Source organism: Zingiber officinale, chromosome 1B, assembly GCF_018446385.1.
Source record: "Zingiber officinale cultivar Zhangliang chromosome 1B, Zo_v1.1, whole genome shotgun sequence".
NCBI classification, from domain to species: Eukaryota; Viridiplantae; Streptophyta; class Magnoliopsida; order Zingiberales; family Zingiberaceae; genus Zingiber; species Zingiber officinale.
Genome location: NC_055986.1, coordinates 11,938,527 through 11,997,434, shown reverse-complemented (window position 1 = coordinate 11,997,434; position 58,908 = coordinate 11,938,527). Strand labels below are relative to the sequence as shown.

Here is a 58,908-nt window from a genome sequence, read left to right as displayed (position 1 = left end):
AAGCCCAAATATCTCCCAATTCAGAATTCTGAAACGTTGAGACTGAAGAACAGAATGCAGAATCAGCTGCAATTCTGAAATTTCTGAATTAGGCAGAATTAAGATCAACTAGATTGTGAAAATAAATCAGAGCAATGTTTAGAAGATAGTCCTTTGGGAAGTTAAAAGGGTAGGCCGAAAGTTCAAAGAAAAATAGAAAAGAAAGGAATGAAGAATCCCTGCTAATGAAGCAATCCTGTGCCATTTTGAAAAATGAGGGGCTGCAGAAATCCTTATGCAATTTTGATCTGCATCATTTTGAATTGAAGTTCCAAACATTTCAGTGCTAAATGATGCTTGCTTCCAAGTTTAATCTTCATGAATCCAGCCAAGTATTCAAGATGCTGTTAAATGCATAATTTGAATCCTGACACGGAAATTCTATTTGATAAGAAACTGAATTCTGGAAGCTGCAACTCTTTAATTTCCTGCTGAATTCTGAATCAAATTTCAACAATTGAATTCTGAAACTGCTACTGTAGGTGATCAATGAAGTTAAGGTACTTTTATGGGTAATTTTGATGTTGTGGTACTGCAGAACTGCTACTATGCTTGGAGTTGTTGGAGCTATGCTTATTGTAGCTGAATTTTGTTGGTATCGAATTCTAAATTGCTGATTTCCAGAATTCAGAATCGTAACTGAAAATCTATGCAATATCTGATTCTGCAGAGATTGAACTAGTAATCCAACAAGTACACGTTTAGTGCAAACCTTTATGAGTATCAAGTATTTGAAAGCATGAGGTATTACATTGTCTGAGACGACCAACATTTTAAGTGTGGGGGAGGGAGTTCTTCATGAGTTGACTTGAGATTGTTTTAGCCTCAAAATTTTAGAATTAAAGTGTAAAAAAAACAGAGAAGAGAAAAAAGGAAAATAAGTGGCAAGCAATATAGTATCAAGTGGGAGACAATGTATCAAGAATGATAGATTGCCATCAAATTGAATGTGAGGTTAGCTTGATCTTTTGAATTGGTAACAACAAATGATATTCATCTCTTTTCACATCAAATTGGTCAACTCATCAAGTATATTCCTCCAATACTCTCATCTTTTCACTTTCTTCATTGAATTCTTTTCTTTTGCCTATTTTATCCACTTTCATTGTTCTTTTTGATTCCATTTCAATTCTTGTTGATAAAATCCTTTTGATTCATTTATGCTATTTTTTATACTGGTGGAGAATTAGATAATAAGCAAGCTTATGGTAGTGAAATGTTGTGAGTGACATTGAGTGAACTCCACTTATATACATGTTTGAGTGTGAGAGATAGAATAGGTGAATATCTTCTGAGATTGCATCTTGCTTAATTTTTCAATTGGATTGAAACTACCATACCTACTGATTATTGTTTGGATTGTATTCATGATTATTAGTGATCTTTTAGATGACCTTAGTTAATTACTTCTTACCATCTTCTAAGTATTGCTAGGGAATTTGTGTGAAGATGATTTTTAGCTTTTCTTGACTTTCACGAGACGTTCAAGAGTAAGTGTGGGGGATTTGATAACCATGATTTTATTGTATTATTTTCATTCATACATTCATGGTGATCCGGCAGTAAGAATGGGGGGCCCACCTTCTGAAGGGTCCCAACCTAAGGACGGATGGAGGGCTGGCCAAGCGGGTAATGGTCCGAGCGGAGCTAGAGATAACCCATCCATGGGCTTGGGTTTCCGACGTCAAGGCAGGAAGATCGAAGGGCCGAGCGGAAGTCCGCTCGGCTGGGACCGAAGGGCCGATCGGGTTACCGCTCGGCTAGGATCGAAGGGCTGAGCGGGTTGCCCGTTCGGCCAGGATATGGTCACATCATGGGAAGGTTGATACAGTAGCAGTATGGCCTCATGGACGTCTTCCTGACAGATCCATATCTGGGCATGGCCCTTCTGACAGACCCATACCTGGGCATGGTCAAAGGCAGGTGGTTGCTTTGACTGGCGCACCCAGGCTTCTTCGAGAGGTCTATATAAGGCCTCCATTTCTTCACCGGAGGTATGAATGAAAGAAAAAAGTCTTCATCTTGAGGCCACCTATTCTTGATTGCTCGCCTGACTTGAGCGTCGGAGGGCCGTCGCCGGGACACCCCTCCCGGCTCGGTTTTGCTGCAGGTTCGCCGGAGCGCTCGAGGATTCAGCAGGGAGCGCCACGTGCCCAGTGTCCGTTGACTCCTGGTTCGGACAGGATCAAATTGGCGCCGTCTGTGGGAACGCTCCTGCATCCGACTGGAAACAATGGACGAGGCTGGACGACAACACACGGTGGCGCTTTCGACGAAAGAACTCGAAGCTCTGGTCGAGATAAGGGTCGCCAAACTTGTGGAACAAAAACAGAAAGCAGCAGCCGAGCGGCCTGAGCAACAAGCAACATCTGCGTCAGGTGGCCGAGCGGAAGTACCTCCAGCCACCGTCGCATTCCATCGAGCCTTGTTTCGCACCCCTGAAGCCGCACTAGAAGAGATAGGGGCTCTTCTTCAGACGAGATGCCAAGGCGGGATGACAGAAAAGGGAAAGCTCCCCGGGCGGACTCATCTCCCGAGCGGATCAATCGCCAATTCTCGGAGGCTATTCTACGAGACCCTCTACCCAAGCACTACGTGCCTCCGACGATCGGCGAGTACAACGGAACAACGGACCCGGACGATCATCTGGGTAAGTTTGATAACACAGCTACACTCCATCAATATACAGATGGAGTAAAGTACCGCGTCTTCCTTACAACTCTCTCGGGATCGGTCCACGGTGGTGAGGTGCCGGACGGATCCATCACTAGCTTCAGGACTTCCGAACGGCCTTCCTCCACCACTTCGCTAGTAGTCGCCAAGACAAGTGTCAGCTTGTTTGCCATCAAGCAAGAGTCGAGAGAATCGCTTCGAGCTTACATCCAGCGATTCAACCAAGTGGCGATGGATATCCCAACGGCCACATCGGAGACGATGATGAATGCCTTCACGCAGGGCCTTGTGGATGGGGACTTCTTCCGGTCGCTCATCCGAAAGCCGCCCCGAGATTATGATCATATGCTACATCGGGCCAACGAATACATAAACGTGGAAGAAGCGCAAGCCGCCCGGAAAAAGGAAACTCCTACCGAGCGGGCACCTATTCATGCCGAGCGGAAACAGCACGCCGCTCAGCAGCCACCTAGAGGACCGAGGGCCGAAGCAATCCGATCCCCCCACGCCAGGTCGCACGTACAAGAAGTGGCTGCCGCTCGGCCCAAGCCAAAGAAGAGGTGGACCCCTATGTTCTGCTCCTTCCACCAGACGGATACGCACAACACGAGGGATTGTCGAAGTCTTCCCTTCATGGCCAATCCCGTTCCCAGGAAAGCCGAACGACGGTCTCCCCCCATCGACAGGAGGCAAAGGACCCATGAAGCCGACCGGACCCGCACCGAAAGGCGACATCAGCAGACGCCCAATCGGCACCGATATCCAAGACAGGAGAATCGCCGAGCGTCAAGAGAGCGGTCCCGGCCGTCCGCGCGGGAAGAGGAAAATAGAAGCAATACTTCCCGAGGCGAGATCAACGTTATTGCTGGTGGGCCGACCGGAGGAGACTCCAACCGAGCCAGAAAGGCGGGCGTCCGGCAGATCCACGCAGTCGGCTGTAGCCAAGAGCGGGCAAGTGGACCGGAAATCACTTTCGGGCCCGGAGACTTAGAGGGAGTTGAAGTGCCCCACGACGACGCTCTGCTCATTAAAGCGGTAATAGCAAATTATACTATTCACCGCATATTTGTTGACACAGGGAGCTCGGTCAACATCATATTCAAGAAGGCATTCGATCAGCTGCAAATTGATCGAGCCGAGCTGCTGCCCATGACGACCCCGCTCTACGGGTTTACTGGCAACGAAGTTCAGCCGGTCGGACAAATTCGGCTGGCTACCTCACTGGGAGAAGAGCCGCTCAGGAGGACCAGGACAATAAACTTCGTGGTGGTCGACTCTCCTTCGTCCTACAACGTCATTTTGGGACGACCGGCGCTTAGCGAATTCCGAGCAGTCGTCTCAACCTTCCACCAGAAGATGAAGTTCCCCGTCGAAGACAAAGTGGGAGAAGTACGGGGAGATCAATTAGCAGCTCGGCGATGCTATATCGAGATGGTCCGAGCAGAATCTAACTCTGCTCGGAAGGCACCTCGAATCGAGGTAAATGCCATCACCGAGAAACCTCCTGCTTTAATTTATGATGAAAAGGAGGAGGTTCAGATCCACCCGACCCGATCGGAGGCCACGACTTTTATTGCCTCTGATCTGGAGGAGGAGCAGAACTGATCCAATGCCTCCAACGAAATCATGATGTCTTCGTCTGGTCGACACATAAGTTGCCCGGAATTTCGTCGAGCCTGGCGCAGCATGAATTGCATGTCCGACCGGACGCTCGACCAGTGAAGCAGAGGAAAAGGGATTTCAGTGCCGAGCAGAATGCCATCATCCGGGCGGAAGTAGAAAAACTTCTAGAGGCCGGCCACATACGCTGGCTGGCTAACGTAGTATTAGTCTCCAGCCGGGAGAGAGTCTGCATCGACTTTCGGGACTTAAACAAAGCATGCCCAAGGACTTCTATCCTCCGCCTGATAGATCACTGTGACTCTACTGCGAATTAATTTGCATGCTTGACGCCTATCAAGGATATCATCAAGTGCCGCCGCCCGTGAAGATTCGTAACGGCAGACGGCACATATTGCTATAATGTGACGCCGTTCGGATTGAAGAAGGGGCCACCTATCAACGCTTGATGAACAAGGTGTTCAAGGAGCGGATCGGGCGAATCTGGAGTCTATGTGGACGACATTCTTATCAAACCGTCCGAGCGACCGATCTTGTCAAGGATATGGAAGAAACCTTCCGAACGCGCAAATATGGAGTCAAGCTAAATCCTAAGAAGTGCCTGTTCGGAGCAAAAGGAGGGCATTTCTTGGGGTACATAGTGACCGAAGGGGAATCAAGCAAATCCCAGAAAGCTCTGCAGGATATGCCGCCCCCAAGAAATACAAGAGAAGTGCAGAGGTTGACCGGTCGGATAACTGCTTTGTCCAGATTCATCTCCAAAACCGCCGACCGGAGCCTTCCATTCTTCAAGATCCTGCGCAAGGCTACTAAGTTCCAGTGGGATGAAGAATGTGACCAAGCGTTCGAAGAATTGAAGACATATCTTAATTCTCTGCCAGTGTTAGCCAAGCCGATCGGGGGTGAGTCACTTTATATTTATTTGTCATCGACTGAGCATGCTGTAGGCTCAGCACTTGTGAGGGCAAGCGGTGAAGAGCAGCCGGTGTATTTTCTAAGCCACATTTTAAAAGATGCTGAATCCCGTTACACCGGGCTCGAGAAGTTGGCCTTTGCTTTGGTTCTAGCCGCTCGGCGCATTCGACCGTATTTCTTGGCGCACACCATCATTGTCCGGACAAACAGTCCACTCGGAAGAGTACTGTTGAATCCAGAAGCGTCCGGACGGCTCATCAAGTGGACGACAGAATTAAGTGAATTTTGTTGGGATCGATGATCGCGGCTAGAGAGGGGGGGTGTGAATAGCCGACCCCAAATTCTCGTTTCTTCCTACGAATTAGGTTAGCACAGCGGAAATAAACACAAGAAACGAAAACAAGAAGATCAAACCTCAACGCGTCGATGTAACGAGGTTCGGAGATGAAACTCCTACTCCTCGGCGTGTCCGTAAGGTGGACGAAGCCTATCAATCCGTCGGTGGATGAGTCCCCGGAGAACCGGCTAATATATACTCCTTGTGGGTGGAGAAACCTCGCCACAATAACTCTTGCAACAGCAAGATAGAAGTACACAAAATACAAAGAAGCACAAGACAATATGAATGTAAAACGAGCACGCTTGCCTTCTCGTCGACTGGTTGAAGCAAAGAACTTCACGAGGAGAAACCACCTAGGTGCGGTAGAGAGTATACAAGTTGCTAGAACTCAATGAAAGCTCAAGAGCACCGGCAGAAAGAAGAGAGAGAAGAAGAAGCGAGAAGAGCTCGATTCCTTTTATAACCCGCGAAGAAAACGAAGAAACACAGAAGAAATCTAGCCGTTGCGACAGGTATCTGATCGATCGGTGGACCGATCAGGCTCCATGTGGATCGGTCCACGGACCGATCCATTCCTCTTCCGTCCCCGATCGGTCCATGGACCGATCAGAACCTCCGATCGGTCCGGGACCGATCAGGCCAGCTGATCGGTCCCGCATCGATCAGCCCTCTCGCGCCCGCCTCTTCGGCTTCGATCGACTCGATCGGTCACCGCATCGATCGGTTAACACACAGATGCTATCGATGTGTTCGATCGGTCACCGCATCGATCGAATATTTTCAGATCACCGATCGATCACCGATCGATCCAAGATGGTTTTCGCCAAACCAAGTCCAAACCAACATCCGGTCAATCTTGACTGTTGGTACATTGCGCCAGCATCCGGTCACCCTTGACCTGCTAGGACTCCCCTAAGTGTCCGGTCAACCTTTACCCACTTAGACTTTTCTCTCTGTGCCAAGTATCCGATCACCCCTACTTGGACTTCCCAACACCAGATGTCCGATCACCCTTGATCCATCTGGATTTTCCTGGCCGGCTTCACTCACCGGACTTTCACCTAGCTTCACTCACTGGGTTTTCACCGGCTTCACTCACCGTGATTTCCACAATTCTAGCTTCACTCACCAGACTTTCCAACCGCCTAACATCACCAGGACTTTCTCACCACCTAGCTTCACTCACTAGGATTTTCACCGCCTCCTCACCAGGATTTTCCAATGCCCGGCTTCACTCACCGGGACTTTCACCTTCACCTAGCTTCACTCACTAGGATTTTCACCGATTCACTCACCAGATTTCCATTCACTCAGACTTTTCAACCGCCTAACATCCAGCTTAGGACTTTCCCACCGCCAAGTCTCCATACTTGGACTTTTCCGTGCCAAGTCTCCATACTTGACTTTCCCGTGCCAAGTCTCCATACTTGGACTTTTCGCGTGCCAAGCTCCCTGCTTGGACTTTTCCAGTGCCAAGTCTCCATACTTGGACTTTTTCCCGAATCAGGTCAACCAGGTCAACCTTGACCTAAGGTTGCACCAACAATCTCCCAAACATCTATTCTTGTCCCATATCAAGAATACAACTCTTCCACGAGTGTCAAACATCAACATGCAACTCAACTAGGTCAACCTTGACCTAAGGTTGCACCGACAATCTTCCTAAGTCAAACATCAAAATACAACTCGAGTCAGGTCAACTCGAGTCAGGTCAACCAGGTCAACCTTGACCTAAGGTTGCACCAACAAATTTGACATCCAATATCAACCCCGCTCGACGATCAAAGCGCAATCCTTGGCTGATTTTGTGACTGAAGTGCAAAGGCCAGAGCCGGAAGCAATGTGGAGAATATATGTAGATGGGTCCTCCACTCGGCTCGGAAGTGGGATTGGAATAGTGCTGCTCTCACCTCAAGAGGAGAAGATGCACTTATCCGTCCAACTGGATTACAAAGCAACCAACAACGAAGCAGAGTATGAGGCCCTCATAGCCGGATTGCAGGCAGCCCGGCATGTGGGTGCCGGTCGGGTGACTCTCTATTCGGATTCGCAGTTGGCCGCTCAACAACTTTCTGGCACCTTTGAAATTAACAGTGTTCGACTTAAACTCTACGTTGAGGCCTTTGAAAAACTCAAAGCCACTTTCCGAGAGGTTCTTATACAGAAGATCCCCCGAACGGAGAACCAGGCAGCAGACGAGTTAGCCAAACTCGCGAGTTCAATAACACCAGTTGCCATTCAGCAACCAATTGAAAAAGTACTGCTGGTGGCGCATGTTGATCGGATGCAAGGCCTCACGTTTCCCAGCGATTGGAGAACACCTATTATAGAATTTATCCGTTCGGGCACCACACCCTCCGATGAATATGCAGCCCGGCTCCTTAGAAGAAGAGCCGGTCGGTTTACACTCATCGGAGATCAGCTTTACAAGAAAGCTTTCTCGCGCCCGTTGCTGAAATGTGTAAGCTCGGAGGACTCAGCTTACATCCTCCGGTTTACGCTCAGGAAGTACATCAAGCATCATGCGCCGACGAGCACCGTCGTTAAAGATCGAGAGCCGCGCCGATCGGCTATAAACATCCGCGCCGACGAGCACCGTCGTTAAGGATCGAGAGCCCCGCCGACGAGCACCGTCGTTAAAAATCAAGTCGGTCCGGCGACTATAAATACCCCGAGCGGACGAACGAATATCAGAGTAAGAAACCGCGGAAACTACAAATATTAAAACATTCAGGCCCGATTGGGGGTTGTTCCTTCGATACTCGGCGTTTGTTAACTTCACGCAGGCAAGATACGTGCAGAGCGAGTAGGCCTCCCCGCTCGGACTTTATGCAATGGGCCAAGCCGATCGGACGCGTGACGGTGAACGCTTAAGAGCATGACTGACTCTAAGCATACACGTTAAGCAAACAGAAGAATATTATGGATAATGAGTAAGAAGACAAAAGCAGATGGGCATCGTTTCATTAGAGGAAAAATTAGGCCGAACGGCACGTACAAAAATTTTGCATCCGCCGAGCGGATGAAATACAGAAAACACTTAACTCGCCTCACTCAGGGTCTTCAAAATTAAAGAAGGCGTCCGGGATATCATCGATCATGGCCGCCATGTCGGAGGCGGGAATATGCATTCCCTCAGGAAGGTGGCCACCCCTCTTCAAGTACGCCACGGCGACCTTGACCGCTTCGGCGAAAGTAGAGGAGACGCTGCCACCGAATTTTACGCCGAACCTCTCCGAATGGAGGTATTCCTGGCGCGCTGCTGCTAAGCGACTCGGCTCTCCCTCTTTATATTTTTTGAGCACCGCCCGGGAGGCGATTAAGGAATCTTGGAGGGCCTTCAAGTCCATCGCAGCCTTTGTGCGTTCTGCCGAACGGTCCTCTCGCTCGGCGTTCAGCTGGGCCTCCAAATCCTTGGATCGCTGATCTAGCGCACGGACATCTACTTTCATCTTGTCCAGATCGGCTACTGCTCGCTTCTTCCGGGCAGTAGCGCGTTTGGCATCCGCTTCGCGCTTCTTGACTTGGCCCTCTAGCCGAGCCACCTCCATAGCCAGGTCGGCAACCTTCTTTTGTTCGGCCTCGAAGGCTTGTTTCTCTCGCTCAGCCAACGGACCCCCCGACACTTGAAGTTTTTCCAGGAGCTCCTCCAGCTCGGCTAGCCGATGGCTAGTGGCGATTTGCTCAGCCCAACGCTGTGAGGGGAATAATAACATCATAAGTCAAACGGTAGCTACGAGGAAAATTCCGTGTTCCTCTTCTTGGCTTTGATAATGTTGTTATCATGAGTCTCTTGGGCGTCATGAGGGCCACTTGAATCTGCGCGTCCTCAAAAAGCTTGGCGAGCGGACCCGTCAAGGTTATTTCGTGAACGGGGCTCGATGGCCGATCGGCGGACAGTAAATATTCCTCCGATGGGAATCGGAGGGTGGTCTTGATGGTCGGATGGCCGGACGGCGCTTCTTCAGTCGCGGCCGCCTGATGCGAGGACTCCCCTATGGTGGAAGTTTCGCCCAACCGACGTAAGCGGCGACGAGTCCGGGGAGGAGAGCCGGAGGGCTGTGCGGTGGGCGAAACCGCAGGGGTCCCGATCTGTGATGGCGTGCGATCCGGCGAAGTTACGTCGATTGGCGCCTGTGGTTCTGCCTCTTGGGTCCTACGTCCTCCGGGCGGCTAGGGATAAGACCCCGCTCGGCGAGTTCCTTTTTTGTAGCGGCCTCAATCTCCACGGCCTTCAACTTCAGATGATCAGTAGCCTTGGAGCGCCACATGACTTCAGTTGTAGGGAAAGAAATTAAATTCCGTTAGACAAAAAATGCGCAGGGAGTAAAAAATCCTTACCCATGCGGTAGGGAAGATTGGCCCGAACGGGAGACAATCCAAAAATATACAACACCCCCTTGAGAAGCAACTGGTCGATCTTGTATCGCTGACCGGACAACCAGTTTGCCGCATGAAGATAAGCGATCTGCCATTTGGTTAGAATGCTGGCCGCTCGGGAAGTCGGATATAGAAGAAGAACTCCTTCCAGTGTTTGTTGGAGGTCGGCATATTATCAAAAAATTTAAAGCCTATTCTACTTTGGAAAATAAAAGTGCCCGGCTCGGATTGTTTGGGGTAGAAAAAGAAGTGGAATATTTTGGGGTCAAGGGGGATACTGTGCAGCTTGAAGAGGACGACCACCCCGCTCAGCAGCCTAAAGGAATTCGGCACAAGTTGGCCGAGCGGGATGCGAAAATAGTTACAAACCTCTAAAATAAAGGGATGGGTAGGAAATCTAAGGCCGCCCTGGAATTGGTCTAGAAAGAAACAAATTGTGCCGATCGGCGGGTCATGTGGCCGGTCAGTCGGGTCGGCTATAACTATTTCATGGTTATCGGGAATCTCATACGTCCTAACCAGGCGCCGAGCACCCTCCTAATCAAATCGGCTCTCCATGGTCAGGTACCAAGGGCCCTGAACGCCAACAGCGGGTTCGGAGGAGCTTGCCATCTCGGAGAGGCGAAAGAATAGCAAGAAATCGAAGGGAAACGAAAGGGGCGAAATGAGCAGAGAAGACCTAGTAAGTGAAGGAAGAAGACTCACTGGGAAGGAAACGGGTGGAAAGAATCACCGAGGAGATGATCGCCGCCTAAAAACAGACACTAGATCGTCGGAGGCCGCAGTAGAGGAAGAAGCAGAAGGCAAAGCGCGAGCAAGTGACCGGCCAAAAAAGGGGACGGAGGAGGCTTTATACGGTCGAGGCCGGTCAGCCTCCGCCGTCCGATCTAGGTCACGAGAAACGAGGACGCCATCGGGCCATCCATTTCAAACGGGGGCATCCCATCGTAAGTGACGCCGCCGCCACACAATGGTCGACACGTGGCGCCCTGTCATCGAGCGCAATTAATGCGCCCATACCGCGCACGCTTTGCCTTAATGAAAAAGATTGCACGATTTCCGAGAAGATTTAGACAAGCAAACACCCATGTTGAGCGACAAGACAACCAAAACGAAGAGCCGAGCGGCTGAATTTGGCAGAAGGGCCGAACGGCCCCATGGATATTATAAGCTACAGAAAGACGGCGACCGCCCGCTCGGACACATATGGTCCCGGACTCACTTCCTCCTTCGACTAGACTTGAAGGGAAGGCAAGTGATCCGCGGTAAGAATGGGGGCCCACCTTCAAGGGTCCCAACCTAAGGACGGATGGAGGGTTGCCAAGTAATGCTCCGAGCGGAGCTAGAGATAACCCATCCATGGGCTTGGGTTTCACGCCAAGGTGAAGATCAAGAGAAGTCCGCTCTACCTTCAAGGGCCGATCGGGTGGTCCGCTCGCCGGATAGAGGGTACGGCCGAGCGCCTATGCGCGCTCGGGTTATGGGATATCGCGCATGTCGATGATTAGGCCGCATACAATATCACACGATGGAGGATCTTGCCGCCACATCATGGGAAGGTTGAAGTATGGCCTCATGGACGTCTTCCTGACAGATCCATATCTGGGCATGGCCCTTCTGACAGACCCATACCTGGGCATGGTCAAAGGCAGGTGGTTGCTTTGACTGGCGCGCCCAGGCTTCTTTGAGAGGTCTATATAAGGCCTCCATTTCTTCACCGGAGGTATGAATGAAAGAAAAAAGTCTTCATCTTGAGGCCACCTATTCTTGATTGCTCGCCTGACTTGAGCGTCGGAGGGCCGTCGCCGGGACACCCCTCCCGGCTCGGTTTTGCTGCAGGTTCGCCGGAGCGCTCGAGGATTCAGCAGGGAGAGTCACGTGCCCAGTGTCCGTTGACTCCTGGTTCGGACAGGATCACATGGTTTGATGCAGTTTTCATAGATGGAACCTATATTTACATCACATTTTATACATTGTATCAATTTTAGACTTAATTATGAATTGTTTTATTACGACTTTATTTATTGTTAATATTTGATTATTATTTTATAGGCATCAAAAGGATTGTGGACCCAATCAGATTGGACCACATTTGTGGTCAAATCTAGGGCTAAACGAGATGATCAAGCTTTGGTGCGTTATAGATTGTTTATTCGAGATCAGAGGAGATTTAAGATGTAGAGGTTTTGATCCATATCTGAATTTATCCTACCGTTAATTAAGTCTCGAAGAAATCTAGAGCGTTGGATCAAATCTGAGGTTGATTTAAAAGCTTTGAGAAGCTACAGTGCTCCAGAGCTCGCGATTTTCCACTGTACCTCCGTCTTCTTCCTCTTCGTTTCCGTGGTATCAGCTTCCACACTCCAGATCCAAGGACGAACTCCTTCGCCGACGACGAGCTTTGAACCATCTGGCAGCCAACAATCAAGAAGAAAGACACGAATTGTTAGCTAGAGCCCTAGAGCCAAACATGTGATGATTGTTATATGGACTTGATGTATCATATTCCTATATATTTATAAAGGCATTTTCTTTATGGTCATTATACTTACTTGTATTGGTGCCAAATAACTAAGTATAATAGCGTCCTTGAGTAGAAGGTTCTTATCTATATCAATCGATTGGTTGAATCGATAGTGAGATGATATAGAGAACACTACTCTTAATCATTCCTAGTCAAGTATTAACATTCAGGGACAATGTTAATGCGACGAGACTAGCATGTAGGTCAACTTGATGACTTGATCTCACAAGTCATGGATATAGAGATATCAAGTTGACACATGGGTATGCATTGGAGAATGTATATTGAATGACCCGCCATGAGAAAGCATCATGGATCGTTATATGAGTGTCATATACTTTCTCATGTGACTATTAGTATGACTATCAGTCCTTGGACCTGAAGTCACCATGGTTCCCTACATAAGGAGTTGCATACTTTGGCTTCGTCAAACGTCACCCGTAACTGGGTGGACTATAAAGGCGATTACTGGGTATGTAACAAATTATGCGGAGGGATGTGAGTGATGTAGATGGGATTTATCCCTCCTATATGACGGGAGTGACATCATTATTCTTGATAGAGTAAGATCACTAAGTGCATGATCATGCCCAAATGAGTCAATATGAGATATTGAGCTCATTTGATTAGAGTGAGTCTACTTGGAGTTCAAGATATAGATTGATTAGATGATGACACGGTTTATGCCTCAAATTGATTAATTTAGATGTTAAGAATAGAAGGACATTGTCACATATTGTGAGAGTCACAATTAGTAGTCACAAAGGTGATATTGGATCTCAACATTCTTGTAACTTGGGTAGTAATGATGTGTTACTCCGCTCATTACTTATGTTTCTAAATGAGTTTAGGAATATTGCCAACGTTACAAGAACCTATAGGGTCACACACAAAGGGCAATTAGATGGAGATTAGGTTCATATGATGGACTAAGAGGATTATGTTCATGTGATGAACCAAATTGGATTAAGAGTAGTCCAAATTAGATTAATTGAGTTGGACTTAATTTGATTCATGTATTTGATGAGTCTAATTTAGATTATGACTCATTGAATCAATTTAATTTAATGAATAGAGATTCATTAAATCAAATTGACTTGAATCAATGATTAGATTTGATCAACCATGGGAGAATTTAAGTCAAGTTTGACTTGACTTGAGAGGGAAGATGAAGGGTCAATTTTGACTTGACCAAATGCCACTTCATTGTGACATGGCATGGGGGTCGGCCAATGATGATGTTCCACATCATCATGGCTACATAATTGAGTGCCACCTCATGAGATAGACCAAGAGTCATGATACTTGGTATTACATGGAGGTATAAGAACCTCTAAATGTGGCCGACCACATTATTGGTGTGAGTTACAAGAGTAAAAATCATTCAAGGCATCATCTTCTTCCTTGCTTCTCCCTCTCTTCCTCCATTGCCGAGACTCCTTGGGGTGCTAGCACACTCTAAGGTTTCCTCTCCATCTCTTGTTCATATGGATACTTCTAGAGGTGTGTACACTTGAACACACTTGAGATCCGACGGACCTTGGACGAGCAGGATTTGCGAAAGGCTTCGCTTCAAAGGTATACTTCCTTTTCATGTAGATCTAAGGTAGATCTAGGATAACAAACATGTATATGTAAAATTTTATATATATCTTCGCACGGATCCGTGGCAAGACTTTGGGGTTTCCGCAACGCAAAAAACGATTTTTGCGGCCCGAAAGTCCCAACACGAATTGAGGTCGTTCTCCGTTTCGTGTTCTCGATTCCGTGAAGCCCATCATCAACAGAATTGAGGGCGTTCCCCGTTTTGTTGATGGCAATCTTCGGATGCTGGCTAATTCAGGCAATGCGAGCTTGAAGAGGGTGTTCCCCACAAGCTATGAACAATGTTGAATGAGCTGGAATTCAGATCTTCACCGCCGGTTGCATGATGGGCGTTCCCGATGGCATTTCTGCTTCACGGTAGAAAGGAGTTTGGACTAGGGTTTGAGTGTGGAATGCATCTTCCATTTTTTTCATTTTTGAATTCTTATACTTTTATTCAGATATGATGATCTGATTTCCTAGTTTTGCAATTCAGATTTTATTTTTCAGTTTTGCTACTTGTTTTCTTTGAATGTTTGCAATCCAAACCATGTTTAGATACTAACTTAGTTTGCAATCTATTTCTAGTTTTGAATTTCATGTTTCGATTTCCACAAGTACAAGTTAGTTTCGATTTAAAAAATTTAGAAAATATTTGTTCAATGCATTGGATTTATTATCACTGTAATGAAAATTTTCATTTTGAATGTTTAGCATGAACTGATTGTTAACCTCAGTTAATTGTTGTGGATCATGTGAGGGATTGAATAATTCGCTAGTTGAAGAATTTGATTCAAGGATGCTTGATTAATGCTAAACTGATAAAATGAAAGTGAAGAATGTTTGGAGAAGATTAGCTTTCCTTTGGTTCTATTCTTGATTAAATTAGTTCACTTTTGAGACTTAGATGAATTTCGTTTGTAATGTGAATCAAAAGGAAGTGCCTAATTAGCCTTGTTAATAAGAGAGTTGAACTTGAATCAATTCTAGAATTAACACACATTTACTAGAATCCTTGGAAAAATACGACTTGGGACTCGTTGCTACAACACTTGTCTTAATTTTAACGAGTTCCTAATCTTTATTAATTTGATGTGCCACGTAACATGCAAAAATGTCAATACCACACACATATTCAAGATAGGGATGGCAATTTTCCCCGCGGGTTTGGGGCCCCGCGGGGAAAACCCGAAATGGGGATGGGGATCCCCGATTTTTCGGGGATGGGGCGGGTATGGGAATACTATCCCCATCCCCGAACCCGCCCCGAATATTATTATTATTAATATTAATAAATAATAATATGATTTTTTTTAAAAAATATTAATAATAGTGTTAACATTAATCTATTGGCTTCAAATAGGTAACAAGATCTGTGAGGTCTGTATGTACTTCATGATTTACCTGAGCTATTATTCGGAACCATGTCTTCTGTATTTCCCTGTTTGCCATCCTTGCAGGAAATCGAGCTGAATAAGACTAGCTGGAATGCACTGTTTGAGCCTTACCTTTTATTTGAGACATACAAAAATTATCTCCAGGTTGACATTGTTGCTGCCGATAGATCATGGAGATGGGGCGGGGATGGGGAATCCCCGAACCCGAAAAAATGAAAACGGGGCGGGGATGGGAATGACAAACCCGCCCCGCCCCGCCCCATTGCCATCCCTAATTCAGGATAATGTTGGTTCTAAAAACCTATTGGTTGGATCATATAAATTTCCCATCCAATTCTCCATGAAGAAAAGCATTCTTCATGTCCATCTTCCATAGATTCCAGTCTTTGTTGGCTGCAAGTGCAAGTAGAATTCGTATAGTTGTAAGTTTCGCCATTGGCCTAAATGTTTCATCATAATCTAGTCCATATTGTTGAGACCACAAGCTACCAATTGAACCTTGTACCTCTCGATTGACCCATCTGGACGACACTTTATTTTGAAAACCCACTTGCAAGAAATATGTTTTATATCTTTTGGTTTTGGTATGAGATTCCAAGTTTGATTTGCTACAGTGCATCAATCTCTTCTTTCATAGCTATCACCCACTCAGGACTTTGCGATGTTTCTTCAAATGTCTTAGGCTCTGTTTCTTCTTCAACTATGACTGCATTGACATATTTTGAATTTGACCTTCGTGTTCTTATTGACCTTCGGAGTTGAGATTGAAGAGTTAATTCTTCCATTGTACTAGGCCTCTCTTCTTCATTTGATGATTTAAAATTTTTATATTTTTAAATTTATTTGAGTTTGATATTATAAATTTATTTATTTGTTTTAAGAACTTATTTATTTATTTAAAAGTTAAATAAAAAAAATTATTAATGAATATAGTTTATAAAGTTTGTCAGCGTATATTTATCAGTGAATATTGTTAAAAAATTATTTAATTTAATAAATTATTCAAAATTATTTATTGAATTAAATTTCTCTATGTACTGAATAAATATAATTAAATTTTATAAGCTAAATAACATATTTGCTCACGAACTGGCAGCCTTACGCATTCGACAAGAGTCAATTATCGGGACGAGCCAAATCGCCTGTTTAATGACGAAATACAAAAGTGGTTGAAACGTCAAAGCGTCATCGATGGCCTTCATTGAGGGGCTTGAAATTCCCATAAGATCCTTATTAACGTAAATGACTTGCTATTTTCCCGAGGACTGGAATTAATTGGCTTTGGACTAATACTAGTTAAAAATAAATTAAAAATAATAATTATAATAATAACTTGACGGACATAAATCGATAGTTCCTCCCGAAAGCAATAAATCACGAATAATTAATTAAGCACAATTTCAGAGATTAAACAACAACTACAACCGGAGGAGCAGGAGGTGAGATTCAGAGGTCGTCGGGGATAGGAAAAAGAACGTCGTCGTCGAAGCTCCAAAGCATCTCCATGCCCGGCGCGGTCACCGGATTACACGCCCCCGTCCCCTGTTCCGCAGCCGGCGCCGTGCATGCTCCTCCGCCATCCATGTAAGGGATCCCGAAGAAGTTCATGTACGACTCGTAGGCCATCAGCTCCTCCGACAGCCTCCTGACATCTGCGTCCTCTTCTGCGGCCGGCGTGGCCAATTTCTCTTGAGGGTCAGGCTCGGCGACGAGGCGGTCGCCGACGGGGTCGGAGCCGTGGCAGTGCTCGAGCTCGTCGGGCTGGATCTCGTTGGGGAAGTTGACCTTGGCCTTCTTGCCGCGGATGCGGTGGGCCTCGCGGTCGTAGGCGCGGGCGGCCTCCTCGGCGGTGGCGAAGGTGCCGAGCCAAACCCGCACGCCCTTCACCGGGTCGCGGATCTCCGCCGCCCACTTCCCCCACGGCCGCTGCCGGATCCCGCGGTATAAGTTCTTGCGCTCGCGCTTCCGAGGAACTGTGAACTTGAATTGTCAACATGCGAAGTGCTGAAACAGTGAGCCGGAGATGGACGTACCTTTTACAGGAGGGGCAGAGCAGGGCCAGAGGTCGGAGGCGGAGAGGATATCATCGGAATCGGCGGCGCCGGAAGCATTGTGGGGGTGGCGGTGGCGCTGGCGGGAAGGGATGAAGTCGGAGATGATCGCGCCGCCACACATCGTCGATATTGTTGCTCAATTAATTATATCTTCTTACTTGAAGAGAGTAGTGATCAGCGGTAGAAAGGGACTCATGATCCATTTATATACATAGAAAAGGACTCATGATCACGTGAAACGGAAACTGCGATGAGAACGAGACCGAGGGCGAGGGATGGGAGTGGCACACAGAATTGTATATATTGGCGCCGCTGTTTATGTGGCGGTGGACAACGTCCGGCGGTGGAAGTGCTGGGTATGCAGACATTTGACTTTCCTTTTGACCAGATGTTAACAGCTAAGCAAATTGCAGCGGCGGCGCTGACACGGGCAGCGCGGGAATAGCGGCGAAGGTTGATTCCCTATTTCATCTCCATTTGACCAGGGAAATCTACTTTCGCGGATGTTTCCAATGCCACTGTGGAGGAACGCGTCTCTCCGGCTCTCATGAATTTTATAGATAATGATCTTCTCAAAATTAATTATTGTCGTAATCATAGATATATGGGCAAAACATATAAATTTGTGTCGTGACCAAGTTCCAAGTATCATTAATATTGTTATTATCTAAAGAATTTATCTCCTCTTTACAATCAGAAATGACCTCATGCATAATGTTAAGAATAGAAATAGAATTAACCCTATATTTAGGAGGAGGTGAGTAAAGGGGAGGGAAGGATAAACATGAGGAAAAAGAATTTTTATACTTGTTTGGGAGAGAGTGAGTCATGGAGGGGAAGGGGAGAGAAGGGTAAAGCTTCCCCTTGCATGCTCGGAATCAGCGAAATTTCTTACATCCCAAATTGGGGTGTAAGGAAGGGGAAGAAGAAATTATTCCAATTTTATCATTTTTTATTTTTTCACATGCAGATTTATTAAAAAAATAAGAGGATATTTTTATAAATTTGTATATTTAATCATCATTTCCATCCCTTTCCTCTCAAATGAACTTTCCCTCCCTTCCAAACAAGGGTAAGATAGATATATTCCTTCCCCTCCCTTCCCCTTCCATTAATGAACCTTGCCTCACTCCATCCAAACAGAGACTATGTGAAATAATAAAAGAACAAGAGGAAGAAGACAAATCGTTAGTAGGATAAGAACACTATAGTTTACCTTTGCATAACTCAATAGGAAGACCATCGACTTAGCAGACTTAAGAGATAGGTCACTGGTCGATTCTCAGGAACTGACGACCTGGGGTTTATCCCGCCATGCGCCTATGGCCTGTGTACCTGCATGAACCTCCCTCCATATCCGTGGGGCCGGCACTAGGGGGGCCGCTAAGGTAACGGATCTACCTTTTTTAAGAGATAGGTCACTAAGGAAACTCATAAGAAGAGATAGCAGTTTCTTCTAAATTTATTATTTTTAAAAAAAAAATATTTAATATTAAAGATAATTTCTCAAAGAAATAAATATATGTTTATATAAACAACAAACTTTGAGATTCAAATAAAGGAAAAACAAATTATAACATATGAAGCTCAATTTCTATCTTATAAAGAAAGAAAATAAATCCTAACGGAAAGAAAAAATCCTATAATCATAAAATCTCTAAACAAACTCAAAATCCAAAAAAAATAAAATAAAATAAAAATACTAATAATAATAATCTTCGGATCCTTCTACACAAATCATACAATTGAAAGAATTCGTTATCGAGTTTAGAGAAATATCAAGTGATAGCCTAGGAGGAAGATTATCTAGCACCAAATCCGTAAAATTTACTAGTGGTTGTTGAACTTTGGGAATCCTCGTTGATCTGTTGACAAGTACGCATGACATTGTAGATGTTATTCTTGTCCCTCAAGCACTTCTCATATTCTTTCATAGCTGCAACATAATCCTTGACGACGATGAGAAATTTGGATTTCTTCCCGATGAGGTCTTCAATATTTGAAGTGGCGTTCCTTTCCAGGGAGAATGCTTCTCTTAGGAACTTTGCAAAGTCGACCATGGAATAGTCATCGGGGATGCGCTTAGGGTCGATGTTGAGCTCCTTGTGCGAGTGAAGGCCGACTACGACCTTACTGAAGCAGTGAACCTCCTTGTCTTTGTCATAGTCGATCATCGAAAACTTGGAGAGCTTTTGGAACATCGGGAGGTAGTAGTAGACTGACACACCATCGGATGACGAGTTCACCCGATGATTAGGGACAATGTGGATGGTCGTCTCTTCAATGGTTTTGATGGTCTTCGCACCATCATCCTCAACTACAACAACCTTTTCCTCAATAGGTACTAGTGGGGTAGGTAAAGGCTCCACCTTTACTATTGGAGCAAGCTCCTCGTTCGCTAGCTTCAGAGGCTCCTTGGCAACTTCTATGGCTCTATCTCCTCTTTGTTCGGGTCTTCTTCATCTTGGTACTCTTTTAGGTCAAATTCTTCCTCCAAATCATCTTTGAATTTATCCAGGTCAGCTCGGACGTCTAAGTTATCGTCCTCAATAGTGAATCCTAATTGTCTTTGGAATGAAGTTTGAGTGTAACCAAAGAGAAAAAAGCGACCTTTCATCTTCTTCTTCATCTTCTCCCAATCCTTGATCTTAGTCTTGCTTTGTCGGTCTCGTGAGCGTCACAAGTGCTCCCACCATACCGATGCTAGACCTTTGAGTTTGAATGCAAATAATTTTACTTTCACCCAACCGGGTACTTTCTCGTAATAAAAAAATTTCTCCACTTAATTTATCTAATCAATGAAACCCTTTGCCAGTAACGTACCAAAAAATATGGGTAGATTAACTTGAAAACTTAGGCCTCCATAAGGCTTCTTCCTACCACGACATTCTTGATATGTAGCCCTCTCGTTACAAGGGTTTCAAAGGTATACTCAGATACATAATCTGAAATTTCCCGATCCTCAAGATTTCACGTCTCTAGACGCTATGTTAAATCCACAACTTGTCTTTGTAAATCCTCGACTTATCTTGGGCGCTGCAACCATGGTATGAGACTTCCCCATCCGGAACCTGCCTAACACAATCACGACGACGACCACAATGACCTTCCATTAAATCTGATACTTGGTTTTCTCAATCAGACATTGTTAACTCTGATACCAACTGACGCTGGGCAAGATAGCGATTATCGAACGGGCTGACGAGAATGAAGGTTCGTGGAGAAGGTAAGACGAGATAACCGTTGTCCTTCAAATTTTTTTGAAAAAGAAAATTTTATTTAATATTAAAGGATGATTCCTCAAACATCTAAATAGATATTTATGTAGTCTCCAACCTAAGACTGAAAGAAAGGAAAAAAAAAATTAATATAGACCTCAATTTCTATTTTATAAAAGAAAGGAAAGAAATTTTGATGAAAAGGAAAAAAATACTCATAATCATAAATTCTTTAAACAGACTCAAAAATTTTAAAATATAAAAATAATAATAAAAATCTCTGAATAATCTTCTTACTGGTTACCATCTGAAACTCTAAACTCAGGATGAGTTCTTTCAATCCGGGATGATTTATACAGAAGGATATGAAGATTTTTATTATTATTTTTGATAATTTTTAATTTTTATTTTTAGTAATTTTTGATATTTTAAATATTTTTATTAATTTCTATCTTTTGGTATTTTTTGATTTCTGAGTCCTGTTAAAAATTTTAGAATTATAACTATTTTTTTCTTTCTTGTACTGGAAATTGAAGTTTATATGTTAGGATTTTGTTTTTTTTACTCCGAAGTCTATATAAATATTTGTTCAACTATATAAGAAATTATCCTTGAATATTAAATAAAATTTTATTTTTTAGAAAAATTGAAGTACAAATCACTATTTTCCTAGCATCAACAATAGTCATCCACAAAACACAAATAAATGTAAATAAATGCTTATGTATGATTATTTTTTTTCCTGAAAACATTCCAAAAGTCATAAAATATATCGATGCAGAATGTGTATGTCTGTATCTAACTGGAGACTGGTAATACTAGACTCTCTTGGGATAAACCTTATCATCTTTTTGTTCTAACAAAACAGATCGATGCAGATCGATTTGCTTCCTAATTCTACAATTTTTTTCTTGTTAAACCCCAAATTATTGCAGCTAGAGGGAGAGAAATAATCAAAAACAATATGATTCCTACTCCAATAATTGACATGTGCCAAACAGATCAATGGGATTCCATTCCCACCTAATCGTCTTATTTGCAGATTAATTAGTTCATCCACCACGCTCTGTGCCAGATTGAGACGTCGGCAAAAACGTAATTTAAATCCCCAATTTTTCAACACCACAAATAATCAGGAATTTTGATCTGTTCATTCTTCAAATCTGTGAATCAGTAACACAAGATCGGCGGAGAACAAGTTACAAAGCAGAATTAGGCGAATTCACACGGCGGCGAGCTCGGGCGCCGCCGGGTCGACGGACGCCCGGCAGACGGGGCACTCCAAGTGCGACGCCAGCCACGCGTCGATGCACTCGACGTGGAAGCAGTGGAAGCAGCGGGGAAGAAACCGCCCCTTCTCGCCGTCCTTGAAGTCCATCAGGCACACGCTGCAGCTGATCTTCTTCTTCTGCACCGCCGAAGAGTACTCGAACACCGGCAGCCGCGTCAGGACGGTCTCCGCGCGAGCGGTTGATGGGGCATCTCCGCCTCCGGGCTCGGAGACGGAAGAGGTGGAGTTGAGCGGCCTGGAAGTGGAGGCCGCGGCGATTACTCTCCGATTACCGGACGACGGCGGCCCCTCGAAGGTGCCTTTGAGGCAGTAATAGGCGATCAGAAGGAACATCACGGCGGCGAAGGTGCAGATGACGATGACGATCGAGCTGGGGCCTCCATCTTCAGCCATGGGGCGTGCCGATCCGTCGCTCAAGTTTATCTTTTTAATTAATCGAAAAGTTTCGAGTCGAGGGAGATGGTTTGTTTATGGTGTAGTTGAGAAGTAGATAGAATTTTTTTTTTCTTTTTTAAAAAATACTAATGGAAAAGAAGAGGAATTACGATGGGCAATTTCATTTGACGCTGTGAATGCACTACAAGAAAAAATTAATTAATGATGGTCCATGATCGAGACATTTATGTCCGTCCCCAATACGTGTCCTCAGTTTCTCAAAGACAAAAATAAAAGGAAAACAGAAAAGACTATCCGGAGGAGATAAATTATAGATGATTATTAACTTTTAATTTGAACCTCATATTTTATTATGATAACATCATTAGTATATATAACAAGATATAAAGGGAAGTATATTTAGATTCGTAGAATTTTGACCCAAAATTTTATTTGATAACACTATATTTTCACCATCGCACCGCTCCAGAATTGGATCATCTATCTCTGGATCGAATTAGACAATTGAATTACTTAGAAAAAAAACTACTGAGTCTACGGTGTCGATTGAAATTCGACAAAAAATAATTTGTCAATTAAGAAAATGCTGTGGGGATATCATAGTTTTGATGGTAGTTATACTTTCAGGGCTTTGACTTTTAAACGAGTATCGGTCAAGTCAATCGGCTTAAAATTTTCTAATCCTGAAGAGTACCACTGAAGTCAACTACCTTCCTCTACGACTTTATTAGGAAATTTCATTCCAACCTGTATAATTATTAGAAAATTACAACTTGCGATTTCTAGTGGAGAAATATTGTTGGAGATATTATAAATTTGCATTAGTCATTGCTTAATACCCAATTAAGAAGATCAGAGGTTGGACAGAGACGCTGAATGCCAGGCTTTCAAGTGGACTCTCGGAGTCTGAATAGGAGTCATTGAACGAATGATCGAGTGCTCTTGAATACCATGAGATCCTAAGGGAAAATCGATTGCCACCCGAGCGGATTGTTCATGTGGCACAGCCACGTAGACAACCGAATGCTGTGATAGATTGCATTATAAGTTCACTTTTGAATATCGCTATCAATATCTGGCCAACTCTTGTGATCATAACATATTCATCCATCGAGCTTAATGCAGCTTGTTAATTATCAACTAGGTTCTATCTGAAATTTTCACTAATATATAAACAAGATAATAGTGAGAGTTCAATTACATATTACAATAATGTCGAGAGAAATTTAAATTTGTCATTCCCGTACCAAATAAAAAATCGACACTTACTCAATATGGTACTACTGAGGATAAAAACTCGTGCATTGGAGTGGCTGATGAATACAGATAGTTCTCAACATCCTGTACACCTCTTGATGCTAAGGTTTCTGAGGAATAGGCCATTCTGGATCATTTGGCATATATAACTTTGGTGGTGGAAGCATCATCCTGCCCGTGCTAATTCGTCCAAGACAACGGGGCATTTTTTTGGTGAGATATGTTTTGATTTTCGCATATTTCCAGTTTCACCAGAAATGTGGCTGTACATCCTTTTCCAAGCCCTTCGCTCTCAAGCCAAATATGACCTTGCATGAGATTTACATATCTGATGGAGCAAGAGGAAGCAAATTAAACGTATGAGAAGAATAACATAAAGCTTTTAGAAACAAGATTAATAGCTTATGACCATGCAAGCAACACAGATCCTTAAATATTTAGCATTGAATTTCACCAAATGCCAATTTATATAAACAAACACCGGATAAGAATATGCGCATCTAATGAGAATGGTCTAGTTTCCTAAATCTTACTTGATTTTTATTTCAGTGAATGATAAATCAACTGGACATTGCCAAACTGTCGTGAAAAAAATAATAGACATTAGTTCTTTAAATTTACCAGTCTAGGAATCAAATAATAAAAAATGATGCTAATAATTTAAATATTGAAAATCTCATTCAAGATATATAATAGAGTTAACCAGGATTTCAAGAATACTATAATCTCTATTGATAATTTAATTAATTGGAATAGGGTTAGAATACAAATATTTACTAATAAGTTTGGTTCATGAAATGGAATGGATCTTCCGTAATTATTCCCATGTATATTTGGTTGGAAGAGGCTGTATATAAGGTAGAGAAAGAATAATCTCCACAAGACTAAAATGTCAGAAAAAATTGCCTTACAAGAGAGAAATGCTAATGTATCAGAAAAAATTATAATTGGAATATGATAAAAGGAACAGCGTGCAGGATTAAGAGAAGATAACAATATTTTTGAATTGGTATTTTAAGTTTATTTGTAACAAAATGCAAGAAAAACTGTTTAGCCTGAATTCATCTGGATTCCTGCAAACAAGTATTATAAGTTTTCTTCTATGTGATCAGTTTCGTACACATTCAAATGATGATCTTATTAAGAGCGTAAATATGGAGAAAACAAAAATGAATCTAGTATCGTGTTTAAAAGAATTCTAGAGATTTCACTAATACCAAAAGCCTTTCTCTGAACAGAACATAAAATATGGAAAGGCACTGGATACAGGAATCTAAGGTTAGGAAAAAATTCCTACAATCATTTTAATAAACTTAATGCAAAATGATGTCAGTAAGTGTTGCATGAAAAGAAGGAAAAAACATAGTCATGATTGTACACTACACAGAATAGTGCCAAAGACAATGAGATGGCTGTACCTCTTGCAAATGGCAAGCCCAACACCACTTCCATTGTAACTTTGACTTGCTACATTTCGGCTCTGTGCAAATTTAATGAAGATATGTGGTAATTCTTGAGAGCTAATTCCACAGCCAGTATCTTTTACCTGATATCGAAAAGGTCAATTTAGCATATAATATTATTGAAAAAATGAGAAAAAGAAATTCAATATACAAAATAAGAAACAAAAATCTTGTGATCAAACTGTTGGTGTATCATATGTGAACCATTGCGCATCAAATCAAAATGCAATATTAATCCACAGAAGAAAAAAAAAACTTATGATTGCAATTCTTGCATCACTCACAAGCCATTCTGGAAGCCTGTTCCTATTCAGTCAAGTGAAGTCTAGACAATATGATTTTTGAGTAAGAGAGTTTGGAGCTGCTAATTTATCAGACTTTCAAGAAGCAATCAGACAAAAATCATATACTTTTTAATCAAACCAAGTATTATTCAACAAAAAATAATCAACTTTCTTGTAGCATACCAACTTTTCCAGCTAACATGGTTGAATATGAATGTTTTGATATAATTTTCTTTTAAAAAAAAGAGAGAAGTAATTAAGAAACAATGATATAATTGGTGTGCCATAACTGCATAGGGGTATCCTGAGCATTACAAACAGAAAATAGAATGTAGCAAAAAATGATAACAAGCCAAGACTTTGGTCCTATGGAACATTAATTGCTTAATGGATCAAAAACAAAATAATAATGTGGTAAAGCCCAGCTCCATAAGAACTGTTCTACGCCCACAGTCCCTCAACAGTATAATCCAATGAGTATCAAATACTCAACTCTAGAATCACCCAAGGGACTTCGCTACAAGTGCACAAACCAATACAAAGCCATTATGTAGCAGTTCAGTGGTCAGTATTGGTGGTAACTTGGGTCATTTGGTGCTTCTAATCATACTACCCGGACCATACATGTGCTTTGTGATAACTTGATATACATTATTGACATAATCCAATGAGTATCAGATGCCCTCATAATCGTACTAAAAATAGTTGAGCAAAGGGTTAACTTGTTCTCGATACATTTTTATTGATTCAAATTTCAACTCAATTAGATCCAAATTAAGCAGGCAATAATTAAGTTTCGGATTTGCAAGGAAATTAGATTTTGTGCAATCTGAATGGATGTCCTGGGAGTATCCAAACAGGTTGGTTGAAACAAACCTTTACTGATAACAAAAAGTTCCTCAAAAACAAGTCAATATTTCACAAATTCCTAAAATTGAGAGTTGAACTACCTATATGATTTTTTTTTTTTTTCACTTTGTTTATGGTCCCTTATCCTCATTAGAAAATGACAGATAATTGAAAGGTACAACATATATATTCAGAGATAACGGAATTAATACATAAGTTTTCATGTGACCAATAATTGCAAATCATTTAATGTGAATAACATATCTAACAGGAGATAAAATTATAAATATATCAGCTTTCTTATAATCTATAACCTGGACTTTCAAGTAGAAATGACCGTCACAAGCAACTGGATAGAAGTCGGCAGTTCTAAAATCCCTTAAATAATCTGTCCTGGCAATGGAAGCTGTAATAGAAATATGTCCTTCCTTTGTAAACTTGATAGCATTACCAGCAACATTCAATATAATTTGCATAAGTCGTTTTTCATCTCCAATGGCACATAAAGGTAGGTCAGGTGACAAGATAAGTGAGACAGGTAGCTTCTTGATGGCTGCAACTGGCTTTACAAAATTCACCACCTGATACATGGAACATAAAAAAAAATGTAAAATTTCCCAAGTGATGGAAATAATTATAATGGTAACAATTAATACCAAACAAATGCAAACAGAGAAAGGGAAAATAAAGTCTAATTACCTCTCTGAAGACAGAATGAAGATTAAAAGCTCCAAGTTCCAACTCAAGGCTTCGATCTTCCAACTTGGACAGATCTAATATATCATTAATCAGAATTGCTAGAAGACTGCTACTTTTCAATACAGTTTCAACCATTGACCGTTGCTCGGGGTTTAGTTCAGTCTCCATAAGAAGGGAAGAAAGAGTGATAATTGCATGCAATGGGGTTCGCATTTCATGGTTCATGACAGCTAGAAAATCATTACGAGCACGAATAGCCAATTCAGCCTCCTGCCGTGCTACATCTAAAGCAACATTTTGGTCCATAAGTAGATTACGTGCCCGCATAGACTCTTCTAATATAGCAGCATGTGAAAGTGCAACAGCTACCTGAAAAAAGATGATGAATGTTTTGAATGAAGATGTTAAGACTCATTATGCTTACAAACATGAGGAAAAAAAAACTTCTACTTGCGAAAACAAAGGATTTTAAATTCGGGAAACCGAAAGAGAAACAGTTGCAGCCATGATTAAAGACATCAACACACAAATACTAGCTCTGAAACTAAAGCAGATATTAGATTTGAGAAAATCAGTTGAAGGCCAAGGAAGCTCGATGACTTAAAGTTGATTCCTAAAAGGTAGTAAAATGGAAATTAAATCTCCAAGTAGCGATTTGATTTCCATCGACATTCTGCACTCTAGAATGCCATTGGGTATATATATATTCTGCCATTGCTCATATATGTTATTATTGTTCCCACTGCATTCTAGATAATCAATTGTGTTCTCAATGGTAAAACTCTGAGTTCGTGCAGTAACCCTCACCAAATTTCATTAAGTTTCACCATCTTTGATGTTCTTCCATCCCTATTTATGATCTTATGGTGTACCTGATAAAATTCCTTCAGGCGATTGATTTCTTGACAAAATTATATTTGGCATTTTATCAGGATCCACCAATCTTGAAAACTGTAACTAGAGTTAATGTCTCATCTTGTTAGTTTATTCATTAATACGTTGGAATCTTGTAAATGGGTCTAATTGAACTTTCCTCTCAATTGGTTCAAACCTTAAGTACAAATAAAATAGCCTCCTTAGCAAGGAGGAATATTATATCAGTGGTCAACTAAATACTACAACAACAATAACCAAGCCTTATCTCACTAGGTGGGGTCGGCTATATAGATTTTTTTCCGTCATTGAGCTCTATTTCCTACTATATCATCACTTATACTTAAATAAATTTTATCTTATTTTATTGTTGCTAACCAAGTCTTTTTTGATCTTCCTCTTCCTCGTTTGATATATGTGTTTGTCATAGTTTCACATCGCCTAACTGGAGTATTTATTGACCGTTTAAGTACATGCTCGTACCATTTTAAACGTGTCTCTCAAAGTTTTTGCTCAATAGATGCAATTCCGACTTTCTAATGCTCTCATTTCTTATTCTGTCCATCCTCGTATGTCCACACATCCACCTTAACATCCTCATATCTGCAACTCTTATCTTCGGCTCATGTGCTCGAGTCATAGCCCAACATTCAACTCCATATAACATAGCAAGTCTAAATACGGTTTTATATAATTTTCCTTTAAGTTTTAGAGGTACTTTACGGTCACATAAAACACCCGATGCTTTTGTCCATTTCAACCATTCTGCTTGTATTATATGTAAGACATCTCTCTCAATCCCTCCATCATTTTACAAAAATGATCCTAAATATCTAAAGCTCTCAGTTCCTAGCAACTCATCATCTCCTATCTTAACAATTGTCTCATTATGTTTAATATTGCTAAACTTAAATTTCATATATTCTGTTTTTATTCTACCAAGCCTAAAACCTTTCCCTTCTATTGTTTCCTGCCAAGATTCTAGTTTAGCATTTACTCCTTCACGTGTTTCATCTATCAAAATAATATCATCAGCAAACAATATGTACCACGGTACTGTGTCTTGAACGTGTGTAGTGAGTTCGTCTATAATTAGTATAAAAACATAAGGACTTAGAGTTGATCTTTGATGTAACCCTATCTTTATTGGAAATACTTCAGTTATTCTGCCTGAAATCTTTACTGTAGTCGTTATATTTTTGTACATATCTTTAATTAGTTCAATATATATTACGCTAACACCTTTCTTTTCTAGAATTCTCCATATAATTTCTCTTGGAACTTTATCATAAGTTTTTTTAAGTTAATAAATGCCGTGTGTAGATCTTGTTTTTGCTCCCGATTTTTTTCAATTAATTGTCTAAGAAGATGTATAGCTTCTATTATCGACCTTCAACCCAAATTGATTTTCGATCACCGTAGTCTCCTTCCTTAATCTTTTTTCTATTACTTTTTCCCAAAGTTTCATGATATGATTCATTAGTTTAATACCCTTATAGTTTGCACAATTTTGTACATCTCTCTTGTTCTTATATAAGAGAACTAGAGTACTTATTCTCCATTGATTATATATATTTTTTTATTTTAAATATCATGCAAAATAATTTTGTTAGACATTCAATACCTTGCTTCCCTAGGCACTTCCATACCTCTATTGGAATATCATCTGGTTCAACAACTTTTCCATTGTGCATCCCATTTAAAGCTTGTTATATTTCTGAAGTTTGAATTATACGATAAAAATTTAAATTTCTATGCTTATTTGACCTACTTAAATTATCTAAGTTGGTTACCTAAACCTTCATTAAAAAGTTGATGAAAATACCTCTTCCACCGTTCTTTTATTTCTCTATCGTGTACTAGTACCCTATTACATTCATCTTTAATATATTTTATTTAGATAAGATCTCTTGTCTTTCTTTCTCTCACTTTAGCTACTCTATAAATGTCTCATTCACATCCTTTTGTATCCAATTTTTGATATAATCATTCAAAAATTTCATTATTTGCTTAATTCACTACTCTCTTAGCTTTTTTTCTTCGCTATTGTATATTTTTTTAACTTTTCCTCGTTCTTACAAATATATAATTCTTTATAAGCTATTCATTTTTTCTTCACTTCTTTTGTACTTTCTCATTCCACCACCAAGATTCCTTACTTTGTGGTGCATGTCCCTTTGACTCACCGAATACACTCTTAGCTATTATTTTTAACTTTGATACCATCTTATCTCATGTCGTATTACAATCACCATATATTTCACATAATGCTTGTACTCCTATCTTCTCCTTAAATATATTTTGCTTCCCATCCTTTAACTTTCACCACTTAATTTTAGGAGTCATATATATTTTCTTTCTATTGATACTATGTTTGAGGCGTATATCCAATACTACTAACCTATGTTGGGTAGTTAAACTTTCTCCAGGATGACTTTGTAATATTTACAAATCTTTCTATCTTTCTTCCTAATCATAAGAAAATCAATTTGCGATTTATTATTCTGAATCTTCTTTTTTTAACAAACATATTTGTTAATATAAAATCATACGCTATTGAAAAATCTAATATAGTTTTCCTTCTTCATTTTTTTCCAAACCCATAACCCCAGTTGTACCTATTATATTCCTCATTTTCACTCCGATATGATTTAGATCACTATTAAAATCATTTCATTTGGCGAATGTTTTATAATATTTCATCTAAGTCGTCCCAAAATCTTGATTTGATAGCTTCATCTAATCTTGTGGTGCATATACGCTAATTATGTTCATAATTTCTTTCATCACTATTATCCTAAGAACATCTATTTTTCTAATTACTCCTACAACTTCATCCTTTAACAAACTATCTACAACAATACTTACTCCATTGTTTTACTCTTTTCTACATGATCATAACTTAAACCTGATTTCTATTAGTTTTAGGTTCGCCACCTATTTTGTCTCTTCACACACAAAATACTAATTCTTCCTAATCATCATATCTACTACCTCCAATAATTTATTAATGAGGGTTCCTATGTTCTATGTTCTAAATTTTAGATTATTAGTTTTCTATCATATTTGTCCACCCAACCCTATGTGTGAAAATTTACACTATTTAACACCACACCAAGTTCCAACGTAGTGGTCCTCACGACAGATCCTTGATATTTAAAGACTACACCCAAGTTCGAAATGTAACGAGCCCTCTCAGAGACCCATGCAACAATGGATCGTTTTGATGTGATCAACCAAGTCAGGTTAGGTCATGTTGGTGTTTAACCCCTGTGTCTAAGTGTGCAGAAACTTAGGAGCACAAGAAGTCGAGTGAAAGACGCAGCTAGCGAGGACAGCATAGGAGAGAGCCGACGGGCTCAGTGCGTTCGAGAGACGAGACACTACAGAAGGGTACACTGGCGGACGAGGAGGCGCAAGGCGTTTCCAAGGGATGAGAAGTCGGAACAGAAGGTTGCTCGAGAAGGCCGGAAAATGGAGTCGGGTGAGCCATATTCGGATGGCCGAAATCACCCAAGCAAGCGGAACCGGAGCAGAAGACCCGGACCTAAGAGAGCGGAAACAGAGCGAAAGACCCGAACCATCTGGGTGCCCCTGGGCGCCTCGCCCAGCGAAGGCCTCATCTACATGGTCCAGGCGCTTGGAACCCTTCCGGGTGCCAGAAATTGAAATTTTAGCCAAACGCGACGTGGCGCGAGCCGTCGCGACGGGGATAAAATTTTATCCCCTCCAGGCATCACGATCAGGGCTATAAATACAACCCTGATCCAAGAAGCTAAGAATAACACTTGTAATTGACTTCATTTGATTTTAGCTTTGTAATTGTGAACTTTGACTGTTATAAGAGGCTTCTCCGCCCAAAGGAGACATTAGGGAGCTTTCAACTTCCTTGGATTAGCAATCCCCTGATTACAAACTAAGTAATTCCTTGTGTGCCTCTGTTTTCACTTTACTTCTTAATTTCTTTTATGCAAGTGTCTATTTATATCAAACTATAAAGATCAAGAAGGTGCTTTTATTTTTATAGGGCTATTCACCCCCCTTTAGCCGGCCGCTAAAGGACCAACAATTGGTATCAGAGTCAGGACGTTTCAAGAGGACTAACCGTCGATCGAAGCACAAGAAATGACCGGACCGAGCATCTACCCACCTAAATTCGAGGGGGAATTCGCGATTTGGAAAAGAAAAATGGAGGTATTTTCAAAATAGACTTTGATTTATTGTTAATCTTAAAGTATGACTATATAGCTATAAAGGACAAAGAAGAATATCAATGGACAAAGGAGCAAGCAGATTTCGTAGCAAATGAACGAGCTGAATTCTATCTACTGAGTGTGTTACCTCCACAAGAAGTCAACAGAATTGATGCCTACGAATTAGCAAAAGAGCTTTGGGAGAAGTTCCTTGAGCTACACGAAGGTACATCCGAAGTCAAACTCGCGAAATAGGACCTGCTCCATAACCAAATCAGCAACCTCTGATTAGAAGAATGTGAAATCATTGCACACCTTCACTCAAGCATCAAGGAGCTCATCATCGAACTCATGAATCTCAGTGAAAAGGTAACCAACCGAGATTCGCTAAGATACACGCTTAATGCCTATCCTAGGAATTCTGAATGGGTATCCTTAGTAGATGCTTATTATATCTCTAAGGATCTAGAAGTAAGTACCTTAGAAGAATTATTTTCGACATTTGAAGTTTATGAAACAAGATGTGCAAATCTGAAGAAGGAGCCCAAGCACAACATTGCCCTAAAAGCAAAAGTAGACGAACCTGACTCTAAATCTTCTCTCAATGATGACGAAACGACATTCATAGTAAGAAGATTTAAAAAGTTATTTAAAACTAATAAATCTGATCAAGTGCAGGATAAAAGAAGAAGAAAGATAAGATGCTACCACTGCAATGAAGAAGGACACGTGAAAGACAACTACCTTAAATTAAAGAGCAAGGACAAGAACAAGGACAAGATCAAGAACAAAAGACCACTCCAGACAAAGTGTCGAAATCTAAAGGCGACGTGGGACGAAACGTCGTCCAAATCGGAGATCGAAGTCATCGTCGGACTTGTGCTAGTGGCAAGTCACCAAGAAGAAGACGACGAAGCAAGCTCATCCTCAATGATCATCGAGAGCATCGATGAAGGGGGAGCATTAGAAATAGACAAGGTAAGTCATGTACGGTCCCTACCTCCTGACCAATTATTTAAATTTATAAAAATGCTATCGAAGAGTTCTGTAAATTAGAGATTGAAAATAAAATATTAGAAAAGGAAAATGATGAATTAAAAGGAATTCTAGCACCATATTGTCGGTCAGAAGATTTCGACAAGATGAAAATAGAAAACGAAAAATTGTAAGCAGAAATAGAAGAGTTAAAAAAAATTGTGCATGCTCACATATTCAACAAGTTAATAGATATAATGGATTAAATTGGCATTTTAAATACCATAAGGGTCAAATTAGAAAAATATCACAGAAGTATGTTCCCAAGAAATTTTTGATTAATTCTGTAGAAAGGAATCTATTTTGGGTTACAAAATCATATCTAGGTTAAATTTTCTTTTTGCTTTTGTGCATGCCCAATTTTTTAAAGTTAAACATAGGGCTTTCAGAAGAAAATTAAATATTTAATTTCTTTAAAAGGCTTTGTATAGAAGTGGTTGTTGTTCCAATAACCAAGAAGACCTAGTGCCTTGCCAAAATAAATGTTTAATTAACTAACTATTAAGCATTTAATTAAAAATTATCTAATGTTTTCAAATAAATTGTTTGTCAAAATTTCTGTTAGAAGTTATTTAGAATTTAATTTCTTTTCCTGATAAAGAAAATTTCATCATTTAGCTGTACAAAAATTTCTAAATGTTTCCTGTTAAATTTTTTTATATTTTTCGCAGAATTGTTTTCAAACTTTCTTTTTAAAAAAAAAATTATCATCTTTTTAAAAAGATTTCTGTTTTTTTTTTGAAAATTTTATATATGTCTGTTCATCCCTTATTAAAATTTTAGATTTATTTATCAAATTAAATATTTTTCAAAATTTGTTATAAGAATCCAAATTTTTCAAAAAAATTTTCATAATTTTCTAGAAAATAGCGTTTTCCTTAGACTTTGTTTTAGATTTTTTTTGCCAAATTATTTTAAAGTACTCCATTTTTAATGTAATCAAAGGGGGAGAAGTGAAGATTAAGTCTAGGGGGAGGGTATTATTATCATTAATTTTTGCACAATATTATTTGCAAAATTTACCTTGTTATTATTATTTGTTTATGTTTTTTCCCCTAACTTAACTTGGGTTGTTCACATCAAAAATAAAGAGATTGTTAGTACTCCAAGGTAGTTTTGATGTGATCAACCAAGTCAGGTTAGGTCCTATTGGTGTTTAATCCCTGTGTCTAAGTGTGCAGGAACTTAGGAGCATAGAAAGTTGAGTGAAAGACGCAGCTAGCGAGAAGGACGGCACGGGAGAGAACCGACAGGCGCAGTACGTCCGAGGGATGAGGCGCTACGGAAGAGTAGCTAGCTGACGAGAAGGAGGCGTGAGACGTTTCCGAGGGACGTGAAACCGAAGCGGAAGGTTGCTCAAGAATGCCGGAAAATGGGTTCGGGTGAGCCCTATTCTGGATGGCCGAAATCACCCAAGCAAGCAGAGCTGGAGCAGAAGACCCAGACCCAAGAGAGCAGAAACGAAGTGAAGACCCGACCAAAAAGTCAACCGGGGGTTGACTTTTGAGTCCAGGCACCCCTTGGGCGCCTCGCCCAGCGGGGGCCTCATCTACACGGTCCGGACGCTCGAAACGCTTCCGAGTCTCCTGAATTGAAATTTTAGCCAAATGCGACGTGACGCGAGCCGTTGCGACGAGGATAAAATTTTATCTCCTCCAGGCGCTTGGAACCCTTTTAAGCGTCCTAATCAAGGCTATAAATACAGCCCTGATCCAAGAAGCTAAGGGGGGCGTTTGGTTTAGGGGAATAAGAGTGGGGAATGGAAATAACAATCATTGATTCCCATTGTTGATGTTTGGATTATAGGAATGGGAATACAAATAAGGGAATGAATCCTTATAATTGGGTAATGACTCATTCCTATGTCTCCCCCCTTCAATGAGTCATTACCCTATTTTCAACAATCAAAATATTCCCTTATTCCCAAAATACCCCTTGACCAAAAACTAAAATTTTCCCCTTTAATATCAAATATCAAAATATATTTATTTAATTTTTCTTTCATATCACTTTCTCTCTCCTTATTCTCTCTCATCATATTTTCTCTCTCCTCATTTTATCACCCACTTTCTCTCTCTTTAATCTCTCTCATCACACTTTTCTTACTCTTTTTTTCTCATTACACTTTCTCTTTCATCACACTTTCTCTCTCCTTAATCTCTTCTATCACACTCTCTTCCCTCTTTTTTTCTCATCACACTTTCTCTCTCATCATACTTTCTCTCTCATCATACTTTCTCTCTTCTCAATCTCTCACATCACACTCTCTTTTCTTTTTTTTTCTCATCACATTTTCTCTCTCTTCAATCTCTCTCATCACATTCTCTCCCTTTTTCTTAACACCATTTCTCTCTCATCATGCTTTCTCTCTCCTCAATATCTCCGATCACATTTGCTTTCCTATTTTTTTCTCATCAACTTTCTCTCTCATCACACTTTCTCTCTCCTCAATCTCTCCCATCACACACTCTCTTCTCATTTTTTCTCATTACACTTTCTCTCTCTTCATCCTCCCTCATCATATTTTCTCACTCATCATATTTTCTCTCTCATCATATTTTGTCTCTCCTCTTCTATTATCACGCTCTCTCTCATCTACTCTCTTTTCTCATTTTCTCTCGTCGCACTTTCTCTCTCTCTTCATTCTTTCCCATCACACTTTCTCTCTCATCATACTCTCTCTCATCATATTTTTCTTTCACATCTAATTTTTTTCTTTTATTTTCCTTTAAGGGTAAAAAAGGAAATTTTGATTGATTCCGATAGAAACTATTCAACTAACCAAACATTGTTTTTAAAAGTGATATCCATGCTCATATCCATTCCCATTCCACAATACTATGATTCCCATTCCGATTCCTATTCCTAGGAAAGAACCAAACGCCCCCTAAGAACAACAGTTCTAATTGATTCCATTTGATTTTAGCTTTGTAATTGTGAGAGGTTTCTCCGTCCGAAAGAAACATTAGTGAGCTTTCAACTTCCTTGGATTAGCAATCTCCTGATTGCAAATCAAGTAATTCTTTATGTGCCTCTGTTTTCATTTTACTTCTTAATTTCTTTTATGCAAGTGTCTATTTGTATCGAGCTATAAAGATCGAGAAACGTGTTTTTATTTTTAATAGGCTATTCACCCCCCTCTAGCTAGCTGCCAAGGAACCAACAATGCGTTCCTTTCAAGGAACAACCTAACATCGTACAATAGTTTAATAGATCCATTCATTGAATATTTGTCATAGTTTTAACGCTGACGGACAACCTAACGTAACCCTCCTCCTTTATCCGGACTTGGGACCGGCCATGACTGGTTCGTCATGGGCGGAGTTTCAATGGTCAACTAAATGAAAACATAAAAGTATTTCATTAAACAATAGTCAATTTCATCGTGTTAGGCAATGCAAAGAAAAGTACTCAATCTTCTATAAACATGAAGATTACTCATTGTTAACTAGAAAACAAAAATATGTAACTAACTAAACACAAAGTAGGAAAATAGAATGCTATTACTAAAAATAATAAAAAATGAAACAAATCTAAACTAAGTAAGCATGCATAGAAAGATGGTTCTGAATAGAAACTGTAAAGTCATATGGAAATTAAGGCAAAAGAAGTTTTAACATGTTGGGATATAAAAAGTAATGGAAAAAAAATTAAAGTTCAAAAAGTAATTATTATGATGACAGCAATGCTAAACATATATGTAGGTTAAACATGAAAGAGAGGGTGAGCGTACCTGATCAGCAACCACCTCAACAAGTTCTAACTCATGAACATGCCATTTCCTTGCACTATCTGATGGGAGAATCAAGACCATTACTGCATAGCTTTTTGCAGAAAGTTCTGACCAATCAGTAATCTGGAAATTTGAAAGATGTAACAGTGGAACTCGAATAGCAACAACCTCTGGTGGCACGTATCTCCCTGATGGTACTCGGATCCTTGCTAATTGACATGAATGTGGAATTATCATTGCATTGTTGCTACTGAAAATTTTGTTAACTATAGGATGATTAATTGGCATAGTTAAACCCGTAGGGATTTGTTGGTGGAGCGTATGGGAAAGTTGAAGACATGAACCACTACGTGATGGCATCCATAGCGCACATTCCTCCAACCCCAAGGTTCTCCCCAGCTCAACAAGAGTAGTCTTCAATATTGTGTCCCTGTCAAGTGTACTTCTGATTTCATGAGTAAGCATACGAACATGTCTTCCGGTTTCTTCCTGTGTCCTTATGAGGCCCATTTCCCTGTCAAGCTCTTCCGCTTTATTTTTCAAAAACAGTTCCCTTGTTTTTACACTTAATAAATCAGGAATTATGTGGACAAGCAACAATGCTGTTGCACATGACACTACAGCAGTCGAAATTTTTGCAATGGTCATGACAATGGCAAGAGTTTTTGAGTGCATGGTAAATGTCCACAAATTAATTAAATGAGTTGCCCCACAAAGAACAATAAAAGCACCAAATTGTATCAAAACCCATCTATAGGGAAAGAAGGAAGACTTCTTTACGAAATAGATGAGCTCAAGAGGAATGGAGAAGTAAGCAAGGGCAATGAAAAAGTCTGATATATACTGATATTTGACCAGAAGTTCATCAGCAGGCCATAGAGGTTCAATGCAGTCACAACCCTCCATTTCCTAATGACCACAGTGAAGCATGTTCTTTAGCCTACATTATATAAAAGCAAATTTAATCAGGCTAGCTAATTGCAAAGAAAAAATATAACAAAAAAAAATGATGCAGCTTGTATTCAGATAGAGAGTGTGATTATAATGTACGCTGTGAGATAATTTAGGCATCATTTTTATTTCTTAAACAATTTTTTTTAGTTCTCCCTTACTAAGAGAGAAAAGAAAACTACACCAGTTAGGACTTTAAAAATCTGTATTTTGGATGATATACCTGCTCCAATGTTGACACTCTTGAAATTGAATCAAAAGACTATCTCATTACTGACTATGCTAATCTCAAAGTAGTACCTAGAATAAGATAGGGTATAGAGTATAGATTTTTTAGTGATATTATATTCAGATATATTTTGCTAACAAATTTATTTTTCTTGAAACTATCATTTTTTGCATTCAAATAATAAAATCAAAACTAGACAGTATACATCCAAAGAAAGTGGGTGAGCATCTTCGTTGTGGTAGTGTTTCATATTTTATATATGTGACAGAATCACCATGGTATTTACAATCAAGGGTAACAACATCATGGTGAGTCATAGACTAATAGGGATGACCACTGATTTTTAGCTCAATAATTCGAATGTAAAACACCACGAGTGATTTGCAACCTCCACCTTTTTTATTTAAAAAAAATGGTTTTAATTGAAAATCATAGTTTTCACCCAATTTATGTAATAGAGTCACAAGGTGTTACGGCAGATAAACATAGGCTAGAAACAAAGCAAAATCGTACAAAGCAGCCTAATCTGTTGAAGCAGGATCAGTCATCAGCCAAGGTATACAATAAACCATGAAGCAGAATGTGATCAAAAGCCAACCTATCCACAGCCAGCACCCATCCAGCCCATGACTGGAGTGCCTCAATCCATCAATTGAGACATCAGTAGACTCACAATTAAAGATCAGAGCACAGCACCACCTCCGAACACTATGAAACCAAGCATGAATGAAAATAATGGGGACCTCCTTTATTCTGGGGCTCAATGTTTCCACCAACGGCAACCACCAGTCAGCAGACATTTAATGTGTCTGAAGGACAGAGAAGTGGTCATGATCCACCTCTTAACCACAGTGGCTCTTGGGTTAGCCTTTGGTGTTATGAAATTACAATTCTATATTTAATCTGACAATTATTTTAAATTTTTATGTTTCTCTATGTGGTGTATATGGCCACAGAAGTTTATTAAGTGAAGGTTGGAATTCCATATCATATATGCAGTCTATCTGTGTGGTGCAACACAAGCAGAGAATCTATGCCTCAATCAGCAATCACACAAGACTTGACGGTGATGTGGGAACAAATCGATGCTACTCAACTGGTGAACTCACAGGGCTGCATGTCTCATTCAACAATCTCGTGAGAAAACAAAATAGAATTGCACTTGATTATTGAATTGATTGCATAGCTGAATGAATGAAACAGTAGGTAAGGATTTCTTTTATACACCTTGCAAAATTGATCTCCTAAGATTGTGCAAGATACATTTTCCTAAAAACAGTAGCATGAAAAATAATAAACTTACTATAAGTTTGAATTTTATATTATATACTTATCAATTTTAACCAGGGATGTAATGGCGGAAGGCGATGATGGTGCAGTCAATGACTGCCTACTGCCTCGGACGCCTAGGCGGTTGATTTTTTTTACAAAATTAGATAATATATTAACTAAAAGATAAAAAATTAAATAAAGGATCGAAAAAAAATACTATAAAATATATTAACTAAAAATAAAAAAGTTATAATTTTTTTAAAAAAATAAATAAATAATATATATATATATAATTAATAGGATAATTTTATTGGGCTTTAATTAAGCCTATTTAAATTATTCCAATCATGATTAAAATTATTAATTTAAAGTTTTAATTAAATCCTAAGTTTAAAAAAAAACTTATTTTATTCGGCGATAGGCTTTGGTGTTTCAGCTTCTAGGCGCGTCGCCTAAGCCCGACGATGAGTCCGGACCCATCATTTGGCCTAGTAACTCGTCCGGATGTGTCGCCCGAGCCCGGTGACACGTCCGGATGCGTCGCCCGAGTTCGAATCGGAAACATTCTACCGCCACCAAAACACAAAGCGGTGCAGTTGAGGTCTGCCTCCCGCCTAAGCAGCGCCTAGGCGGCCGCCTCAACCGCCATTTAGAACACTGATTTTAACTATACCAGTTTTGTTTTACAGGAAATAAATTTAGCTTTTGTTTTATTGCATCTTTCTACCCTATTAAGAACTCGTTACTAGAAAATAAAGAAAGCAGTATAGCAAGGAGATGAGCATAAGCTTCCTTGGCATCTTTATTCCATCTTTCTCCCCTATTATAGTAGTCTTCGTTTTGACATTAAGGAGCTGAGCATAAGCTTCATTGACTGCTTATTTATTTATCGGTCATTTCAACAAATAAAGGAATGTTGCAAGTTATTATGTGTGCAACTCAAGTTAGTACTCAATCTGAAGATGAGTGAGTTTGAATGAGTGACCAACCAAAAAGCCAATAGAAAAAGATTGAAACAAGAATGTCAAGTACTAAGAAAACAAATCCTTTATATTGAAATTACACTAATGTTTTAGTAGGTATGCATATTATAAGAATAAGCATTGCAATTTTTCTCACAGTGAGAGATGGAGAAAAAATCAAGGCTTTTTGCATATTTATGCAATCATTCAAACTAAATAAATGCCAAGAAATCTCTTATATTGTATGGTTTTCATGTACAAGATGACTCAGCCATTATTTTATATTTATCATTTATTTGAATTTTTTTTCCTCCTAGCATAGCATATATATATCTTATACTCTTCTTAAACTCTCAATTTGATGGAAAAGGTAGGAAAATAAAAGAAAAAGAAGGTTTGTGAGCTTGTGGCCAATAAGTAACTATGAACAAGAAAACATATAATAGATGTCATGATAACTAGGTAAAAGCAAGTTTATTAATTGGATGAAGGGGGCATGCATTCCTGATTTGTCAAGTTTATTAGTTCAGTTTTCTTCGGGTTCTTAGCATAGTATGAAGGTTTTTGATATTTGTGAGCTTGAGTCATGGCTAGTGGCATATTGAATGTTTCATTCTGATTTTCTCTTCAAGTTAGGTCTGAAGCAAATCATCAAGTGACTTTTCTAGAGTTAAATCTTTTAAACTAGTCTTACAAGTTCTTTCATTCTAGTTTATTTGTCAAAGATTTACATTGTTAGCAATCTCACAACAACCTAAGTTCATTCATCTCATGATTATTACTGGCCCAGATTAAAACAAGATCTCAGAATCACAATTATTAAGCTTGGGGACTAATTATTTTAAATTAACCGTGAGACCGACCAACTTGAATACACTTGCATTTTGTAAATGGTCATATTGGTTGGCAACTGAAGTCAGGTATATCTAATCTCTCTTTGTAACCTTAACTCATTATTTTCTCTCTCGGAGATGCTTTTGACTTGATTCTTAAAGCATGACTGCATTGGACACATTATTAATCTTAATTCTAGAGGTGATCGGTCCGTCCCATAAAAGTTTTCCATTGGTAGTAAATCAGGAAGTGCTCGCGGTTGCCCATCTGGAGCAACCGCTCTGCTCCATGTTAGTTATGATAGATAAACTAGTTCGGCCAATACAACTACAAAGAAATCTATTCATACAAACTGAAGCAAGATTGATCATGGTACTACTACTAAAAAAGTCGAATTAAATTGATCCAACGACGCGGAACAACAAAAACATACCAACAAGTGAAAAAATGGAGATCCCGAGAGCAGAGGGAGATCAATAAAGTATATCAATAGTATATGCGTTGAAATTGAAAGAAAAAAAAAAATCTAAAACAGTGATTAGAGAGCGATCGCACCTTAGATCGGCAGAACAAAAAAAGGGAAGAATAAACTTCAATCGGGCGGTTTCCTTGGCGTCGCCTTCACTCCGCCTGCACCCTTTTCTCAATTACACGGCTGGAACTTGGAAGACGGAAGGGGGGCTGCCACTTGCCACTGTCACTGTGTCGCCTGAGTATCCGACTCCGCATCACGGGGCCTGGACGGTTGAAATTCTGATGGGATCTCCTCCAAGGATTTGATTTAGGATTATCCAACCAAGACGATGGCATCCGAGATGTTGTAGGGCTGCCAGTGGCGTCGTGGAACTCGTAGGGCCCTAAACAAGCCGAGCCGAGCCGAGCCGAGCTTTGGGGTGTTCAAGCTTGTTTGATAAGATAACCGAGCCGAGCCGAGCCGAGCCGAGCCGAGCTTAAAATGAACCAAGCTTTTGAAATGAGTGTTCAAGCTTGGCTTGGTTTATTTTTTATGAGCTTGAGCTTGTTTGAAGCTTGGCTTGAGCTTGGTTCGTTTAGATGTTATCAAGCTCTCAATTCAACTGCTGGCCGATTCAGCTCGAGCTTGGCTTGGTTTGAGCTGAGCTTGGTTCGTTTAGATGTTATCAAGCTCTCAATTCAAGCTTGGCTTGAGCTTGGTTCGAGCTTGGCTTGAGCTTGGTTTGAGCTTGGTTCATTTAGATGTTATCAAACTCTCAATCCAAACTTGTTTGATTGTTTGAAACTTTTAATTGTTTGATTGGTTATTAAGATTGATAATTTAAATTTATTTATTTATTTTATTGTTTATTTAGCATATTGAAAAGAATTTTATTAATAAATATTGTTCGTGAACATTGTTCACGAACGTTGTTCACGAACGTTAACGAGCTGAACACATATGTGTTCAAGCTTGTTTGTTTAGCTTAACGAGCTGTTCAAGCTTGTTTGTTTAATTAATCTAATGTATATTGAACGAACATAAACAAGCTCTTACCAAGTCGAACACCAAGTTTGTTCACGAACGCTTGGTTCATTTACAGCCCTAGGAACTCGGACGGTGGATGTCTGCGTTGGTAGGTACAACACGATTTACACGAAGATCGGTTGGAGGGGGATCCATGGACCCAGTTAATTGTGACGCACGGACCTACGCAAGAGAAGTCGCGATCAAAAAAGCACGTCCGTGATTGGATATTTTTCTTGTTTAAGGATGCGTGTGCAGGCAGTGTCCCACTGCAGTCTACGCCGTGGTGGAGCACGGATCGGCCGGGAAGTGCGATTTAGAAGATGGACTAACTCATTGATAAGTGAATCAGTCTACATTTTTTCGATGTGTCTTTGTTAATAATTGGGTTTGAATCAGTCATTGAATGCTGAACTTTAATGGTTTTTGCTTTTGTTACGTGTTTGTCATTTGAGATATATTTTGTGATTTTAGGGCGGGATATACTGAAAAAAAAAATTAGCAGATATTGTAGCAGTGTAGGGAAATGAATCCATTTTTGGAGCCGATATATATTTAAAAAACAAACTTTTATTTTTTTAATATGAAAAATGTCAACTTTAATATTATGGTATATTTTGGTAAATATACATATTAGCAATTTCAACCGAGATTTTATTTTAGAAGAATGTGATGCTTAAATTTCATATCCTAAGAATGTAGATGTTGAATAAATGTGAATGGAGAAGAGGTGGAAAAGAAGAAGTTCCATTATGAATGGGACTTTAGTCCCATATTAGGAGTTTCAAGGCTCATTTGTTGGTTTATATTGATTCATAAACATTGAGGATGTGAACAAATGCATGGGGAGAGACTCTTTTTTACGTGTGGGTGTGCAGGGGATGTAAATCCAGGGGCCGGATTGTACTGAACCAAGTTGACTTGTGTGCGAGCGCAACCTCACACGAATGCTGGACCGGTCGGGGTAAAAAATCGCTCGGCGTTTCACCTTATTTCCCTCCTCTGTCGCACAATTCCTCCTTGGCAGAGTGTCCGTGATATCATTCGGGTACCCCGCTCAATTCGCCGTGACTACTAGTGCTTGGTGGAGTTCACGGTCGACCGTTGTATCCTGGGAAACAGGCGACCCGAATAAATCTCGAAGCACAGCCGGAGGTCTTGGTCACCTCGCCCGGTCGGTCTTTTTGTCCCCCGTTCGGGATTTTCGTCCTACCTTACTGCCTGGTCGGATTTTCTGGTTTGGTCTGTCACTCTGCATACCTGCTCTACCCCTCTGGTTTGTCGCTTTACCGCTCTGGTCTGCTGCTCTGGTCTGGTCTGCCGCTCTGCAGACCTGCTCTACCACTCTGGTCTGTCGCTCTGCCGTTCTGGTCTACTGCTCTGGTCTGGTCTGCCGCTCTGCAGACCTGCTCTACCACTCTGGTCTGTCGCTCTGCCATTCTGGTCTACTGTTGTGGTCTGGTCTGCCGCTCTGCAGACCTGCTATACCACTCTGGTCTGTCGCTCTGCCGCTCTGGTCTGTCGCTTTGCAGACCTACCCAACCGCGTTACAGAAACCAGCCCCTGCTGGCAACCTGAGATTATCCGCTCAGGTCATTTCGATTGTAAGTTGAATTTAATTCAGAGCAATTTAAATTCAGCTAATACCCTGTATATCTCCGGCAACAGATTGTTATTGTCTAACAGTCTTGAAACAGATTTGTTTCTATTGAGATGGTCACAGAACAAAATGTTGAGATGCAACAGACTCAACAAGTGCAAGCCCCCTCCGCCCTGATTGAAACTGTATCAATCAATCATGAGGAAAAGCCAAAGAAGTTCAGTGGACTAAACTTCAAGAGGTGGCAGCAGAAGATGCTCTTCTACCTGACCACGCTCAATCTGGCTCGGTTCTTGACCGAGGACCCTCCCAAGCGTGCTGAGGATGCTGATGCGCAAACCATCAGTACAGTGGAGGTATGGACTCATTCTGAGTTCCTTTGCCGAAACTACATCCTCAACTGCCTTGCTGACTCGCTGTACGCTGTGTATAGCATGAAGAGAATGACTAAGGAGCTGTGGGAGTCCCTGGACAAGAAATATAAGACGGAGGATGCAGGGGTAAAGAAGTTCATCGTGGGTCGATTCCTGGACTACAAGATAGTTGACTCCAAGACGATGATCAACCAAGTCCAAGAGCTTCAAGTGATCTTGCACGAGATCCACTCAGAAAGGATGGTTCTGAGTGAAACCTTCCAAGTGGCTGCTATCATTGAAAAGCTACCTCCCGGCTAGAAGGACTTCAAGAACTACCTGAAGCACAAGCAGAAGAAGATGAATGTGGAGGAACTCATTGTTCGACTTCGCATCGAAGAAGACAACAAGAGTTCGGAGAGAAAATTGTTCTCTCAAGCTACTGTGAAAGCCAACGTGGTTGAGCACGGTCAAAGCTCGAAACGGAAGTGTAACGCCCAAAAATTCTCAAAAGTATTTTAGAAATATTCTATGATTTTTCTGGAACTTTAGAATATTTTTATGGAATTTTTAGAGTAGCGAAAGTAGCAAAAACAAATAGAAGAGAAAATAGCATACGCGGGAATTGAACCCGAGACCTATTGGGCTCTATGACTTAAGGTGAACTCTAGTAACCAGGAGAACCCAGCAGGGTCGTGCTGAAAAGAAAGGGAATCAGTTATATTTATATTTGATTTGGGCCGAATTACCCACTTAATATAAATAGGGAATTAAGTGAGGAGTTGTATTTTTCACCGTGACTTACCTCTTCTCCTCACCCTAATCCAGCCGAACCTCCCTTCTCCTCTTCTTTCTCTCGGCGCACCAAGCCCCAAGGGCTAGGGTTCCGTCCCAAGGGTTCCAAGGGCACTTTCCGGTGACGACTCCGACATAAGGACGCACCTCTCCGGGAGAGGAACACGTAGACGCGAGGAGATCGACGAAGGGATTTTCTCCACCAGAAATCTAGCGCTTAGATTTGTAAGAAACTTTGAGCAGGAGGTAAGAAACCCCTCACCTGCAGTATAAGTAGTTCTCGTGTGATTTCATGCTTTAGTTTAGTAGTATAAGGATTTGTGGCACAAAGGGTGTGCAACAGCGCACGCTAAGTGCTCGATAGTATGTTCAGTACAACTATAATGCGACTTAGGCATTTTAATAATCTAGCTAAATGCAATAGAGGCATTTATTTAGCATATGCAGGTTTACTATAGCTTATATGGGACTACGGTCCAATGGGTGGGCTCCCACAGTCGCCTCTAGGTTCAGACAACCTAGCTCTAGGTTCAGATAACCTAGAAATAGCAAGATAAGTAAAATTCAGCTACAATCAGTATTTTATTTTAGCAATGGCACTGTACTGGATTAGATATCCATTGGGTTGGGCTCCCACAGTCGTCCCTAGGTTTAGATAACCTAGTAAACCCTACTAAATTCGGGACTTGCAAACCCGGGTCTAGTTAGGGATGCGCGCATAGTAAGTACAGTTGCCGAGCCCATCAGCAGCATGATTATGTATTTTTATCTAGTATGATAATAGCTTTCAAATTCACAATCAGTTAGGTGATTATATTTTTAAATCAGTTCTAGCTCATCTTTAGTTTAGCTCATTATGTTTCAGTTTAGTCCTTTCTTATTGACATTTCAGTTATAGCCATGATTAGCTTTTGGTTTCCATGTTGTATGCTACCATGCCATGCTTTTACCTGTTCAGCATATATTTCAAATAGCATACTTTAAAAATATAAATTGCATCGTATGCACGTTTTAGTGAGGTAGATGGTTTCTTACTAAGCTCTCAAGCTTACAGATACTCTTTTCCTTATACTGCAGATAAAGGTAAAGGAAAGATGGACTAGCGGAGGCTGGAGGGCAATGCAACGAAGATGTGTGTGGAAAAGGAGTTTGGAATAAAGATCTTAGGGATCTAGCCAGTTTTGTTTTAAGCACTAGAACTCTGTAGTTTTTATTCGTTCCGCACTTTAATATGTTTAAATGTCATGAACTAGTGAACTATGCATTAGGCTATGCTTAGCATACTAAATATTTGTTGTTAGAATGTTTCCCAGCTATTTTAGAACTTGTACATGTGATTTGGGCATGAAACAATGCTGAAATCAGAGCTTTGCTGTGAAATCAAAAACCCCAATCGATCAGCGGATCGATTGGGGCCCTCAATCGATCAGCGGATCAATTGGGAAGCCTGGTTCCGTGAACAGTAAGCTTCTGGATCGATCAGTCGATCGATCCAGTCGCATTCTGTCGCGAACAGTAAGCTTCTGAATCGATCAGCCGATCGATCCAGACGCATTCTGTCGCGAATAGAGAGTTTGTGGATCGATCGTTCGATCGATCGGGAAATCGCTCCCGAGAACAGAGAGCTCTGGAATCGATCACTGGATCGATTGGCCAGCCTGGATTGATCAGCTGATCGATCCATAATATTACCCCGAGCACAGTAGCAATCTGAATCGATCCATGGATCGATCCAACAGCTTGCAATCGATTGAGCTCAATCTGGATCGATTGGGAAGCTGGGTTTTGACCAAGAGGCCTTGTAATTCAGCTCCTTGACCATAGGGGATGTAGGATATGCCATGTATACCTTAGATTGCATCCCTCAGCACATATAGGACCAAGAACTTGTATTAGTTTAGCAAAGTTTTAAATTGGTACAGCTTTCCGCACCTAGACTTAGTGATAGCCATGGATATAGTTTTAGCACAGCATAATGTGACGGTCCGGCCTTACAGCCTAGCCAGTAGAAGGTGGGTCGTTACAGGAAGAACCCTAAGTCTTCCAAGATGGGACCCAGAGGAGGCATCAGCAAGAAGAAGTTCTCTGGGAAGTGCTTCAATTGTGACAAAGTGGGTCACAAATCTTCGGAGTGCAAAAAGCCGAAGAAGAAGCAGAAGGCCAACCTGAACGAGGGACTAGAAATGGACGACCTCTGCGCTGTGGTCTCTGAGTTGAACCTGATCAGTTCAAACCCGCGGTAATGGTGGATCGATACTGGAGCCACCAGACATGTGTGCTGCAACAAGGAGCTACTCCACAACTTTAAAGAAGTCACTGGAGGCAAACTGTTCATGGGGAACTCAGCAACCTCGGACATCATGAGCCAAGGAAAGGTGGTGCTAAAGATGACCTCGGGCAAGGACCTCACTCTGAACAATGTGCTGTATGTTCCGGAGATTCGGAAGAATCTAGTGTCCGGATCACTGTTAAGCAAGCATGGCTTTCGCATTGGCTTTTAGTCGGACAGAGTTGTATTGTCCAAGAATGGAATGTTTGTAGGAAGGGGCTATGTATCTGATGGGTTATTCAAGCTCGATGTAATGACCATTAGGCCCAAGATAAATAAAAATGAAAGCTCTTCCACTTATATGTTTGAGTCTTCGTGTTTGTGGCATGGTAGACTAGGACATGTTAACTACAATGTGTTGTGTAGATTAATAAAAATGCAAACCATACCTACATTCCACCTTAACCCAAAACACAAGTGTGAGATTTATGTTGAATCGAAAACAATAAGATCATCCTTTCAACATATTGAAAGAAGTAACGAACTACTTGACATAATCCACACTGATGTGTGTGACCTAAAAGGCACGTAAACACATTATGGTAATAAATACTTCATCACTTTTGTAGAAGATAACACAAAATACTGTTATGTGTATCTTCTCAAAAGTAAGGATGAAGCTATAGAGAAATTTGCTCTCTATAAGAATGAGGTTGAAAACCAGCTTAATAGAAAGATTAAGGTGGTTCGAAGTGATCGAGGCGGTGAATATGTGTCACCGTTCGCTGAGTTGTGTGCTGAACATGGGATCAGACACGAAACAATAGCTCCTTATACTCCTCAGCAAAATGGAGTTGTTGAGCGAAAGAATCGAACTCTAAAGGAGATGATGAATGCTCTTCTATTGAGCTCTGGATTGCCAGAGTCCATGTGGGGGGAAGCTGTGTTAACAGCTAATTACCTTTTAAATAAGGTGCCCCAGAAGAAAATAGATAAGAGCCCTTATGAGTTGTGGAATGGAAGACAACCGTCCTATAAATATTTACGAATGTGAGGGTGTCTTGCCAAAGTGTTGGTGCTTGATCCGAAAAAGATTAAGATAGAACCAAAGACTGTTGATTGTATATTTATTGGATATGCACATAACAGTAGTGCTTATCGATTTTGTGTGTATGAGTCACACATACCGAAGATACACAAGAACTCGATAATCGAATCGAGAAATACCTTTTTCTTTGAGCATGTGTTTCCGTATAAGACCCGTGAGGATGCTAACTCCTTAAAACGAGCATATGAAACACAAGATGAAGATGATGCTGAGGAACCCATAGAGGTTGAGCCTAGACGAAGCAAAAGAGCTCTGGTAGAAAAATCCTTTGAATCGGATTTTCTCACTTTCATGTTGGAGAGTGAGCCCCGAAGTTACTCAGAAGCGTAGTCTCTTATGATGGACCTCACTGGAAAGAGGCAATTGCATCTGAGATAGAATCTGTCTTGCAAAATCACACTTGGGAACTTGTGGATCTTCCTCCGGGAAGTAAACCACTAGGTTACAAGTGGATCTTCAAGAAGAAAATGAAATCAGATGGCATAATAGATAAATACAAGGTCAGATTGGTAATCAAAGGATACCGACAATGAGAAGACCTTGATTACTTCGATACATACTCTCTGGTATTGAGAATAACTTCCATTAGAGTATTGTTGGTTATTGCTGCTCTATGGAATCTCGAAATACATCAGATGGTGTAAAGACTGCCTTTCTAAACGGGGATTTAGAAGAGGAAATTTACATGGACCAACCTGAGGGGTTTTCTGTGTCATGATAAAAGAACAAGGTCTGTAGATTGGTGAATTCATTATATGGCTTGAAACAAGCACTAAAGTAGTGGCATGAGAAATTTGATAATGTCATGAAGGAATGTGGATTCAAGATCAATGAATGTGATAAATGTGTCTACATGAGAGCCACAGAGAGTAACTATGTCATCTTGTGCCTCTATGTAGATGACATATTTATCATTGGGAGTAATGATAAGATAATCAAATCCACTAAAGATATGTTGAACTCAAGGTTCAACATGAAAGACATGGGCCTAGCTGATGTGATTCTAGGAATTAAAATTCTTAGAACGGCAGAAGAACTTGTTCTTAGTCAGTCCCATTACGTGGATAAGATTCTTGAGAAATTCACCAAGGGTGATACTGCGTTGGCACGAACGCCGATAGATACAAGTCAACATCTATCGAAAAATCGAGGTGAAAGTATTTCGCAGATAGAGTACTCTCAAGTGATTGGAAATCTGATGTACTTGATGAGTTGTACTCGACCAGATTTGGCCTACATAGTAAGCAAACTGAGTAGATACACGAATAATCTCAGTGTTGAGCACTAGAAAGGGATAACAAGAGTACTAAGGTACTTAAGGTATACTCGTGAATATGGACTGCACTATACAAGATATCCCGCTGTGATCGAAGGATACAGCGATGCAAGTTGGATATCTGATATAAAAGACTCTAAGTCTACGAGTGGATATGTCTTCACTCTAGCAGGTGCAGTCATTTCTTAGAAATCTTCTAAGCAAATCGTAATAACCAGATCCACGATGGAATCTGAGTTTGTAGCTCTTGACAAATGTAGTGAAGAGGCTGAATGACTACGACAATTATTAGAAGATATTCCACGATGGTCGAAACCGATGCCGACAATTTATATACATTGCGATAGTCAATCAGCAATCGGTCGGACACAGAGCCATATGTATAATGGTAAGTCTAGACATATATGTCATAGACATAATACCATTAGACAACTACTCTCAACTGGAGTTATCACTGTTGATTATGTGAAGTCAAAAGATAACCTAGCGGACCCGCTAACCAAGGAGTTAAATCGAGAGTTAGTTGCAAGCTCATCACAGGGAATGAGCTTGATGCCGTTGTTAACAATCAGTGCAGAGGACACCCAACCTATGCTGACTGGAGATCCCAAGAACTAGGTTCAAAGGGACAACTAATCTACACTGACTAGACACACTGTGGGGGGAGCCCAATGAAATAGTGACTAGACCAGGATAAGCCGATGGGCTTTTAATGATCAAAAGAGTATATGGTAACTCTTAAGGGATCACCTATGTGAGAAAGAAGTTGGGCTGCTTCGAAGAGAATTGGAGGCACAATTCTTAGAGCTTCTCACAGAACCAGGCGTGTTCATGGCCAAGAACGAACACACTCATGAGAACTGAGTTGTATCAGGGAGAGTCTTGGGGTAAGATTTGTCATTGCTTACATAGACGATAATATAGTTCAAGGACATCGTGTCTACTATAAGCCAATAAGCAACCAAATCTTCACAAGAGAAGGTTCAAAGGATAAAACCTACCTATCATATACTTGACTCAACTGCTGAATCCTATCACATACCGTATCTCCATTCATGTGGGGGATTGTTGAATAAATATGAATGGAGAAGAGGTGGAAGAGAAGAAGATCCATTGTGAATAGGACTTTAGTCCCACATTGGGAGTTTCAAGGCTCATTTGTTGATTTATATTGATTCCCAAACATTGAGGATATGAACAAATACATGGGGAGAAGCTCTCTCTCATGCGTGGGTGCGCAGGGGGGGTGCAAATCCAGGGCCCGGATTGCACTGAACTAAGTTGACTCGTGTGCGAGCGCGACCTGCGCACACGAATGTCGAACCGGTCGGGGCAAAAAATTTACCCAAGTAGAACAACCAACATTTTGCCATGTAGATATTTTTGCTGCTGTGAAACGGATGCATTAAATTCGAGATTAATGTAGAAATCAAAACGATCGAGTAATAATGGTGGGCGTTTCACTACTCAGTGAGTAATGATCATTAATGATGTCTTTTGGTCTTAAGCTCCTATATAAGGAGGTTGCGACTATAGGCAAAAGGTTACGCACATAACACAGCAAGAAAAAGCTCTCCACCTTATTTCCCTCCTCTGTTGTGCAATTCCTGCTTGGCAGAGTGCCCGTGATAGCATTTGGGTACCACTCAGTTCGCCGTGACTACCAGTTCTTGGTGGAGTTCATGGTCGACCGTTGTATCCTGGGAAATAGACGACTCAAGTAAACCTCGAAGCACAGCTAGAGGTGGGCAAATATGTTTCAAGGAAACTGCTACTCGCAGGCCTCGGTCACCTCGCTCGGTCGGTCTTTTTGTCCGACCCCGTTTGGGATTTTCGTCCGACCTTACTACCCGGTCGAGATTTTCGTCCTATCTTACTGCCTGGTCAAATTTTCTGGTCTGGTCTGCCGCTCTACAAACCTGCTCTACCACTCTAGTATGTCACTCTGTCGCTCTGGTCTGCTGCTCTAGTCTGGTCTGCCGCTCTGCAGACCTACTCTACCACTCTGGTCTGTCGCTCTGGCCTCGGTCACCTCGCTCGGTCGGTCTTTTTGTCCGACCCCGTTTGGGATTTTCGTCCGACCTTACTACCCGGTCGAGATTTTCGTCCTATCTTACTGCTGGTCAAATTTTCTAGTCTGGTCTGCCGCTTTGCAGACCTGCTCTACCACTCTGATCTGTTGCTCTACCACTCTGGTCTGCTGCTTTAGTCTGTCGCTTTGTAGACTTGCCCAGCCGCGTTACAGAAACCAGCCCTTGCTGACAGTCTGAGATTATCCGCTCAGGTCATTTCGATTGTAAGTTGAATTTAATTCAGAGCAATTTAAATTCAACTAATACCCTATATATCTCCGACAATAGATTGTTATTGTCTAACAGTAGATATATTGATTTTATATCAGATTTTGTTAACCATCCTTATCGCCAAATAATTTTTACTTTTATATCGATTGAAATATATATATATATGTATCATATTTTTATTTTATACTAAATGGTGAGCCCTTATGATTTAATTTGATTTTATGTGATTTCAACTTACTATTAGAATTTTGTAATGCATACTATACAGTTAAAATTTATATTTAAAATGTTTGTTTATTATAATATAAGAAAAACATATGTTATTTTGTTGAACAAAACCCCGATATTTATGATAGTTGGGAAAAACTTATGCTCAAGTTAACAAATATAGTAATGCATTGCACAAATTATATTTGTAAAGAGGAAACATTGATAGCTTTTAATTCATATAAGGAGAGACAATGTGTTTCCTTTACCCCTGCTTGCCAAAGAGGTTCGATCTCAACTTCAGGTCAACTTCAACTTCCACTTCAAGTTCTAATCAAAAGATGAATCAGACTGAAGAACTATTGAAGTTAATAATAGTTAGCTAGATTTAGTTGATGAGTATTCAGTATCGTAATAACGCATCTAAGATCGCTAAGATGTATGAAGAGAAAAAAAAAATCAAATTCTTTCATGTTAGTGATTAATTAATAGACTTATTTTAGTTGGATGAATGTATCTTTTATAAAAAAAGAGTGGATGAATGCATTGTTGGTGCAATCGACCTCTAGAGTTTTGATGTTTATTTGACAATATATTTAATGAAGCTTGGTCAAGGTTGACCTAGTTGAGTGAGTAGTTTACCAAATGACTGCAAGGATAATGAGAAGTCATGGAGAAGTGAACTCCAAGCAAAGTGAAAGTCCTAGTAAGTAAAGTTATACCTTAGTTAGTGAAGTTAGATAGTGAAAGTCCTGGTAAGTGAAGCTAGGTAGTGGAAAGTTCTAGTGAGTGAAGCTAGGCAGTGAAAAAATCCTGGTGAGTGAATCTAGGTAATGAAAAATCCTAGGGGGAGGTAACCCTAGATAATGAGAAACCTTAGAGGAGTAAACTCCAAGCAAGGTTAATCAAAAAGTTTCCAGTCGACCACGCGCAGTCGGCAAACCAGCAAATTTTAGTAAACCTAAGTATAATTTTACCAACACTATTTTGTATTTCTATTCTTGTTGTTATGTTAATTTAGTTTTGCAGGGAAAGTCTTAGTGGATCAAACAATCAGACACTTAGTAGAGAAAGTTCAAATAGGTTTGGAGGGCCAGATGTTTGGCAGGAGAGTTGAGGTAAGCTCTTGGTGGGAGTGCAGTGAAGTCTTGTCTAGGTAGGGATGAACCTTAGACGCTGATCCAACTGAAGAAACCAATCGAGATTTCTAAGTTGAGATTAAGGCAGTCTTAACTATCTTACTCATGCATATATATGATCTAACTCTATTTTGTAGGGTAAATATTATCTTTGTACCAATGCTGTTTTGCAGGAAGTGAACTTTAATGGTTCCGTCGATGGACAACTGGTTACCTTTTATCTCTTCGACTTGAATCCCCACCAAGAATTTGATTTTATGATGAAAAGTGGTGACCACCGCTTAGAAGGTACTCAATGTCGGCCTCCCTAGTATAACATTGTAGGCCAAGACAGTGTTTACGATGATAAAGGTTGTTTGTTGAGTTCACACTAGTGGTTCCTCTCCTAAGAAAAGGGAGAGGTTAATTTGATTGATGGATTGTACTTCGTGTCCTATGAAACCGTACATGAGAGTATGTATGGGATGAAACGATCCTCGCCATCCAATTACATCTAATCGAAAGCAATTTTTAAAATGATGTTGATAGAACTACTAGTATCAATAAATACTCTCTTCACTTGATAATTGGCGATAAATGCCTCAATTACTAAAGCATTATAATGGGGGGCCTCGACTCCTGTAAAATTTTTGGGTCCAAAATTTATAAAAGGACCTTGTCTTTTTCCTTGACTAGTGCTAATAATGTAACTTTCCAACCTTCTTCCTTGAGCCTTTTGGGCTCGAGTGGAGTCCCGATCCGTGGGTCCACCCGAGATTATGTTTTCGATCCCTCGAGTATCAATCTTGTTCTTACTCGTATCTTTTTCTTTGACCTTTTGACAAGACCGAGAGGAACCTCAAGGTTGCTTTGATGAAGAACAGGATCACCAATTCACAGGTTATTCAATATCATGGTGACGAGGATGTTTGTAGGGTTCAAGAGACTTCATTTTGCCAAATTCACTCTGATTGGCATTTCACTAATTAGCTACTCATTTCAACTTCCTGGCATTTCACTAATTAGCCACTCATTTCAACTCCCTTGCATACTGTTGACAATCTCGAATGGAATAAGTGATGATTGATGGTAGACACAGTATTGAGTCACCTTAGAAGATCTTCAACCGAATTCAGGAGTAGGAGTCGAGGCTACCTCCACAGCTTGTACTACTCCCTCCACGCCGCCCCTCCTATTTAAGAATTCCCGATTTCACAATGGGTGGGAGAGGAGCTCTCCGATCTTAATGAGTAAGGACAGGAGTCGGAGTCAATGTTTCTTTTCTTTTAGTTGACTGGGCTTCTCAACTTGAATATATTTAAGTACCCAGACTTGTAACCCTTCGAAATTAGCTCGGGGTTTTTTCTACTAAAGATCTAAAAAAATCTCCATCAACCAAACTTTGAGAGAAGATACTGACCAATACCTATGGAGTAACCGAAGGAGCATCCATGGTTACTCGATTAAACAATTACAAGTATTCTTTCAGAGGTTCTTTAAATTTCTACCTAAGAGCGAGCAAATTATGCAACGTTTTCTGGTATCTTCGACTGGTTACAAAGTATTGCATGAAAATAACTTTAGACTCCTCAAAGGTTCGAATAAAAGAAGCAGGGAGTCAACTAAACCATCTCTGCACTATGCCCAAGAGCGAGGTCAAGAAAACTATCCGTATATTAATGTAATAAATAAGCTTTCTCAAATTTATAGATGTGATCCTCGGTATTTGTAGTACCAATATATTCCTTGATCTGTAATACCCGAAACTGCCTTGACAATTCATCTTGGCGTATGTCCCCTGAGAATGGAGGACCTCAAGAAGCTTTTGATCCACCAAATTATGAGCCTTTTACCCTTGGAAAACCTCGATGAGGGGTTTCACCAGAAGATTCTCTAGCAATGGACTTATCGATCGGTATGGGAGAAGCAGTTTGCGACATTCCTGTAGGCAAAGATACCTTCTAGTGTGTCAGTGTCGCTTTAACCTACTGTGATGACGATTTAGTTGAAGGATTGATCGTTGGAAGATGAGAGGGTTGCCTCTTTAACACCACTTGCACCGTCGACACTACCAATTTGTCAAAAATCCTTTGTTGTCATGGCGATGACATTAGGTCTTGCAGTATCATCCGTCTTCACGTCTCGATTTATGTCGTTAACTCAATGTTCCCACAGATGGTGTCAATTTGATCCTATTCTCAAACGTCAACAAGTAAATTATCAGTGAGTTGGCTTTATTGTCAACTTAATCATCAATCGTTGAACAATAATGAGGATGATCATATGGTTGGGAGCCTAAATGAAGGGAAATAAGAAGAAGAAGAGGATTAAAATGATAACCAAGGGGTTTCTAGCACAGTCATTCCGACACTCAAGTTAGAGAAAAAAAAAGACGAGTATTAGGGTTTTGATGTGCATACGTGTGTGTATCTACCTAGGATATTGGAAATGATTACCTTTTATAAGAAGACTGCAGACTTTTTCCTTCCGTTCCTCCTTCCATGCTATCATTATTTAATTGCTTAAATAATGCGGGATTGACTCATGCTGCTGCCTTTTTCTCGAAATTATTTGAGATTTACACGTTGATTATCTTTTTTTTTAAAATAATCTGAGATTTGCACAATAATTATTCTTTTTATGAAATGGTCTTGCGTCTTGATGCGAACCGCCAAGGGGCCGAGAGGCCAAGGAGGCACACGCCCGAGAGTTAGGAGCCGGAAGGTATGAGAGTTATGAGTCTAAATGCCCGAAAGCCAGGAGGCTAAGGAGTTGGGGGCTCGAGAGGTCAGGAGGCTAAGGAGCCAAGGGGTCCGAGGGCAGGGAGGCTGAGGCAAAGGGGTCGGGAGGCTCAAAAACGGGGAGGCTAAGGAGCCAAGCGTTGACTTGACTTCCCTTTATTAGAACCATCTTAATAAGTTTCACTAATCTTCTTTTATCCACGTGGTACCCATTGAGTATTCTCCAAATCAGATGGGTTAACTGATCATTTACTATGAGTATTTTCGATTTAATTTGATGGTGGTGGATAGAAAATTTTTATAGGATTAGATCGATTATTTTAAATTAGTTGATGTAAATTGAATATATAATGTCTAACTTAAAAAAATAAAAAATATAGATATCCTACCATTTATGTCCGGATGAACTAATAATAAGTTGCGGTCGAATTGATTCGCTGTAATCTAAGTGGCGAGATGTGATGGGCATTTAAGTTTCGATTATTTTATTTGTGCCTCTTTTTATCTGTTTTGAACTTGAGACAACGTCGAAGGAATATTTAAGTTTCGATTATTTTATTTGTGCCTCTTTATATCTGTTTTGAACTTGAGACAACGTCGAAGGAATAGGAAAGAAAGATTTTTTATTTATTTATTTATTTATTTATTTTTGGTGGTGGGTGATGTTGTTGGAAATTTTGATAGAAAAATAAATTGAAAATTCTAACAACGTATCAAATTGCTTAGAGTATTAATGATTCTGTTCTAATTTATTTATTGAAAGTGATTGATTTAACGTTAAGGACGAAATAGCTGCAAAAGACGACGACCGAGAGGATTAACCAAAATCACAGATAGGATCAGGTGGAGCCCCAAACAATTGAACCCGCTCAGATTTCGCTCCTATCTGTCGTCAAATCAAATTCAGTGACCCGAACCGCTTACTTGATCTAATTAAACTCAATTTTTTTTAGACAATAATTATTTTTATTGTTAAATTGTCATCTGGACGTCTTTCCAGGAGGGCTATATTGTCAGGACGGCTACATTATCGAGAAGGAAGTATATCATGAAAGACTTAATCCAGTAAAAATAATATATGTAAGGAAAGATTAAGGCTACTGTAGATTCTGTTGTCGAGATTTTGAGAGGAAAGTAATCTATTGAGGGATTTGAACTAATAATTTTAAGTTATCGATTGAGGATCAAATTCTTTTGGCGAGTCCTGTATCAAGAGTTTCTAGTGCCAAATGACCGAGTCATTATCGAGTAGCCGAGTCGGGGAAGCAAGTCGGCTAAGTCAGGAAGCACGTAGTCGAATCGGGAACAAAGTCAACTGAGTAGGGAAGCACGTCGGCTGAGTCAGTCAAACGTCTGACTGAGCAATCAGGATTCCAAACTGAGTGTCTGTGTAGAGTGCACGAGAATTGAGGAGTTGAGATTTGCGTTTAATGCAAATTCCTTAAAACAAATTTGCTCCACCTCCATTGTGCTTTAAAGTTTTTATGGGTTGTCCATTTCTCAGGATACAACAGCGAAACTACAATCTCCACCAAACACTAGTGGTCACGACGAATTGAAAAAAAAATAATCTAATGCTACCACTGAGGCTTTGTCGAGTAGAAGAAACAAGCGTCAGAGGAAAAGAAGAAATGGGAAAGAATGGTGGATAGAAAGATTTTCAATCTATCTTTTTCTATAGTTTTTTTCTCAAGACCCATGATCCCTTTTATAAGGGAGCACCACCAATGCCACCAATGAAATGACAAAAGAAAAAAAAAAACTACCTCTATTTCCATCAAAATGGCAAATGACAAACCGTTGGTTTATTTACTAGGGCAAAATTTGTCTTAATCAGTCTGGTATTTGAATCGGGAACAAAGTCGACTGAGTAGGGAAGTGCATCGACTGAGTCAGTTAAACATCCGACTGAGCAGTCAGAATTCCAAACTGAATGTTCGTGTAGAGTGCATGAGAATTGAGGAGTCGAGGTTTGTGTTTAATGCAAATTTCTTAAAACAAATTCGCCCCACCTTCACGGTGCTTTGAGGTTTTTATGAGTCACCCGTTTCCCAAGATATAACGGTGAAACCGCAATCTCCACTAAGTACTAGTGGTCGCGGCAAACTGAAAAAAAAATACCCAAATGCTATCACCGAGGTTCTGTCGAGTAGAAGAAACAAGCGATAGAGAAAAAGAAGAAATGGGAAAGAAAGGTGGATAGAAAGATTTTCAATTTTTCTTTTTTTTTTGTTTTGTTGTTTTTCAAGACCCATGATCCCTTTTGTAGGGGAGCACCACCAATGAAACGATAAAAAATAAAAACCTACCTCTATTTCCACCAAAGAAACACCAAAATGGCAAATGACAAACCGTTGATTTATTTACTAGGATAAAATTTATCCTAATCAGTCTAATATTCAACGCGCATAAGTCATTCTCGTATACGAGCCAACTAGATTCAATACAATCCAAGTCCTATATCCCTGTGCATCCATGAGTGAGAGAGAGCATTTCTTTATGCGTTTATTCTCAACATACATTCTTATAAAATAATATAAATCAACAATCACAATTTAAAACTTTAGACTAAAGTCCCATATATAATAAAAAC

General features: G+C 40.6%; 3 protein-coding genes across 3 annotated transcripts; all 3 read right to left on the bottom strand.

Moving 5' to 3' along the window:
- Window positions 1-16,835: 16,835 nt before the first annotated feature.
- LOC122050865 (ethylene-responsive transcription factor ERF071-like) lies at window positions 16,836-17,945 on the bottom strand. Its single transcript, XM_042611737.1, has 2 exons — window positions 17,506-17,945; window positions 16,836-17,445 (listed from the first exon to the last, which is right to left on the bottom strand). The coding sequence occupies exons 1-2, from the start codon at window positions 17,645-17,647 to the stop codon at window positions 16,919-16,921; spliced, it is 669 nt and encodes a 222-aa protein (XP_042467671.1). The 5' UTR covers window positions 17,648-17,945; the 3' UTR covers window positions 16,836-16,918.
- A 4,021-nt stretch (window positions 17,946-21,966) lies between these two features.
- On the bottom strand, window positions 21,967-22,428 carry LOC122027876 (RING-H2 finger protein ATL5-like). The gene has a single exon (XM_042586922.1). It carries the CDS (start codon window positions 22,426-22,428, stop codon window positions 21,967-21,969), a length of 462 nt encoding a protein of 153 aa, XP_042442856.1.
- Window positions 22,429-23,576: 1,148 nt separating this feature from the next.
- Window positions 23,577-41,876, bottom strand: LOC122050855 (probable ethylene response sensor 1). Its single transcript, XM_042611729.1, has 6 exons — window positions 41,621-41,876; window positions 36,818-37,757; window positions 26,984-27,352; window positions 26,599-26,865; window positions 25,107-25,234; window positions 23,577-24,016 (listed from the first exon to the last, which is right to left on the bottom strand). The coding sequence occupies exons 2-6, from the start codon at window positions 37,721-37,723 to the stop codon at window positions 23,869-23,871; spliced, it is 1,818 nt and encodes a 605-aa protein (XP_042467663.1). The 5' UTR covers window positions 37,724-37,757; window positions 41,621-41,876; the 3' UTR covers window positions 23,577-23,868.
- Window positions 41,877-58,908: the final 17,032 nt, after the last annotated feature.

What these genes read in the sequence shown, in the direction of transcription:
- LOC122050855 (XM_042611729.1), bottom strand. Translation starts at nt 37,723, where the DNA reads ATGGAGGGTTGTGACTGCATTGAACCTCTATGGCCTGCTGATGAACTT. An exon ending in ATTTCTACTTGAAAGTCCAG is followed by an intron (nt 25,235 to 26,598) that starts GTTATAGATTAT and finishes TTTCGATATCAG; the next exon opens with GTAAAAGATACTGGCTGTGG. An exon ending in GGGCTTGCCATTTGCAAGAG is followed by an intron (nt 24,017 to 25,106) that starts GTACAGCCATCT and finishes TTGCTCCATCAG; the next exon opens with ATATGTAAATCTCATGCAAG.
- LOC122050865 (XM_042611737.1), bottom strand. Translation starts at nt 17,647, where the DNA reads ATGTGTGGCGGCGCGATCATCTCCGACTTCATCCCTTCCCGCCAGCGC. An exon ending in CTCTGCCCCTCCTGTAAAAG is followed by an intron (nt 17,446 to 17,505) that starts GTACGTCCATCT and finishes TCAAGTTCACAG; the next exon opens with TTCCTCGGAAGCGCGAGCGC.
- LOC122027876 (XM_042586922.1), bottom strand. Translation starts at nt 22,428, where the DNA reads ATGGCTGAAGATGGAGGCCCCAGCTCGATCGTCATCGTCATCTGCACC.